The sequence below is a fragment of the Capricornis sumatraensis genome, chromosome 8 (assembly GCF_032405125.1).
Source record: "Capricornis sumatraensis isolate serow.1 chromosome 8, serow.2, whole genome shotgun sequence".
Lineage (NCBI taxonomy): Eukaryota > Metazoa > Chordata > Mammalia > Artiodactyla > Bovidae > Capricornis > Capricornis sumatraensis.
Window position 1 is genome coordinate 91,097,635 of NC_091076.1, and position 57,052 is coordinate 91,154,686.

Consider the following 57,052-nt stretch of genomic DNA (forward strand, 5'->3'; position numbering starts at 1 on the left):
GAATGGACTGGTTGGATCTCCTTGCAGTCCAAGGGACTCTCAAGAGTCTTCTCCAACACATTTCAAAAGTATCAATTCTTCAGTGCTCAGCTTTCTTCACAGTCCAACTCTCACATCCATACATGGCCACTGGAAAAACCATAGCCTTAACTAGACGGACCTTTGTTGGCAAAGTAATGTCTCTGCTTTTGAATATGCTATCTAGATTGGTCATAACTTTTCTTCCAAGGAGTAAACATCTTTTAATTTCATGGCTGCAGTCACCATCTGCAGTGATTTTGGAACCCCAAAAAATAAAGTCTGACACTGTTTCCACTGTTTCCCCATCCGTTTCCCATGAAGTGATGGGGCCGGATGCCATGATCTTAGTTTTCTGAATGTTGAGCTTTAAGCCAACTTGTTAACTCTCCTCTTTCAATTTCATCAAGAGGCTCTTTAGTTCTTCTTCACTTTCTGCCATTAGGGTGGTGTCATCTGCATATCTGAGGTTATTGATATTTCTCCTGGCAATCTGGATTCCAGCTTGTGCTTCTTCCAGCCCAGAGTTTCTCATGATGTCGGGAAGTATAGGTAATAACAATCCTCTTTCATTGGTATTGGCCTCTCTGTGTTGTCACTCAGTCATACCTCTAAGCTAAATACTGGGTATAATTTTAATACAGACCAAGGACGTCCAGTGGTAGTCCTTGTCAGTCCAGTGGTTAAGACTCCATGTTTCTGATACAAGGAGCTTGGGTTCCATCTCTGATCGGGACACTAAGATCCCACATGGCATGCAGCCAACACAAACAAACAAAAAAGATATTTTACATGCATTAAATTGTCAAATGTTATAAAATTTTTTTCAAAAATGCAGTCCACAAGCTCCCCCTCTCTTTATCATCTTTTTTTTTAAAGTTTTTATTTTTTTTTTAATTTTAAAATCTTTAATTCTTTATCATCTTTAAGGCACATGGCGGCACTGATGTTTTCCTGTCTGTCTACCTGCAGGTGCCCTGTCTCCTCCACTAGCATGTAAGCTTCAGGAAAGCAGGAGGAGGATTTGTTTGGGTTCCCATAGATCCCTGGCCCCTTAAGTGCTCACTTAATTGATATATGTTTTTGGTTAAATCAATGAATAACAGATATCTTCGCTCACACTGACCTATCTATATTGCTCTACAAAGATCAGAAGAGAAATGGCACCAGGTTGGAATTATTTCACGCTAAAAACAGGAAAGTATCAGTTATAATTTTCGCTCATGTTTGTGAGTACTCTCCAAATAGCATGGTGATATTTGTTTTAAAAGAACAAATTAGAGACATTTGCAGAAATAATGACTATTACTTGTCAGCTTTGATATTGCTCAGACGGTAAAGAATCTGCCTGCAATACAGGATACCCAAGTTTGATCCCTGGGTCCGGAAGATCCTTTGGAGGAGGGCATGGCAACCCACTCCAGTATTCTTGCCTGGAGAATCCCTTGGACAGGGGAGCCTGGTGGGCTACAGTCCATGGGGGTCACAAAGAATCGGACAGGACTGAGTGACTAACACACACACCCCTTTCTTCCTGTTAGATTATTACCATAACTGAATAGAAATCCATCAGTTTTTTGACGTTTTTTAAAAATATACATATATTTTATGTATTTATTATTTGGCTATACCAGGCCTTATTTGCAGCATGTGGGATCTAGTTCCCTGACCATGGATCAAACCTGGGCCCCTGCATTGGGAGCACAGAGTCGTAGCCACTGAACCACCACGGAAGTGCCCTGACCTGCTTTCCTAATTAATCACTATCTGGGTCCTTCTCTCCTGCTCAGCGATACCTCTGCTCTTCACCCTCTGGAGAGTTCTTTATTCTCATCTACCTTTAGGGCCTCACTGACCACCTCCCTCCTGTGGTCTCTGAAACCCACCTCCTGCTCCCATTTGCTTTCTTCCTCTGGGAAACAATTCGCTTGTCCTGATCTCAAAGCTCACGTTCCAGACTCGTCTCACCCTTTTCCATTTCACTGACACCCCCTGTCACTTCACTACTTCTCCCAACGGTATTGTTATTTTCTAGTTATGTTTCCTTAAAAGCTTGGCATCATTTTGGGCATCTGTTTAAAAAATTTTTAATCATTAAGTATCTTAAATTTTAAAAAATTTATTTATTTTGGCTGTACCGTGTGGCATGTGGGCTCTTAGTTCCCCAACCAGGAATGGAAACTGTGCTCCCTGCAATGGAAAAGCAGAGTCACAACCATGAGACCGAGACCACTAGGGGAGTCCCTATTGTAAAATATCTTACATGGTAAGGATTTAAAAAGTATCTGCATAGTTTAAATAATGATAATGAAACATACCTGTATTTGAGAGTTCCTCGTTTCTTCTCATTCTTGCTCAGATGTCATCACTATCTAAAGTTTTCTTTTTGCCAGCTTTATTGAGGTAAATAAATAATAAATAATAATAATAATAAAATAATAATAATGCTGTGCTTAAGGTATACAATGAATTGATTTGATACATGGATAAACTGCAAAATGATAACCACCGTAGTATAACTATGGCCCTCCATCTGCCAGATAGTTAACGTTTCTTTACTTTTTTTGTGGTGAGAACATTTAAGACTTATTCACTTAGCAACATTCTAGTATATGATACAGTATTATTTGCTATCACCACCATGCTGTATTGTTACATCCCAAACTTGTTAATCTTATAACTGTGAGTTTGTACCTTTCGACCAACACATTATCTAAACTTTTTTCTTTTAAACAGTTTTGTCATTGATGTTCTTCTAAACAATGCATTATTTAGTTTTTCTGTTCTGAACATCATGCAAATGGAGTTATACCTAATGTATCCTTCTGGGACTTGCTTCCTTCACATGCTTTATATTGCTGGCACTGCTCAGGGTTGGTGTGTGCGGCAGTTGTAGGTTGGGTTCCTTGAGAAGCAGACTTGAAGGTGAATTCTGTGTACAGGCGAAAGAAAGTGAAAGTGTCAGTCCCTTAATCGTGTCTCTTTGTGGCCCAGAGACTGTAGCCCTCCAGGCTCCTCTGTCCATGAAATTCTCCAGGCAAGAGTACTGGAGTGGGTTGCCATTCCCTCCTCCAGGGAATCTTCCTGACCCAGGGATCGAATCCTGGTCCCCAGCATTGCAGGCAGATTCTTTACCATCTGAGCCACCAGGGAAGTCCTTGTTCTTATACAGGGTGCTTATTAATGATTCCCCTTGGAATCCTTACCTGTGAAAGGGGAGAAAGAAACAAGATTGGGTACAAGGAGAAGGTGAACGTCCATGTGGCACCTTGGAGCACAGTATTGTCCTGAGATGGGCTGAGATGTCCAGGCCTTTGTGCTCCTGAACCACTCAGCCATTGGATGTGGGTCACTCCAGGAGGGGGCATGATCTTGAGTGATTCCCTGTAGCCAACACTATCTCTGCGGGACCAATGACTGCAGAATGTCTGCTGCCAATACTCATAGCTGAGATAAGAAGTCTTTCCTTGAAGGAGGACCTGGGTGGCACATCACAGTGAAGAGGTTATACTTGGTCATTTTTTACTAATGAGATACCATTCCTTGGTATGAATAAGCCTTGGTTATTACTCCATTTCCACTCCTGATGACTGTCTGGGTTGTTTCTAGTTTTTTGCTATTATCATTAGTGATGCTATGAATATTCTTGGGCATGTCTCCTGGTGCACATGTTTGAGGGTTTCTAGAAGTTCTAAACCTAGGAGTAAAATGGTAGGGTTATAGAATATGCACATATCCAACTTGGATTAGGTAAAACCAAACAGTTTTTCAAAGTGATTGTATTTTTACAACCCCTCGAGAATATAAGAATTTCTATTACAGCCTCATCTACACTTGATACAGTGAGACTTTTTGATATTTGTCAAGCTGGAGCATGTGAAATGAAATCTTGTGGTTTTAATTTGCATTTCCCTGATTACTAATGAGGATGAATATATTTTCATATATTTATGGAATGTATGGGTTTCCTTTACAGTGAGGAGCTTGTTGAAATTTTCATGCTGTTTTTATACTGCTGTCCTACTTTATCCTTGTGTTTCTTGATCTTCTAATATATTTGTTCACATATATGAACATTGTGACTATATACATGCTAAGCTATATACACTACTCTATTTCTGTGCTAAAGTCGGATAATTCCTTTAGAATGCAATTTACTAATATTCTTTTCTACTATGTCTTATCCACTACTGAATCTAAACATTGAGATTTTATATTTCATTTCTTATCTTCTTACTATCTGGACACGTACATTTGTTTCTTTTTCAGATCTGCTTAATTTTTCTTTTCATACTTTAGGATTCTGCCCATATTTCAAGGTTTTTAAACGTTTCCTTTTTAAATACTCTCTGTTTTATCATTGTTTCCATTGGTTTTTTCTCATTGTACCTTGTTTTCCTGGGTTGATTTTTGATCATGAAAAATACATGTTCCTTAAAATTTTATTTGGGAGAAACCTTCAAGGCCTGGGATGATGGTGGCTTTATCCAGAGAAAATTTTTATTTGCTTCCATTAGGTTACCTGGAAGGATACCAGTAGATATAGGGATCCTCTTAAATGGAATTCTCAGCTTAAAGTTATTTTGAAACAGCCAGATAATGTGAATTTTGACTCCAAATCTGTCTGAAGTTTGACTTGTAACTGTATATTCTAAAGGGTAATTTTTTCCTCTTCTCCTTATGCAAAGGGTTGAAACAGGAAACTTTCCTTGTAATCCTGGGAGGGAGTGAATTAATTTCTCAGTCATGCTTACACTGGGTGCATAGCCCTTTGGGGTTCACACTTACAGAGGAGGCCCTCTGTTTATACTTCCCCCTTTAGGCAAGTGCTGTGCTTTATCTCTTGACTTTCACACTCTGTGGGTTCATATAAACTGAAGTCCAAGTTCATAGCTTCAGCAGTGCTTCAAAGTTCAAGCCAGCATCAGGTCTCTATTTACCTCTTAGGTTCCCTCCTTCATGTAGTGGTTGATCTGAATTTCTCTGTTAGTACCAGTTCATTAATGCTTTTAAAAAGATTTAAAAGGGATTTTATACAGAGTTTTCAGTTGTTCTCAGTAGGAGAACCAATCAAAACAGTCTCCCATACTGATTCTTTTTACCTCTTTGACTGTTCCTATTAATTGTTATTCATAGATTTTTGTTCCTCCAACTACTCCTTAAGGGTTGATATTCCCCAGTTTTAAAATACATACTCAGTTGTATCTGATTCTTTGTGACCCAGGCTCCTCTTACCCATGGGATTTTCCAGGCAAGAATACTGGAATGGGTTGCCATTTCCTCCTCCAGAGGATCTTCCTGATCCAGGGATGGAATGCAAATCTCCTTTGTCTCCTGCATTGGCAGGCAGAAGCTTTACCACTGAGCCACCTGGGAAGCCCCAGGTTTTTTTTTTTTTGCTTGTCTTTAAAATTTTCTTTTATTTATTTAATTATTTTTTATTGAAGGATAATTGCTTTTCAGAGTTTTGCTGTTTTCTGTCAAACCTCAACATGAATCAGCCATAGGTATACATATAACCCTTCCCTTTTGAACTTCCCTTCCATCTCCCTCCCTATCCCACCCCTCTAGGTTGATACAGAGCCCCTGTTTGAGTTTCCTGACCCATACATCAAATTCCCATTGGCTATCTATTTTACATATGGTAGTGTAAGTTTCCATGTTACTCTTTCCATACATCTCACCCTCTCCTCCCCTCTCCCCATGTCCATAGGTCTATTCTCTATGTCTGTTTCTGTAAATAAATTATTCAGTACCATTTTTCTAGACTCTGTATATATGTGTTAGAATAAGATATTTATCTTTCTCTTTCTGACTTACTTCATTTGTATAATACGTTCTAGGTTCATCCACCTCATTAGAAATGACTCAAATGTGCTCCTTTTTATGGCTGAGTAATATTCTATTGTGTATATGTACCACAACTTCTTTATCCATTCATCTGTCGATGGACATTTAGGTTGTTTCCATGTTCTAGTTGTTGTAAATAGTGCTGCAGTGAACAATGGGATACGTGTGTCTTTTTCAATTTTGGTTTCCTTAGGGTATATGCCTAGGAGTGGGTTTGCTGGGTCATATGATCTCCATACCGTCTTCCATAGTGGCTGTATCAGTTTACATTCCCACCAACAGTGCAAGAGCGTTCCCTTTTCTCCACACCCTTTCCAGCATTTATTGTTTGTAGGCTTTTTGATAATGGCCATTCTGGCTGGTGTGAGGTGATAGCTCATTGTAGTTTGATTTGTATTTCTCTAATAATGAGCAATGTTGAGCATCTTTTCATGTGTTTGTTAGCCATCTGTATGTCTTCTTTGAAGAAATGTCTGTTTAGATCTTCTTCCCACTTTTTGATTGGGTTGTTTGCTTTTCTGGTATTGAGTTGTATGAGCTGCTTGTATATTTTGGAAATTAATCCTTTGTCAGTAGTTCCATTTGCTATTATTTTCTCCCATTCTGGGGGTTGTCTTTTCACCTTGCTTATAGTTTCCTTTGCTGTGCAAAAGCTTTTAAGTTTAATCAGGTCCCACCTGTTTACTTTGGTTTTTATTTCCATTACTTTAGGAGGTGGGTCATAGAGAATCTTGCTTTGATTTATATCATTGAGTGTTCCGCCTATGTTTCCTCTAAGAGTTTTATAGTTTCTGGTTTTACATTTAGGTCTTTAATCCATTTTAAGTTTATCTTTGTGTATGGTGTTAGGAAGTGTTCTAACTTCATTCTTTTACATGTAGCTGTCCAGTTTTCCCAGCACCATTTATTGAAGAGGCTGTCTTTGCCCCATTGTATATTCTTTCCTCCTTTGTCAAAAATAAGGTACCCATAGGTGCATGGGTTTATCTCTGGGCTTTCTATTTTGTTCCATTTGTCTATATTTCTGTTTTTGTGCTGGTACCATACTGTCTTGATGACCGTAGCTTTGTAGTATAATCTGAAGTCAGGAAGGTTGATTTCTCCAGGTCCATTCTCCTTTCTCAAGACTGCTTTGGCTATTTGGGGTCTTTTGTGTTTCCATGTGAATTGTGAAATTTTTGTTCTAGTTCTGTGAAAAACGCCATTGGTAATTTGATAGGGATCACATTGAATCTGTAGATTGCACTTGGTAGTATAGTCATTTTCACGATATTGATTCTTCCTACCTAGGAACATGGAATATCTCTCCATCTGTTTACGCTGTCTTTTATTTCTTTCATTAGTGTCTTAAAATTTTCTGTGTACAGTTCTTTTGTATCCTTAAGTAAATTTATTCCTAGATATTTAATTCTTTTTGTTGCAATGGTGAATGGAATGATTCCTTAATTTTTCCAATTTTTCATTGTTAGTATATAGAAATGCAAGTGATTTCTGTGCATTGATTTTGTATCCTGCAACTTTACTAAATTCACTGATTAGCTCTAATAATTTTCTGATACTATCTTTAGGTTTTTCTATGTACAGTATCATGTCATCTGCAGACAGTGAGAGCTTTACTTCATCTTTTATGATCTGGATTCCTTTTATTTCTTTTTCTTCTCTGATTGCTGTAGCTAGAGTCCCAGAACTATGTTGAATACTAGTGGCAAAAGTGGACACCCTTGTCTTGTTCCTGATCTTAGGGGGAATGCTTTCAGTTTTTCACCCTGAGAATAATGTTTGCTGTAGACTTGTCATATATGGCCTTTACTATGTTGAGGTAATTTCCTTCTATGTTCATTTTTTGAAGAATTTTAATCATAAATAGGTGCTGAATTTTTTCAAAGGCTCTTTCTGCATCTACTGAGATTATCATAAGGTTTTCATCTTTCTGCCGGGGTCCAGCCCCGGTGGATCCAGGGAATTTGAAGAGGGGATGGAGTCAGCGTCTGGGAAAGGACTATTTAATTAGAAATATAAAGAGATTAGGAAAGAATAGTGTAGTAGGAAAATTTAGTGGAGAAAAGATGCTGAATAACTTGGTTTACGTGGAGAGCTAATAAAACCTCGAGACAAGAGGTTTGCACCATCTACGTAGGCCACCAGCACCCACTTGAATAGCAGAGGGTGCCCTGCCTTGGGCTCCCTTTCGCGTGGGTCTTAGAAGCCAGGGCAAGTAAGTAGACTTGCTGAGCCTCCACGCTTCAGATGGGAATTCAGCCAGAAAAGGAGAGGGAGGGAGAGGGAGAAAGAGAGAGAGAAAGAGAGATTCGACACGGGGGAGCCAGATTTCCAAGAAACCAGTTCGAGAAGCTGGTCTGAGAAACTGGTCCATCCTTTATTGTTTGGGAAAGCTTTTTATACTTTTGGTTGTACATAGAGATCAATGGATAATACAAAGTTATGCAGGGTCAGCAGCCCTGACTCTTATCAAGACCAGGCTTTCTTTCTGCAAATCTTTCCATATACAAAGGGTCTCAGGTGATTTACATTATCTTCTGGCCAGAAGGCCAATTAACATTTTACAGCCCTTTTCTGATAAGGGTAATAGTGTTGTTCTTCCCAAAGTCTGGTGCCACTCTCAGAAAGCACTAAATAAAGTTACATTCTCACATAGCAAGGACACAACAATTTATAACAAAGAAAGAGGAGTACAGTGATTTATAACAAAGAGAAAATTAATTAACTCAAAAGTCTAGTGTTGCTAACATCAAAAACTACTATATTCCTTTTTCTATATCCCAATTACATTGATTAATATCCTTCAGGTGCTTAAAAGATAAAGAATATGGAGGTCTGGCAGCAAACATTAACTCAACAATGAAATCCTTCACCAAACTAATTCTTAGCTGTAAAAGGCTCTATATCTTTAAAATGTTTTAAGCTGCATGCCTCTCATGGTTGGGGGGCTGTAAACAATCACAAGTTGTAAAAGTCTCCAACCGTCAGGCAAGTTAGAGAGCCATCAGAGGGATTTGAGCTGAAACATTCCCCTCATATGCAGGAGACCAGTTGGAGCTCTAAGTTAACTTTTTCCAGAGAAAAGTGGTTGGGTCAGTTCAGTCACTCAGTCGTGTCTGACTCTTTGCGACCCCATGAATCGCAGCACGCCAGGCCTCCCTGTCCAACACCAACTCCCGGAGTTCACTCAGACTCACGTCCATCGAGTCAGTGATGCCATCCAGCCATCTCATCCTTGGTCGTTCCCTTCTCCTCCTGCCCCCAATCCCTCCCAGCATCAGAGTCTTTTCCAATGAGTCAACTCTTCTCATGAGGTGGCCAAAGTACTAGAGTTTCAGCTTTAGCATCATTCCTTCCAAAGAAATCCCAGGGTTGATCTCCTTCAGAATGGACTGGTTGGATCTCCTTGCAGTCCAAGGGACTCTCAAGAGTCTTCTCCAACACCACAGTTCAAAAGCATCAATTCTTCGGCACTCAGCCTTCTTCACAGTCCAACTCTCACATCCATACATGACCACAGGAAAAACCATAGCCTTGACTAGATGGACCTTAGTCGGCAAAGTAATGTCTCTGCTTTTGAATATTCTATCTAGGTGGGTCATAACTTTTCTTCCAAGGAGTAAGCGTCTTTTAATTTCATGGCTGCAGTCACCATCTGCAGTGATATTTGAGCCCAGAAAAATAGAGTCAGCCACTGTTTCCACTGTTTCCCCATCTATTTGCCATAAAGTGATGGGACCAGATGCCATGATCTTAGTTTTCTGAATGTTGAGTTTCAAGCCAACTTTTTCACTCTCCTCTTTCAATTTCATCAAAAGGCTCTTTAGTTCTTCTTTGCTTTCTGCCATAAGGGTGGTGTCATCTGCATATCTGAGGTTATTGATATTTCTCCTGGAAATCTTGATTCCAGCTTGTGCTTCATCCAGCTCAGCATTTCTCATGATGTCCTCTGCATATACGTTAAATAAGCAGGGTGACAATATACAGCCTTGATGTATTCCTTTTCCAATTTGGAACCAGTCTGTTGTTCCATGTCCAGTTCTTACTGTTGCTTCCTGACCTGCATACAGATTTCTCAGGAGGCAGGTCAGGTGGTCTGGTATTCCATCTCTTTAAGAATTTTCCAGAGTTTATTGTGGTCCACACAGTCAAAGGCTTTGGCAAAGTCAATAAAGTCAGAAGTAAATATTTTTCTGGAACTCTCTTGCTTTTTCTATGATCCAATTTATGTTGGCAATTTGATCTCTGGTTACTCTGCATTTTCTAAATCCAGCTTGAACATCTAGAAGTCCATGTTTCATGTACTATTGAAGCCTGACTTGGAGAATTTTGAACATCACTTACTAGTGTGTGAGATGAGTGCAATTGTGTGGTAGTTTGAGCATTCTTTGGCATTGCCTTTCTTTGGGACTGGAATGAAAACTGACCTTTTCCAGTCCTGTGGCCACTGCTGAGTTTTCCAAATTTGCTGGCATACTGAGTGCAGCACTTTCACAGCATCATCTTTCAGGATTTGAAATAACTCAAGTGGAATCCCATCACCTCCACTAGCTTTGTTTGTAATGATGCTTCTTTAGACCCACTTGACTTCACATTCCAGAATGTCTGGCTCTAGGTTGGTGATCACACCATCTTGATTATCTGGGTCGTGAAGATCTTTTCTGTATAGTTCTTCTGTGTATTCTTGCCACCTTATCTTCTGCTTCTGTAAGACCCATCACCTTGAGGGATATACAGGAACAGAGCCTTGGTCCTTCTAGGGACCTATTATACCCCCTTTCCTCCTTAGGTCGGAGAAGGCAATGGCAATCCACTCCAGTACTCTTGCCTGGAAAATTGCCTCTATGGATGGAGGGGCCTGGTAGGCTACAGTCCATGGGGTTGCGAAGAGTCGGACATGACTGAGCGACTTCACTTTCACTTTTCACTTTCATGCATTGGAGAAGGAAATGGAAACCCACTCCAGTATTCTTGCCTAGAGAATCCCAGGGACGGCAGAGCCTGGTGGGCTGCTGTCTATGGGGTTGCACAGGGTTGGACATGACTGATGCAACTTAGCAGCAGCAGCAGGCTTTTAGGTACCCATCCATCTCTTTTTTTTTGTCCTCTGCCATCAGAGAAATATAGCTTAGGGGCCCAGATCCCCTCTTTCAGGTCAAGGCAAACACTTATCGTTGAAACAGTTATTGGGCAGCAATCGTACAAGGCATGGGTTTGGCAGTAGTGGGGAGATGGTAAAAATGTGTAAAGTAAGCTCTCCTTCTCTCAAATGCTTCCAGACTAGTTAATATTGTAATATTTGTATTTCTTATAATCTAATAGGGAACATAATTAGGCATTTTGGCTCTAGTGTTCTCTGCCTAGGATTCATTAGAAGAATAAAATAAAAATAATTCAAGGATAACTCTAGTGCTTATTATCTGCTTAATAATAATTATTATTATCTGCTTAACACTTTCAGAAGGATCTTGAAATCAAATTTTCATGAATGGATTACAACATGGGTATCTATAGAGTATTAAGAGTCAGCTGAATATAATATTTGATCTGAGGAAATTATGTTTTCAGTTTATCGAATTTATTTCCCTTTCTTGGAGATGTTGATCAAGAGAGTTACAAACATTAAGTGTGCTTTGTAATGCAAATGAAGTACTCCATCAAAAGAACTTAAATTCTAAGCCAGAACTTTGGATTAACCTCCTTTACATTTGAAATATTGTTTAAATATTTATTCAAAAGGGATCTGAAAATTAATCCCTATAAAAATTGAGTATTAAAAAATGAGTTAAAACATTTATTGGGTGCTTACCCCTAAGTATACTTTATGATAATTTATTTGTTTAATCTTTACAATAACCACTTGAGAGAAGTACTGTTATTGTTTTTTAGATGAACCTGAAATGTACTACTGTGAAAAGGAACAGACTTGCTATATGTCAAAGGACGGCAGGCTGGGGGTTCAGTGGAAGGATTTTTATTCCTTTTGAGTTTGTCTCATATTGAGTTATTGGGAAAGTCTCATGAAAATCCGGGGAGAAATCTTGATTATTTTTTAAAGTTTTCATGCAGATCAAGAGCTGTTAGATGTTCGCACATCTGTACCACAGACACGAACATTTTAAAGATAAGACAATACCACCAGTGATAACTTGCTAAAGGAAGAAGGTTTATTGACTAAAAAGAACTGACAACATTTCCTGTAGGGTAATCAAATGAGTATTCATATTTATATGTGATGTTCTTCCAGATAAATGGGAAGATACTATTGATAATGCTAATGATTGCCCAGACAGAGATTATATTTCAGCAACAGGAAGATAAGAGGACAGACCTTTTTTTAAGACTTGCTCATTTTCCCAGACAGATATATTATGCCTTCTCTTCTCAGAGAGTTTTGGACATATGCTGTCTCTTGTATATCAGATTAATTGCTTTGAGATTTCTCTTCCAGGGAGTGGAGCCTGGTGGTAAGTATTTTGCTGCGCTGGTCTACCTCCTCAAGGACTTTCTTAACCACAATGGCTTTGATTGGATCTAAAATTCAAATTTTAAAAGGAAAGTTTTAGAGAGTTGAAACAAGATGAATAAAATCACAATAGCTAAAATGTGGAAGCAACCTGTGTCCCTTAATAGATAAGTGGATAACAAAATATGGCATATCCATATGGTGTAATATTATTCAACCTTAAAAAGAGGAAATTTTGACCCATGCTACAGCATGGATGAGTCTTGAGGATATTATGCTAAGAGAAAATAAATCAATCACAAAAAGACAAATATTATATGATTCCACTTATATGAGGTACCTAGAGTAGTCAAATTCATAGCAACAGAAAGTAGAATGGTGGTTGAAGAAACTGGAGGGAGGAGGAGGAAAGGGGAGTTTTTTTTTTTTAAACAGGAATAGAGTTTCAATTTCTCAAGATGAAAAGAGATAGACAGTGATGATGGCTACACAAGAATAGGAATGTACTTAATGCCAGTGAACTATACACTTAATACGGTTAAGATAGTTAATTTTATGTTCTGTGTATTTTACCACAGTAAAAAAGTGGAAAAATAATGTCATATTAATTCAAGGAATAATAGAAAACATTCTATTATATATAGAATATATTCTATATAGAGAATATAGAATAGAATAAATATTCTATTTCTATAGAAAGGACTATGCAGGAAGCACAAAGACTCATTTTTGGGGAATTCTGATTTCTTGGTTAACTAAAAATATGATGACAAAACACTTTGTTTAAAATTAGCACACATCACTACAGTTAGACATCCAGCGCACACACTGGTGTCTACTACAGTCCTTTATTACATCTGTTCTTACTGAGGCCTGGAAATATGAAAACAGTCAAGCTGGGCATTGAAAATGAAGTAGAATAACATAAAGCCAGGATTCCATTCTAATTACCTTTCATTTGGTTTCCCATATTTCCAGCTGCATAGTCTTTAGACTTGTAACCTCCAGACTTGCAAGCCCTGTGGATGCAAATTGTTGAAAATGTCACATAGGAGAGTGACTTAGAAAGAAATCCTTCACCTAGATTCACTCTTTTGTTTTCTTTTTTTTTGTTTTATTATTAATAGTATCCTGACCAGAGATTGAACCTACACCCCCTGAAGTGGAAGCTTAGTGTCTTAACACTGGACTGTCAGGGAAGTCCCCCTCTTTTTTTTTTACTCTTGTTTTCTTTAGCTGTTTGGTGAGAAGAGTTTCAGTGGGTCACGCAGTTGAAGCTACTTTGCTTTAGCAACAAGAGGTGGTTTTTAAAAACTTCTCACCTTAAATAACAGTGCTTGTGGCACCTTGATTTTGTAAGATGTGGCTAATTTGTATCTTGGCAGTAGTGTATCACGCTCAATATTTAGCATTTATGACCATAAATATGGTCATTTCAATTTATGTTCACTTTCCAGGTATCTAAGTTCAGCAGATTTTGGTATATTGCATTTTCCCTGTAAAGAATTCCACTTACCCATCATCTCCACCAATGAGGAGACAGTAGGTCTCGATTTCTTTTTCCAGGTGGACCTTGATGTCCAGGAGCTGTTCATACTCCAGTTTCTGGCCCTCAGTCTCAGTCCTGACTTGGTGCAGCTGCTCCTCCAGGGCCCCGATCTGAGCCTGGATCTGGGCCAGCTGTGCACAGTAGTTGCCCTCTGTCTCTGTCAAGGAGCACTCCAGGGAGTGTTTCTGTTAGGAAACAGTAAAGAATCTGGGATGGATATACAGATATGCAGACATTTGCTTTAATAGATGACTTTTTCCTTTTGTTACCTTTCCCTATAATTGTTTTAGATTTCACATTGACACACAGTTAAGAAGACACTCTATGACACTCTTAAAAATCAGAAAATTTTTCTTTTTTGGTAGAATAAGCCAAAAGATATCGATGATGCTGTTTCAGCTGTTACATAAAATACCATAATTTTCTTATGTTCTAAGTAACTACATAAAAATATATATTTTTTGATATATGGATATATTCTCAACACAGTTAAGGCTTTTAACATCAACCGGCACACATTTAAAATGGGAACATAGGAGCTTAATTTCCAAAATACACAAACAGCTCCTATAGCTCAATATAAAATAAAAAACCCAATCAAAAAGTGGACAGAAGACTCAAGTAAACATTTCTCCAAATAAGAAATACAGATGGCCAATAGGCATATGAAAAGATGCTCAACATCACTAATTATTAGAGAAATGCAAATCAAAACTACAATGAAGTATCAGCTTGTACCATTCAGAATGGCCATCCTCAAAAAGTCTACAAATAATAAACTGGAGAAAACGTGAAGAAAAAGGAACCCTCCCACACTGTTGGTCGGAATGTAAATTGGTATAGCCATTATGGAAAAGAAGTATGGAGGTTCCTTAAAAAACTAAAAATAGAGTTACTATATGATCCAGCAATCCCATTCCTGGGCACATATCCAGAGAAAATATTAACTTGAAAAGATACGTGCACACCAATGTTCATAGCAATACTATTTACAGTAGCCAAGACATGGAAGGAACCTAAATACCCATCAAGAGATGAATGGATAAAGAAAATGTGGTGTGTATATACACAATGGAATACTACTCAGCCATAAAAGAGAATGAAATAATGCCATGTGCAGCAACATGGACACAACTAGAGATTATCATATATGTGAAGTCAGAGAAAGATAAATATATATTACTTATATGTAGAACCTAAAAAGTGATGCAAATGAACTTATTTACAAAACATACAGACTCACAGACATAGAAAACAAATTTATGGTTACCAAAGGGGGAAGGGGGAAAAGAGATAAATTAGGATTTGGGGCTTAACAGCTATACACTACTTTATATAAAATAGATAAACAAGGTCCTACTGTATAGCACAGGGAACAATATTCAATATTTTGTAATAATCTATATAAAAATATATGTAATATTCACATATTAAATGTTAGTTATTATGATCATTATAGCATCATAGATGTTGGAATCAGTTTTGCAGCTAAAGTCTATGTATATATCTGAATCACTTTGCTCTATACCTCAAACTAATACAGCATTGTAAATCAACTATGGATCAGTTTTAAAAAAAGAAGAAAAAAGATAACCTAGGAGATGGTAAGAGATGAGCCTTTTCATACCGTGGCTAGGAGAGACTGAAGTTCAATTTCCAGTGTTTGGAGGTTGCGCTTCATCTCTGTCAGCTCATTCCTGGCTGAGGTGGTGGCTCCCACATCCTCAGTGATCTGCTGTTGCAGCGAAGCGCTCTATCAAGGGGTAAAGCATGGAGCACATCTCAGTTTTGTGAACAGTGCTCAAAAGCAGAGGGGAAGTTTTCAGGTTAAGGCTCACCTTTTCGTTGAACCAAGCCTCAGCATCCCTGCGGTTCTGCTCGGCCAGGGCTTCGTACTCGGCTCGCATGTTGTTCAGCAGAACCGTGAGGTCCACGCCGGGCGCTGCGTTCATCTCCACGTTCACGTTGCCTCCGGCCGCGCACTGCAGAACCTGCATTTCCTGGAGGCGGAAGAGCGTTCAGCCCAGCTGTGTAGGGATGTCCAGAAAGTCTAGAGGCTTAGATTTGGCAGGGCTCTTTAGAGTTTTTCCGGGTCCACCTCCCAGGCTGTGCAGCTGCCTCTACATTTCGTATTTCCTGTCTCATGAAGTAATGTGTTTTATTCTCATAAAGTTTTAATTGCTCCAAAGCTCTTCCTTCTGGTCAATTTAATTTCTGCTCCTATAACTCCAATTTATCGATTTAGTTCTGCTGCACAGAAAAGAGTCTTCCTTTCTCAAATGAAAGTCCCTAAGATATTTAAAATTAGTTATTCTTATCTCTTATTCTATTTATTTATGGCTGAAATGTCTCCACCTTGATGCCTTGGTCTGCATTTTACTTAAGAGACCAGCTTTGAAGTGTTCTCTGATCAGCTCTCTTGATCTCAGACAGTAGGACCATGATCTAACAGCTGAGTCTAAAGAATTCTGAATAATTATAAACAAATATTTGTTATATATTTATATTTACAATTTAAACATATTTGTTTATTTGTAGTTAATAAAGGGAGAACCTACTCTTGTAAAGAATCCTAGCTGTCAGTTAGCTTTTAAGCTTATACAAGGACTAGTGTCATGATGGACTTGGGTGTCAGATCTCTGCATGAACTCCGGTTCTGCCATATAGTGGTTAAGTGAACTTGGGAAAATCCTTAACTTTTTAGTCTTGATTTTCAGATAAAATAAGAAAAAAAAAATATCCTTCTCTGGGTGGTTGAAAGATGTGAAAGAATTATTAGTGATAAGACCTAGTAATACTATCTGGTATATAAATGCTAAACAAATGCTAGTTATTATGATCATTGTCATCATCACAGAAGCTGGAATCAATTTTGCAGCCAAAGTCTACTTATTATCCCATCCAAGGTGTGGGCTGTTGGGATGCACTCAGTTCTAAGGCTGTGGATAGCAGACATCACTGCTAAGACTGTGTACATTGAAACAGTAGGGATCAGCTTTAGGTCTCTACTGCAGAAACCCTCCTGCCTGTCCTGGGCTCTGAATTGGACCTAATGACAATAATGAGGCTTTCTTTTTTCCCGGTGATCTGTATACCTTCTCTTTCTCCAGGTGGGGTTTTCATTTCTGAGGATTTAGTGAAAACTTGCTCAGTTCAAGCAGAAAAAGAAAAAGATAAAAAAAAGATGCATGTGGGTCTGTCTGTGAGTGAATCATTTAAAAAATCAATTGTATTCAATTCATCAAAAATTTGTTATAGTGACTTCCCTGATGGTCCAGTGGTTAAGACTCTGAGCTTCCACTGCAAGGGGCACGGGTTCAATCTCTGGTTGGGGAACTGAGATACCACACGCTGAGTGGTGCAGCCAAAGATTAAAAAAAAAAAGATTACGTAGCTACCATGGGCTATAAACATTCCTGAACCTGTATGTTCATATTAATGTTCTTTAAGTAGATATTGTTTCAAGACAGCCTCATGGCTAATTAAATTGCATTTTTTAGCTTGATCTCCTGCTTTGAGGTTTGGCATGACTCTTAGAACTTTTTTGACTATTTTAAAATAAATTCAATTTTGAAGAATAAAGATCTCTCAGAAAACAGTTGTTCTGAAAGCATTCCCCCAAATGTGTCCAGAGTTATGGCTGTATGGTCTGATTTTTTAAAAATCTAACTTCCAATGGTAACCACTTTGGAAATGTATGTTTATTTGGAAGTGTACATTTTTATATGTTTAATTTCAGCCTCATTATTTTTATATATGTTGTTTATATCTATTATATATATTAAGATTATACATTAAGGACATATGCTTAAGTGTATACAAAGTAAGTGTTTAAGTGTTTTAAATCTGCCACTGTTCTATAGAAATCTAGATCTGGTTTCCTTAAGATATCCTTAAAATATATTTATTTTATCTAATTAGATGTAATCTCCTAAGTATGCCATTTTAACTCAGCCATAATTGCCTAGCTGAAACATTGCTCTTGTAACCCTGATTGGTATGGAAAAGAAGATTCTTTCCCCCTCCCTGCCATGGGAAATTTGGTGCAAGGTCAGAGGTGAATCTGGGCTAATACTTCACCACTGCTACAAACCACTCAGGCCCCATGTCTTTCTGATCACGGATCTTTAGTGCCAATTTCTTACTTAAGAAATCAAATCCATTATCTCCTGTTAGATGGATAGTGTCTGCAGAGGGATGGCAATATGTGGGCAGTCAGCTCTTACCTCTTTATGGTTCTTTTTGAGGTAAGTCAGCTCTTCACTCAGGGTTTCATACTGAATCTCCAGGTCTGTTCTGCAGAGGGTGATTTCATCCAGAACTCTGCGAAGCCCATTGACATCGCTCTCTACGCTCTGATGAAGAGCCAGCTCATTTTCATACCTTAAAGAGGGTTAATGATTTTCCAGTTTATTTCATGGTTGGAGAAGTGGTCACTGATCAATGATAAAATGCTAGAATTCTGTAATTTTTGAGTGACACATTTGGTCTAGATGAGAGGGGAGTTTGGAAGAGAATGGATACATGTATATGTATGGCTGAGTCCCTTTGCTATTCACCTGAAACTATCACAGCATTGCTAATTGGCTATAACCCAATACAAAATAAAAAGTTAAAAAAATATAAAGTGACACGTTTTGTCACAAGAGACATTTTCAAAATTTATTGTATCATAATTATTTTGAGATATTTCCTTGGCAGAAAAAGAACTAGGGTTTTGCACACTGCTTTGATAGCAGTTCATACGTTATATTTCGTAGCCAAAGAGTAAAAAAATAATAACATTCTGTTTAAGTCCAAGTGTTTTACACTGTTGGAACCAGAGTTGGTAATATTTAATGAGGGATCAAAAAATAAATTTAATGAAATGCTTATCATTGACCTTGTGAAATTTTTTTTTTTCTCTCTGTGAGGCTACTTACTTGAGTCTGAAATCATCAGCAGTCAGCCTGGCATTATCGATCTGCAGAACAGCATTGGCATTGCTGGTGGTGGAAGCAATGATCTGGAAGCAGGGAGTTTGACTTTTTAGAGGCAATTTATCATAACTGATAAAAACCAAAAAAAGCGTGTATGTGTTTAAGATTAAGAAATGGAAATAATCCAAGTTAATATAGTTACTAGATAGTGACATTTTCATCATAACTATTGAATCTACTTAGTGCTTATTTCCAACGCTAAATTGAAATTCCCTTTAAGAAGTCACAAGTAGAAATGAGAAATGTTTTTAGTATACAGTGAAGAAAGAAAAAGAACATTTGGAAATAAAAGTACATAAAAAGGATGGCAAAGTGTAGTTTCTTACCTGGTTTTTAAGATCCTCGATTATCGGGAAATATCTACTATAGTCATGATCAAGACCACGGCAAGAACCGGGCCCAAATTTCTCGTACCAGCCCTTGATTTTCTGCTCCAGGTCAGCGTTGGCCTCCTCCAGGGCACGGACATTCTCCAGGTAGGATGCGAGGCGGTCATTGAGATTCTGCATGGTCACCTTCTCATTGCCAGAAAGGAGGCCCCCCTCATTCATAGTAAAGCCAGCACAGGGATTGCCCCCCAAGGCGTTTCCTCCTGATGAGCTGCTCCCAAAGGCACATGAGAAACTGCTTCCAATTCCAGGCATGCTGCAAGCATTTCCAGCTCCGAAGCTGGCTCCTGCACCGGAGAGCCTGAGTGAGCCCGTGGTGGGACGGGGACTGGCCCTCCTGGATCCACTGGGAAGTCGAAGAGACATGGTATCAGGACAAGCGTGTTGCAGAGATGTGCTTATGAAAGTCGGAATAGAGTGACTGCCCATCCCAGCTCATCTGTTGTCCTTTTTATAGACAATGCTCAAGTGTGTTTGGATGAAATTCTGCCTACATAGAGTCAAACACCGCTTGCCAGCCTCAGCAAGTTAGCTTAATTGGATGAATTTTCCTAATTAGTATCTAACTTTGCCTGGCTCATTTCTGTAGGAGGGCAGTTGCCCCCAGGTTGGTGGTTATCTGAGAAATGGGTCTGGGTGGAGCAATTTCAGGTTCCTTATTACATTTTTAAATTGCGAGTGAGTCATTCCTCACTTCCCTCCTTAGAAGATAAAAACTCACCAGTCCATCACCGAATAAAAATCTGGCGTCATGGTTTTGGGCTGTTAGGCCAAGGTAGATTTTGATGTTTCTGAGACTTTTACTGCTTCTGTTTTTACAGTTCTTTCCATAGAAATAGAGGACAGGACAGCAATCATTAGTTCCCCAGCTTGGGTCTTCAACCACCGACTTTTCTCCTCGACTCTTGCTACTGTTTCTGGTGGGAAGTTGATTTCCATTTTGGCTGACGTGCGGGGTGTTTTGTTGACATGTACTTATGTCTGGGTATAGTTGTCTTCTCACATCCATTTTGGTAATTAGGAACACACCCCTAATTGCTGTTATGGGTTGTGGGAGTTTGGAAGGACATTAACTTATTTCCTGACCTTGCAAAATTTGAAGCAGAAACCTGGAAAGAAATATTTCACCTGTTTCTACTTCGTGGTGGTTTCGCTTAGGTGAAAGTCATCAGTAAGCTACTTTCTGGATGTGGATTCCCACATATTTATTGAAAAGTCTAAATATATGGCAATTTGGGGGAAAAAATCTGGAAATTGGCTTATGGACAAAATTTCCATGAATATTTATTATGTGAGGCTGTTGTGAAAATATGGGTTAATTCCTTCATTCATTTAGAACCTACTATGTGCCAGTCATTGTTCTGACACTTGTGATAAGTAGAATCATACATTATTTGTCCTTTTGTGACTGGCTTGTTTCACTTAGCAAAATTTCTTCAGAGTTCATCCACGTGGCAGCATGTATCAGATTTTCCTCTTTCTAAGCCTGAATAATGTTCCATTGCATGTGTTTTGTTTATCCATTCATCAGTCAGTGGCCACTTGGGTTGCATCCACTTTTTAGTTATTTTAATGTATAATGCAACTATGAACATGGATGTATAAATATCTGTTCCAGTCTTTGTGTACCCTTTTCATGGGAACATACCCCACAGTAGAATTACTAGATCATATGGAAATTTTATTTTTAATTTTTTGAAGAAATACTGTACTATTTTCCATAGTGGCTGCACTATTTTATATTCCCATACATAGTGCACAAGGATTTTAATTTCTCCACATCATCACGAACATTTGTTATTTCCTTTTTTTGATAGTAACCATATCAGGTGGTACCTCATTATAATTTTGACTTGCATTTCCCTAATGATTGGTGATGTTGGGCAGCTTTTCATGTCCTTGTTGGACATTTACATATCTTCTCTGGAGAAATGTCTACTTAAGTCCTTGCCCACTTAAAATATCATGTTGGATTTTTTTTGGGTTAAGTTGTAGGAGTTTGTTTTATATTCTGGATATTAACTCATTATCGTCTTATTTTTAAATAGGTTGAATTAAGAGTTGAATGACTGAGTGACTAAGCACACACATGCACACATCACTCTTCATTTTTGGATTGTGATTATTTTATCTAACTTCAGAAGGTGATTAACTCTATGAGGTCATAAAATTGTGTTCCAGTAATATACTCGAAACATTTTGCCTTTCACATTTAAGGCTTTGGTAGTTTGGAATAATTTTTGTATATTCTGTGATATATAATCAAATTTCATTTTTCCAATATGGGTAATGATTTCAGCACTGTGTACAGAACAGTGTCACCCTCTCCCTGCAATGCCATGCCACATTGTCATAAAGAAACTGTCCAATGCCTCAATAAGTCAGGAAATCAAAGTCCTCAATAAATCTTCATTTAGGTGGGGATTCAGCTGTTACTATTTTTTGGTCTGGTGCAGAAACATACCGTTTTGGTTACCATTGCTCCATAATATAACTTGGTATCTGGTAAGGCAAGTATTCCTTTGTTCTTTGTTCTTATTTGCCATCAAGTCAAATATTCCTTCTGTATTGCTCTTTCATATAAAATTTAAAGCCTGATTCTCAAATGCAATAATAGCCCAAGCTTGAAATCCATAAAGCTATTTGAAGGAAATTGACATCTCTGTGATATTGTGTATGTCTATCCAAAAAGTTGAATATTCTTTCCATTTATTTAGGTCTTCCTTAATGTTCTTCAGTGAAAAGGTACAGATTTCTTCATAATATGCTTTTGCATCCTTTTAAAAGAACTATTTCCAGATACTTATCTAATATTGCTAAAGATATCTTTTAGAAATCGTACTTTCTGGACAAATTCTACTAAGAAACGCAATTGATATCTGTGCAGTGGGTTTGATCAGCTTTACTACAGTCTGTTCCCTCCCTGCCCCAGTTTAAAAATTTTATTTCATTTTTTTGGCTGTGCAGTAGGCAGGATCTTAGTTCCCTGATCAGGAATTGAACCTGGACCTTTGATCATGGATGCACGGAGTCATAGCCATTGGATCTCCAGGAAATTCCCATCCCCCAGCTATTATTTATTAGTTTTCCCAGTTTCATTGAGGACCAACTGACAAAATTGTAATGCATACCTTGTAATACAGTATTATAGAATTGTAATACAACTGTGAGAAATTATTCTCACAATCAAGTTAGTAAATGCATTTATCACCTCATATGGTTACCTTGGGCTCCAAAATCACTGCAGATGGTGACTGCAGCCATGAAATTAAAAGACGCTCACTCCTTGGAAGAAAAGTTATGACCAACCTAGATAGGGTATTCAAAAGCAGAGACATTACTTTGCCAACAAAGTTCTGTCTAGTCAAGGCTATGGTTTTTCCAGTGGTCATGTATGGATGTGAGAGTTGGACTGTGAAGAAAGCTGAGCACCGAAGAATTGATGCTTTTGAACTGTGGTGTTGGAGAAGACTCTTGAGGGTCCCTGGGACTGCAGGGAGATCCAACCAGTCCGTTCTGAAGGAGATCAGTCCTGGGTGTTCTTTGGAAGGAATGATGCTAAAGCTGAAACTCCAGTATTTTGGCCACCTCATGTGAAGAGTTGACTCATTGGAAAAGACTCTGATACTCGGAGGGATTGGGGGCAGGAGGAGAAGGGGATGACAGAGGATGAGATGGCTGGATGGCATCACCGACTCGATGGACGTGAGTCTGAGTGAACTCCTGGAGTTGGTGATGGACAGGGAGGCCTGGCGTGCTGTGATTCATGGGGTTGCAAAGAGTCGGACACAACTGAGCGACTGAACTGAACTGAACTGAATGGTTACCTTTTTTTTCTTTTTGGTGAGAACATGTAATATCTGCTTTCTTAGCAAATTTCAAGTATTCAGTGTAGTATAATTAACTAGTCATTATGCTACACATTAGATCCTCAGAATTTATTCATCTTTTAACTAAAATTATGTACCCTTTTTCCTCCATTCCCCAGTCCCTGGCAACACCATTCTACTCTCTGCATGAAAATATGATTTTTTAAAAAAATTGGAGGATAATTGCTTTTCAATGTTGTGTTAGTTTCTGCCATAAAACAACAGGAAAATATTTTTGATAGAAACAAACATCACAATATCTATAGAATAAAATGTTAAAGTCCTTCCTCACCTTCCCCTCTCTTTTGTCTTCCCTGCTTTCTCAGGAAACTGCAGTTTACTCATCCAGATGTTTTCACCCTTCCAAATGGATTTCTATTCATTTGCACACATACACAGCATGTAAAAATACACACGCTATCTGTGAGTCTTCTGTGTTAAATGTGTTGTTCTGTAACTTGTTTTGTTCACCTTGCATAATACACTTTAGTGCATGGATGGGTGCCCAATGTGGATGAAACTGTTGGTTGACTCTCAATTTTAGCTGGGCAATAGCTCACAGCAAGAAAGACTACTATCTCTAGTTTTCTTTGCAGCCAGCTGTGGAAATGTAATTAAGTAGCTGATACAATGTAAGCAGTATATGTAGCAAGTTCTAGAAAACTTTATCTAAGAGAAAGCAGACACATATCTTTTGTCCTGTCTTCTCCATTTCCTCCATCCTGGCTCAGGGTGTGATGGCTGGGTATGAGGGTTGGAGGGTCATCTTGGACTATGAGCTGGCACCATATCCTGGGTATGGCAGAGTAGAAAGCTAAAAGGAATGTGGGTCCCGGAGGATGCCCTGAGGCACAAAGCTACCATCCACAGCCCCGATTAGCCTACTTTTGAATTTTTATGTATGAGAGAAACAAACTTCTATCTGTGTAAAGTCATGTTATTTGGTTATTGTTCAGTTCAGTTCAGTTCAGTCGCTCAGTCGTGTCCAACTCTTTGCGACCCCATGAATCACAGCACGCCAGGCCTCCCTGTCCATCACCAACTCCTGGAGTTCACTCAAACTCACGTCCATCCAGTCGGTGATGCCATCCAGCCATCTCATCCTCTGTCGTCCCCTTCTCCTCCTGCCCCCCATCCCTCCCATCATCAGAGTCTTTTCCAATGAGTCAACTCTTCGCATGAGGTGGCCAAAATACTGGAGTTTCAGCTTCAGCATCATTCCTTCCAAAGAACACCCAGGGCTGATCTCCTTTAGAATGGACTGGTTGGATCTCCTTGCAGTCCAAGGGACTCTCAAGAGTCTTCTCCAACACCACAGTTCAAAAGCATCAATTCTTCGGCGCTCAGCTTTCTTCACAGTCCAACTCTCACATCAATACATGACCACTGGAAAAACCATAGCCTTGACTAGACGGACCTTTGTTGGCAAAGTAATGTCTCTGCTTTTGAATATGCTATCTAGGTTGGTCATAACTTTTCTTCCAAGGAGTAAGCGTCTTTTAATTTCATGGCTACAGTCACTGACTGCAGTGATTTTGGAGCCCCGAAAAACAAAGTCTGACACTGTTTCCACTGTTTCCCCATCTATTTCCCATGAAGTGATGGGACCAGAGGCCATGATCTTTGTTTTCTGAATTTTGAGCTTTAAGCCAACTTTTTCACTGTCCACTTTCACTTTCATCAAGAGGCTTTTTAGTTCCTCTCAGGGCCAAACCTAATATTAAGTAATTTGTCTAGCCACTATCTTATTTAGGAACTTTCAGATTGTTTCCTACTTTTTGCTGTTATTAATAATGTCAGACATGTTTTTATTTCTCTTTAAGGTAGAATTATTAAATCTTTTCTAGCCAGATTTGTTGAGGTTTAATGTTTGTATAATAAAATTCATTCTTTAAGCATAGTCTATGAGTTTTCACAAATTCATAGTCATGTAACATTCACCACAATAAAGATATAGAAAGTTCTGTTACTCATCTCCCAATTCCTTTGTACCCCTTTGTCATCAACCTATCCCCACAGCCCCAGCTCCAGACAAACACTGATCAATTTTCTGTGTCTATAGTTTTGCCTGTTCCAGAATGTCATGTGAATGGAATCATACAGTATGTATCCCTCAGTCTGACTTCTTTCACTTAGCATAAGAGAACTGAAATGCATTCATGTTTGAGTCAGCACATCAGGGCAGTGGGAATTCTGCTAGAAGCCTCCCATGGAAATGGTGAAAACCTCATAAATATACCCCACTATGTGCAACTCAATTTTCTCTCCACTTAAAGTGACTCTATGTTCATATGCCTATAATGGATCAGTTCATGCCTATTAGTGCGCCTGATCAATAGCACCTTTTGCTCCCTCTCAGCTGTTACATTTGGATGATAACTATGGTTCCTTTATCTTAGAAAGGCCCTCAGAATGCTTATGGATATCCAAACACCACCAGATCTGAGGGAAACTGGTGATGGAAGGGACGTTGACATGGAAACAGACAGCAGATTTCACCAATTGTGGTAAATTATTTTAGTTTTGCAAATTTACGAAAAGTGGGCATATGAACCTAATTCTAGGGCCCCCTTCGTGCCCTTGTGCTAATGAGGGCTCTTGAAGTGTATGTGTCCTTGGTGTCATGGTACTTTCACCTCTGCCAGTCACCATGCCCTCAGCTTCCTCCCTCAGCCCAGTCCTCCATTACACCTGGTTCTTCTAAGCCTTGAATCTCTCTTGGATTTTATGAGGTTGACTAGTTCCAGGAACATGTATTTTGTTGTTGTTATTGAGGCTTCTTCTGCCACTTCCTTTCTTCCAAATTAAAAAAAAAAATCCACCTTTGTTTCTTCTCTTATTTTTTTTTCTATCTTTTTGGTTTTATACATTTTTCATTCTTAAATGGGGTGTGGGGAGGAAGAAGAACCTACATGTTCAGTATGGTGTGTGTTTGGAAAGAAGATGGCAGTACTCTGGCTGTACCATGATTGGGTATAGCCTCAAATTGGTCACATCGAGACTATAACTCTTGCATCAGCCCTTGGGGCTCAGGGAACATCTGAAATATCTGAATCAGAGACAAAATAGGGCCTTTCAGATGTCCTCAGAAAGTTCTAATATAGCACAAAACGGTTTGTATCCTGTTTGGGTTTTTGCTGTCCTTGTAGGACTGAGGAGGGGATCCCGCCTGATTCCTCCATGCTGTGTTTTACTCCAGAGGCCATGAGTTCTTATTGGTCCTGATTTTTCAGGGCAGTACCTTCTCAGCCTGTTCTGTAAAATATTTGTTTCCAAGGGCCTGATGGTGAAATGTCTAGGACATGTTCTGTTAGCCAAGGTCTGAATGATGGATGCTGGACAAGGTTTGGTAGTTAACAATTAGGAGTGCCCAGTGAAAGTTTTAGAACTGGACATTGAACAACAGACTGTTTCCAAATTGGGAAAGGAGTACATCAAGGCTGTATATTGTCACCCTGCTTATTTAACTTTTATGCAGAGGACATAAGGAGAAACGCTGGGCTGGATGAAGCACAAGCTGGAATCAAGATTGCTGGGATAAATATGAATAACCTCAGATATGCAGATGACACCACCCTTAAGCAGAAAGTGAAGAACTAAAGAGCCTCTTGATGAAAGTGAAAGAGGAGAGGGAAAAAATTGGCTTAAAATTCAACATTCAGAAAATTAAGATCATGGCATCTGGTCCCATCACTTCATGGCAAGTAGATGGGAAAACAATGGAAACACTGAGAGACTTTATTTTCTCGGGCTCCAAAATCACTGCAGTCAAGCCATGAAATTAAAAGATCCTTGCTCCTTGAAAGAAAGTTATGACAAACCTAGGCAGCTTATGAAAAAGTGAGAGGTTATTTTGCTGACAAAGGCCATCTGCTCAAAGCTATGGTTTTTCCAGTATTCATGTATGGATGTGAAAGTTGGACTATAAAGAAAGCTGAGCACTGAAGAACTGATGCTTTCGAACTGTGGTGTTGGAGAAGACTCTTGAGAGTCCTTTGGACTGCAAAGAGATCCAGCCAGTCCATCCTAAAGGAAGTCAGTCCTGAATATTCACTGGAAGGACTGATGCTGAAGCCGAAACTCCAATACTTTGGCCACCTGATGCGAAGAACTGACTCTTTTGAAAAGACCCTGATGCTGGGAAACATTGAAGTTGGAAGGAGAAGGGGACAACAGAAGATGAGATGGTTGGAAGGCATCACTGACTCAATGGACATGACTTTGAGTAAACTCCGGGAGTTGGTGATGGACAGGGAAGCCTGGCATGCTGCAGTCCGTGGGGTCACAGAATCAGATACGACTGAGCGACTGAACTGAACTGAACTGAATGAAAGTTTTGGAGATTTGTTGACTATTGATATCAGTGTTTTACTTTTTTTTTCACTAAGACTGAATTCTTAGAAATGTGGATGAGTACTTAAGTTTTCCAGCCCTCATACTTATGCTTTCCAGAAGTATTAGCTAAAACCATGCATTTTGGAATCATAACTTAAGTTTGTATTAAACATAAATCTGTCTTGTATAGAGAGACAAGTCTGTTTATCTAAATAGGAAAGAGTGGATATAGAAAAATGGAAGTTAGATTGTGTTTTTGGAAAGAATAAGAACACTCTTTGGAACAAGGAGTGACTAGCGCTGGTGGTCGCAGATGAAGAGGGTCCAACATTGTGGCGTTAAGACGGGGGATTAGCCAGGTGTCTTGAGAGAGCTGTAGTTGTGGCTCTACTCCTCCAGTTCCTAGGAGATGGAGCCTCTGGATGACCCTGCTCGTCAGAATGAGATGGTAACAAGACATAATGAAGTAACTTGCAGCCTAAGAGAGAGGATATCTAGTGACCAGGACTTAACAAATATGGAGACAGAGAAGGTTGCTGCTGGAGAGGAGCTGGACATGGGTGGTGAACAGAGAGGAAAATAATACATCTATGCACACAAGAATCTGTTGATGATGGACATTCCTGGATGGCAATGGAATCTTAGTGTGAAATAGAATGTGCTTGGGGGAACTTGTTGATTTTTTTTCTGGTCGATTGAGACTCTGGTCAGCGAGGAAGAAAGGGAGATCTGAATTTGAATCTATCCCCCACTGCCCATCATCTGTGTGACTCTGGGGAAATTGCTTAATCTATTTGAATGTTTATGCCTTTTATGTAAATAAAAATAATAAAAACACTTACCTTATAAGCCTTTATGAAGATCAAAATGGTGAATTCACAGAAAGCAAGATTAAAGCACAGTCAATAAATGTAAGACACTGGTATTCAGTTCAGTTCAGTTCAGTCACTCAGTCGTGTCCAACTCTTTGTGACCCCATGAATTGCAGCATGCCAGGCCTCCCTGTACATCACCAACTCCCGGAGTTCACCCAAACTCATGTGGTTTGAGTCAGTGATGCCATCCAGCTATCTCATCCTCTGTCGTCCCCTTCTCCTCCTGCCCCCAATCCCTCCCAGCATCAGAGTCTTTTCCAATGAGTCAACTCTTCACATGAGGTGGCCAAAGTATTGGAGTTTTAGCCTCAGCATCATTCCTTCCAATGAACACCCAGGACTGGGCTCCTTTAGGATGAACTGGTTGGATCTCCTTGCAGTCCAAGGGACTCTCAAGAGTATTCTCCAGCACCACAGTTCAAAAGCATCAATTCTTCGGTGCTCAGCTTTCTTCACAGTCCAACTCTCGCATTGATACATGACCACTGGAAAAACCATAGGCTTGACTAGATGGACCTTGGATGGCAAAGTAATGTCTCTGCTTTTTAATATGCTGTCTAGGTTGCTCATGGAGAAGGCAATGGCACCCCACTCCAGTACTCTTGCCTGGAAAATCCCATGGACGGAGGAGCCTGGTCAGCTGCAGTCCATGAGGTCGCTCAGTCAGACACGACTGAGCGACTTCACTTTGACTTTTCACTTTCATGCATTGGAGAAGGAAATGGCAACCCACTCCAGTATTCTTGCCTAGAGAATCCCAGGGATGGTGGAGCCTGGTGGGCTGCCGTCTATGGGGTCGCACAGAGTCGGACACGACTGAAGCGACTTAGCAGCAGCAGCAGCAGGTTGGTCATAACTTCCTTCCAAGGAGTAAGCGGTATTATGGTCCTGCAATTGAAAGTACTTTTATTTATTTATTTTTTTAATATAAATTTATTTATTTTAATTGGAGGCTAATTACTTTACAGTATTGTATTGGTTTTGCCATACATCAACATGAATCCGCCACAGGTGTACACATGTTCCCCATCCTGAACCCCCCTCCCACCTCCCTCCCCGAACCATGAAAGTACTTTTAACCTAACCCAATCCAACTCTACACCATTGAACTTATGACTCCATTACCATAATTCATCAGAAGAAGACCATGAAAAAGGTAACGTCCAGCTGTAGCTACAGTTCAAGAAACTATGCCGGAGCAGAGGTCAACTACTTATGTAGGAGTAGGAAACATAGCAATCAAAATGATCTTTGAGACCTGGAGGTGCAGCCTTAGTGTGGCTTAGCACCTAGATATGCTCCAGTTGAGTATGTGGGCCACTTTGAATTCCACATGGTGTATATATCAGTTGGTTAAAACCCTTTAGTGACTTTCCTGGTGATCCAGGGGCTAAGACTCTAAGCTCCCAGTGCAGGAGGCCTGGGTTTGATCTCTGATTGGGGAACTGGATCCCATATACTGCAGCTAACAGAGTGCAGTCAAGCAAACCAATCCTCACCCCTCCCCGCCCTCAAAAAACCCAAAACAACCCTTTATTGATACTTTGTCATCCACATTGGAAATCTAGGTTATTGCAGAGCTCTCTGCCTCATCACTCATATGAAATAAACTTTTATATCCCAGAACTTTGCTGCTGTCTAGACCCAGCTGCACTTTCTAAAATAACTTGGTTAGGATATCAGGCAGGATTTTGTGTGCAGGAGGATATGAGCAAGATTGAGAACCACCCCAGTCAATAAGCAACTAAGTGCAAAATGGAAAACAGCTATCCAGAGTAACTAACATTAGCCGATCACTCCTGCATTCTAAGGTTGAACCAATTATTAAGCTCAATCAGTATCATTTTCTATTACAACCATAGCGGCCAGCTCAAACTCAAAGAGAACCAGTCATTTACATAGTTAATCAAGGACAGATTTGGGACCAGAGGTTAGGACTGGCATTCTTTCCAATTCATCCTGCATTGAACTGGAGTAAATATGACTACAAGTGAAGCACTTAATTTTATTAGCATATCCTTAGTACTGTGACATTGAGATCAACTGTGGAAATTCAAAACCACAGAATTTATCAAAAATAACTTGGGGCAGAAAATTGTTAATGAAGAGGCAATAAAGATTCCACCAAATGCAAGCAAAAACCAGGGACAGAGCAAGATTTTTTTCCCTATTCCTGGGAAGGATGACATGCAAAGAACCTGAGAAAGGGAAGAGAAGGGAAACATCTTCTAACCCTTTTATTTGAAGAACAGAAATGAATGGTTTCCTTGGGTTTTTTGGTTAATAGGATTTTACAAAAGCAGACTTTTTTTTTTTTTTTTTTTTTTTTTAGAGAGCATTTCCCCTCATTAAGGGACTTTAGAAGGCAGTCGTTGCTCCATTGTAATGTTGCTTATTTTTGAGGATTTTTCTTCAACCGAGTGGACCCTTAGTGAGAGGACACTGCCAAGCTGATCAAGTTCCCCAACCACTGTCTTGACAACAGCTTCTTCTTTTGAGTCTAAAATAAAATAAATGCAAGCTTAGTACTCATTCTTAACAGGTGGAAAGGTATTTAGTCACAATGGGTATGCGCGTATAAAACAGTTTGCAGAACTTCCCTGGTGGTCAAATGGCTGAGAGTGCTACTCTCAATGCAGGGAGCCTGGATTTTGATCCCTGGTCAGGGAGCTAGATCCCACATTCTGCAGTTAAGACCCAGCACGGCCAAGTAAATAAATAAATAAAAATATTAAAAAACCCCAACAAACAGTGTTTGCGAGTTTGCTAAAAATTGAGATGTAATACTCAATATCTGTGCTTAGCAAGGCCTGAGACTATCTTTCTTATCTTTTAGAACAATGGGTGTTTGAAAACATAAGTGAAACATGCATAATTCATGTTGATATATGGCAAAACCAATACAATATTGTAAAGCAATTAACCTCCAATTAAAATAAATAAATTTATACTAAAAAAAGAGAAGTATCAGGCAGGTATAGGCCTGGAGCAAGTAATATTTTCTTTTAAACACCAACTTGCCCTGTTTTTGTGGTTTAAAATAAAGTTGCTTTTCTAGAAAAACATTGAAACTGGGAAAATAATAGGTTCTTAGTAAGAAAAATGTTGGGGGAATTGATTTCCCATTTCAGTAATTTCATAATTTGACCACATCTGTTCTACAGGAATATGAAATATGAATGTTAAGAGCTGATACCTTATCCCTTCATTCACTAGAACTAAACTTATATACAATTTTACTTAGTTTCCAAATAAGTGACTTATTTCATGCGACTGCTGGAGTTTAAGAGTTATTCCAAGTTAAAAAAAACAACCCTCCTGTACCTTTGACTTGATTTTCAGAATTTTTGGGCCCACGCCCTTCTGATTTGTAACATGTGGACCTGCTTTTTCTGTGAAGAGAAAAGAAAATTACTGCAGTTTTCTTTCATTAGGGAGCTTATGCTGCTGCTGCTGCTGCTACTGCTGCTAAGTCGCTTCAGTCGTGTCTGACTCTGTGCGACCCCAGAGACTGCAGCCCACCAGGCTCCCCCATCCCTGGGATTCTCCAGGCAAGAACGCTGGAGTGGGTTGCCATTTCCTTCTCCAATGCATGAAAGTGAAAAGTCAAAGTGAAGTTGCTCAGTCGTGTCCGACTCCTAGCGATCCCATGGACTGTAGCCCACCAGGCCCCTCTGTCCATGCATAAATAACTATGAATGGGGAATAAAAGTTTTGGAGTGCTAGTTTCAATTGAAGTTCTAGTTTCAAATATGGCTTCAACATTAGCTGAAGGAAATGAGATCTCCAAGATTTCCAGGATCCCCTGGAGAAGGAAATGGCAACCCACTCCAGTATCCTTACCTGGGAAATCCCAGGGACAGAGGAGCCTGGCTGGCTATAGTTCATGGAGTCTCAGAGTCAGACATGACTTAGCAACTAAACAACAACACGACAGGGTGGTGGCCAGTGAAGCCACCATGGAGTGTGTTATTATAAGAAACATGCTTCCGTGCTCAATCTTAGAAAGCAGTTTTCCTTCTGGATTGGAGTCCAGGCATTGCTCAGTATTCCATATTTAAATCGTCTCTACAGTAATAGGTATAGATACTTTACATACTAAGAGATTGGATTTTGCTGCCTGTTTTCATGTCATTTAGATGCAGTAACAAGTTGCTAAGTGATGTTCTTCAGAGCAGGAAATTCTAGGATACAGTATTGGTTTACACATACACTGAGAAAACCTAGTCTATGTGTGATTCATGTTTTTCACAAGTTGATATTTACCTTCCTTCCCCATCTATTAATTTGCAATACATTTCAATTTCTTTTTCTAAAAATATTTTGACACCGAGAAGCCTTTCGTGCTCAAGCTTCTGGCCTTCCGTTTCCATCCGAATCTGCTGGAGTTGGTCCTCCGTTGCTCCAATCTGCTCTTGGATTTGCTGGAGCTGATGGCAGTAATTGCTTTCAGTCTCAGCCAAGGAGCATTCGTAGGAATGTTTCTGAAAGAACAAAGCACAGCTTGCACGTGTAACAGATAAACCACATGTTTATGCTTTAAAAACATTCTCAAGGTGGAAAGAAATATTTTGTACAAGGGCTAAATCTTTCCCCTTGAAAATCAACATTAGCCAGATTAAAAAAAAAAATTTTGCTCTTCATTGAAAAAGCTTCCTGTTTTTCCTTCTTCAAGTTTTGGGATTAGTGAATCAGAAGTAATATTTATAGAAAAAATGCTTGATATATAATATGTCCATGTCTATTTAATACATTTTAGTGAAATATAATTAGTTATATGTATTCAGCTATATAATTAGTTATATATATTCAGTTATATGTATATATATATATATATATATGGGTTCCTAGGTGGCTCAGTGGTAAAGCATCCGCCTGTCAATGCAGGAGATGCTGGTTTGATCCCTGGGTTGGGAAGATCCCTTGGAGAAGGAAATGGCAACCCACTCCAGTATCCTCGCCTGTAGAATCCCATGGACAGAGGAGTCTGGTGGGCTACAGTCCCTGGGGTTGCAAGAGTCAGACATGACTTAGCAACTAAACAACAACACATACACACCCGCATATATATATATGTTTGTATTTACTCAACACACACACACATTCAAGTCAAGGTGATGCCTACGAACCATGGCCAGGAGGGACTGAAGTTCTATTTCCAAGGTTTGCAGGTTGCGCTTCAGTTCCATCAGCTCATTTCTGGCTGCCATAGCCGCTCCCGCATCGTCAGAAATCTGCTGATGCAGCGATGTGCTCTGAAGCATAATTGTCAGATGGGTTAGTGACCCGCTTGGTGGTCTCCTGAACAAACCCCTTGGCCTGTGATTTGCTACATATACCTTCTCATTAAACCAGGCCTCGGCATCTTCACGGTTCTGTTCCGCCAAGTCCTCGTACTCAGCCCTCATGTTGTTCAACAGAACAGTGAGGTCCACTCCTGGGGCTGCATTTATCTCCACATTCACATTCCCCCCGGCTGCACCCTGCATGACTTTCATTTCCTGGAAAAGCTATATGTATTAATCATCAAGGTAGACTTAAAGAAAATTATTAAAGTATAGTTGATTTTGGGCTTCCCAGGTGGCACTAGTGGTAAAGAACCTGTCTGCCAGTGCAGAAGATGTAGGAAACATGGGTTCGATCCCTGGCACAGGAAGATCCCTGGAGAGGGAAATGGCAATCGCCTCCAGTATTCTTGCCTGGAAAATTCCATGGACAGAGGAGCTTGGCAGGCTATAGTCCATGGGGTCGCAAAAAGTCAGGCATGACTGAGCTCACACACACACACACACACACACACACAAGTTGATTTACAATGTTATGTTAATTTCTTCTATACAGCAAAGTAACTCAGTTATACATACATACCTATAGATTCTTTTTCATATTCTTTTCCATCATGGTTTATCACAAGATATTGAATATAGTTCCCTGTGCCATACAGTAGGACTTTGCTGTTTATCTCTCCTATATATAATAGTTTGCCTCTGCTAATCTCAAACTCCCAATCCATCCCTTCCTTCTCCCCCTTCCCTCCTGGCAATCACAAATCTATTCAGGGCAGATTTTTGATTGAGATCCACAGTGGACTTGAGGAAGGGCATCAGATACCATAAGAAGCCAGGGTTCCTTACCTCCTGGTGATTTTTTTTGAGGTATGTCAGTTCCTCACTGAGTGCTTCACACTGCATCTCCAGGTCACTTATACAAAGAGTCAGCTCATCCATAACTCTGTGAAGACCGTTGATGTCAGCCTCAACACTCTGGTGGAGAGCAAGCTCATTTTCATACCTGGAAGGTTGTTAAAATGCTTGAGAACTATAATCGTAGGTAGGTGCAAAGCATGACTTTTCTAGATGTTTCATATACTAAAAGATACCAATGTTTAGTACATACCCCTGAAGCAGATGATGATAGCAAAATGATGAAACATTTTGAAACACCTATTGGTTTATGAATATTATTTTGGAGCTGTTTCTTCAGAGTTGATTTTTGGCATCCTGTATGCTTAACAGTAGAAGAAAACTACTCTTTAAAATTTATGATAGCTTTAGCCTTCTGTGGCCATCGCTGAAACGCTAGCGGCCAAAATGAAGTTCAATCCTTTTGTGACTTCTGACCGAAGCAAGAATAGAAAAAGGCATTTCAATGTGCCTTCCCACATTCGCAGGAAAATTATGTCTTCTCCTCTTTCTAAAGAGCTAAGACAGAAGTACAACGTTCGATCCATGCCCATCCGAAAGCATGATGAAGTTCAGGTTGTACGAGGGCACTACAAAGGGCAGCAAATTGGCAAAGTAGTCCAGGTTTACAGGAAGAAATATGTCATCTACATTGAATGAGTGCAGCGGGAGAAGGCTAACGGCACAACTGTCCATGTGGGCATTCACCCCAGCAAGGTGGTTATCACCAGACTAAAACTGGACAAAGACCGCAAAAAGATCCTCGAACGTAAAGCCAAATCTCGCCAAGTAGGAAAGGAAAAGGGCAAATATAAGGAAGAAACAATTGAGAAGATGCAAGAATAAAGTCATCTTGTCTACAGCTTTCATTAAAAACTGTTAAAATGAAAAAAAAAAAATTTATGATAGCTTTAACCTAAATGTCCATAGCAGAGAAATAGATAAAGAAGATATGGTACATATATACAATGGAATATTATACAGCCATTAAAAAGAATGAAATAATGCCATTTGCAGCAACATGGATGGACCTAGAGATTATCATACTGAGTAAAGTGAGTCAGGCAGAGAAGGAGAAATATTGTATGCCATCCTTCATATGTGAAATCTGAAAAGGAATGTTACAAGTGAACTTGTTTACAAAACTGAAACAGATTCACCTACTTAGAGAACAAACTTTTGGTTGTCAGGGGGTAATGATGGGAGGAAGGGATAGTTAGGAGTTAGTACCACTATATTTAAAATGGATAACCAATAAGAACCTGCTGTATAGCACAGGGAACTCTGTTTAGTGTTATGTGGCAGCCTGGATGGGAAGTTTGAAGGAGAAGGATACATGTATCTGTATGGCTGAGTCCCTTTGCTGTCCTCCTGAAACTATCACAGCATTGTTAACTAGTTATACTCCAATATTTTAAAAAAAAAGGTTTTAAAAAGTTAAAAAAATTAAATTTATGCTAGCTTTGTATCAGAGCACATTTAATCTCTTCAGTCATCTAGTCTGACTTTACAAAACCATGTTGGTTTTTAAAGCAAAAGTTATGTTCTCTATTCCAATGTAGTATTTTTACCTTTATTATAATTAATTACTTTATGTTTACCTACTTCAGCCTGAAGTCATCAGCGGTCAGTCTGGCATTTTCATTTTGTAGAACAATGCTGGCATTACAGGTAGTCACAGAAATAATCTAAATAGGGTAGATGGTGCAAAATGTTAGGTCCCAAAAGTCAAGGGAGATTCCAGATCTCATTGTGATTCTTATCTTCTTAATCCATAAACCATCTATTTTAGCATCATTTTTTTCCTATTTTAAAGAAATCTGGATTTTCTGCAGAGTTTACGAGCCAAATGTAAACTTTTCCAATCACAGACAGTTTTATTACTCTTCATCAAAAAGTATGAGGTAATAAAAGATCAATGAAGCAATTCTATTTGGAAGCAATTTCTCTTTCATCAATTAATTCTGCAAATTCTTATTGCCAGGCAGTGTGCCAAGCACTGGGAATGTAGTGTTAGCAAATTCACACAAATTTGCTAAGCGTGTTTTCTATTACATCTTTTTTTTTTTTTTTAAGGTTATGCACACCCAAAGCCTGTAGTAAAAGTATCCATCTTTCTTACCTGCCTTTGGAGATCTTCAGTGACTGAGAAATATTTACTATAGTCATGAGCAAGTTGCCGGCCAGAACCAGGCCCATATTTCTCATACCAGCCCTTGATTTTCTGCTCGAGGTCAGTGTTGGCCTCCTCCAGAGTACACACGTGGTCCAGATAGGATGCCAGGCGGTCATTGAGGTTCTGCAGTGTTACCTTTTCATTCCCAGGGAGGAGGCCATGCTCATTTTCAAGAAAACCAGTACAGACACCGCTTCCCAACCCTCCACCACCATGAGAGAAACTTCCTTTAGAAGAAACGCTTCCAAGAGGGCCAGAGAAGCTGCTTCCTGCTCCCAACCCACTGCATACATTTCCAGCCCTGAAGCCTGTCCTTCCACCAGTTAGCCGACCAGCGCCAGCTTGAGAGCAGAGCCGCCTGGATCCACCAGAGAGTCGAAAAGACATGGCAACAGCACCAAACAACCCTTTCTCCGAGAGGAGCGAAGTCAAAAGTCACCATCCATGGAAGTTCGCTCTGTTGGCCTTTTATAGGATTTAGGAGGTCATTTCAGCCTTAACTATGCCCATCTGTAATAAAATATTACTTGCATGCTAATTGTTGTTTTTCATAATTGGGTGATTTTTTAACAGGGTCCAGTCTGCAGGTGGAAAGCTGGCCCAAGGATATTTTTGTGTATGAAAAAGGTGCCAGAGAGAGTAACACCAAATCATAGTTTTAAAAGTCAATATTGTATATGAGTCAATGTACATCTTTTTGACCTCTGAAATATATTTTAGTTGTTTTTTCCCTCCAATATAACAAAAGACTCATAATTCAAATGGACAGTGTCTAACGCTTTTGTTCTGTAAATACTTATGAAGTATTTTTATTATTCATGTGTTATCGAATGATTTCTTTATTATTCAAATCAGGCGCTCTCAATATATAGTGATCCTTTGGTAGTGGGAGCTCTCTAATTGATTAAAAAAAACAGAAATAAAAGTCCTGCAGAACTTTGCTTATCAATTTAACTAAAAATTAGTGAGTATGTGGCATTGACCGAAAAATTACTTGTATTGAGATTTCTTGGTTTAGTCCAGGAACAGAATGTCTATTGAAGTAACTTCTGAGCCTCCCAATTGCTCATTTTTCTAATGCAAAAATATTGTTTAACATTTTATAGTTTAAATGTATGTATTTAAGACATTATGAATTTTTTTGAGAAACGAGCTTCATGTTGGTGAGGGAGTAAAATATATGAAAAAGAGGGGGATTTTCATCACTACTTAGAAAACCAATAATCATGGTACTTTAGATAAAAGATTAGTTGTCACTGGTGAGCAGAGTCTTCCTCCTTCTGCCTTGATGCCCATGGGAAGTCATCCTGTCCAGTGGGTGCTTCTTTTCCCTGTTGGGCAAATGAAAATAATAATGTTGAAAAGTCTCAAATGAATGTTGAGCAGTTCCAATAATTAATGATTACAACACAGTTGGATGGGCACAAACATTTTGTAAGTGTTAATTATTTAAATTATTATAATAAAGCAGACATGTCAGACAGAGTCAGCTGTCCATCACTTAAAATGGTGCAACTTGATTGGTTAACTGATTATGTGTCCAAATAGTTTTGAAACAGTAGTTTTTCTGAATAAGAGTTGTCAATGTTGTGGATAGTGGATACCTTTGAAAAACATCCAACATTATTGTTTTTAAATGATATTTGCTAAACCAGAATCCATAAAAATCCGTATTTTTTGACCCAAAGTATTTAAAGATAATTAAGGTAAAACTAACTGAGACCATTGGGACACATTTAGAACAATGTGTGATAAGAGATTCAGCTCATATTTAGAAACTTGGTACTGATTTTGTAGTGACCTGGTCAAAATTTCAATCTTTTTGTCCGTGTTTCCCATGAGTAATACAAGTAAAACAGAGTATGCTGTCAGTGTAATAGTTGATAAGTCTTGAGTTTCATGGATAAGAGGTATTATGAGACTGCAAAGTGTTATTAACATAATCTGCTTATCTCTAGATCTTTTATAAACACTAATTAAGTGATAATCTTTTGTGTAATAAGGTAAGCATATATTATTAAAATCATTTTGAAGACAAGTTGACTGTGAAGCTAAGAGGCAACACAGATTATAAAGCATTTCTATATCAAAGCAGGACTGGAATGTATGATGCTAAACTCAGTGAAACATGAGTTTACTCATAAGGGCAAACTGCCGGGGTCCAGCCCCGGTGGATCCAGGGAATTCGAAGGGTGGACGGTGTCGGGAAGGAAAAAAATTATTTATTGATTGATATAAGATTAGATTAAGAAACAATAGTGTAGTAGGAAAATTAAGTGGAGAAAGAGGGCTGAATAACTTGGATTACACGGAAGACCAATAAAATTCCAGACAAGGAATTTGCACCATCTACGTTGGGCCACCAGCACTCGCTTAAATATCTAAGGGTGCCTCGCCTCAGGCTCCCTTTCACACGGGTCTTAACAGCCAGGGCAAGTAAGTAGACTTGGCGAGCCTCCGCGCCCCAGATGGGAATTCAGCCTGAACTTAAAGTAAAGAGGAGAGGGAGGGAAGGTGAGAGAGAGAGACACGGGGGAAACCAGTCCAGCAACTGGCTCCGTCTTCTATTGTTTAGAAGGCCTTTTATACTTTTGATAAAACATGGAGATCAATGGGTAACACAAAGTTATGCAGCGTTAGCAGTCCAGACTCTTATCAAAACCAGGCTTTTCTCTCTGTATACCTAATTGTATACACAAGTCTTAGGTGATTTACATCATCTTCTGGCCAAAAGGGCCAATTAACATTATACAGCCTTTTTTCTGATAAGGGTTTGTCAACCAGAAGACTTATTTGTGTTGATCTTCCCAAAGTCTGGTGCCATTCTCAGAAAGCACTAAATAAAGTTACATTCTTACATAGCAAGGACACAAGAGGAGTGCAGTGATATATAACAAAGAGAAGAGTAATTAATTCAAAAGTCTAGTGTTGCTAACATCAAAACTATTGTATATCTTTTTCCATATCCCGTTTACATTGATTAATATCCTCCCAGGTGCCTAAAAGATAAAGAATATGGAGGCCTGGTGGCAATCATTGAGTCAACAGTGAAAACCCATCACCAATATAATTTTTAACTCTTTAGAAAAGGCTCTGTATCTTTAAGATGCTTTTAAGCTTTGTGCCTCTCGCAGTTGAGGGGGCTGTAAGCAATTCACAAGCTGTAAGAGGTCTGGGGAACCTGTTAGGCAAGCTAGAGAGCTATCAGAGGGGGTTTAACTGAAACATCCCTTTCAAATGCAGAAGACTAAAGCCCTGAGTTGACTTTTTTTCCAGAGAATATCAGAAGAGTGGAAAAGCAGACAGATTCTTATTTTTTTGGGGGTGGATGCTCAGGAAATGCCAGGGGGGAACTCCTGAAGTCTGATCACGACCTTGACCTTGCGTATGTCAGCTTCCTTCCTCATGACCTTGTCACGGGCGGAATTCCTCATGCTGGCTCCTGGCAGCAAACCTCTTGAATTTTTAAATCATAGATTTCCTCCAAACTAACAATTACTACAAAAGTTTAGACATGCTTTAGTCCTTTCTAGAAGTGGGGGACAGAGTTAAATATTCTAGGCTAGTTCTATCTATATATTTCTCCCTGACAGTGGTTATTTTATTAATGATAAGAAATGTATATTCAACTGTATATAATTATCATTTCTTGAGAATCTATTGGGTATTAGAACATTCATTATATAATACACATAGTGTAGGTAGAATCCAATGAACAGTATGAGATGGTTGGATAGCATCACCGATTCAATGGATATGAACTTGGTCAAACTTTGGGAGCGAGTGAAGGATTGGAAGGCTTGGCGTGCTATAGTCCATTGGGTCATGAAGAGTTGAGCATGACTTAGCAACTGAACAACAACAATGTAGGTACTCAAAAATAATTGAACATACAAACTTTAAGTTAGGCAATTTTAATGTCTACTTATTTCAGGATAAAGTTATTCCTTACATTATCTTATTTTAATGATTGGATGCTAATTTTTTCCCTGATAAATTTAGCATTTAATTTCAAATATGCTTTGGTATCTTTTGCTGTTGTTTAAAATTAATATTCTACATTTCTTCTAGCCAAGTTTATAAAAGTGTGTTTCTTGAACACAGATGAAGTTTGTTTTGTCACCAGATTCTTAGTTTTTTTCTGAGAATCAGACTCCGGTGAGCCAATTCCTCTCACAAAGTGGCTTCCCTGATTTGTTTGGGAAGGAGACTCTGATGACTGCTTAATCTCAGACTGATTGGAGTTAGGATGATTTAGTAGTTTTGTTTTTTTTTTAATTCCTTCCCTTGCTGGAAGGTGGAAGCATGAATTTCTTACTAGCATGGTGTTATGTTGTAATTAAGCAAACAGACTCTGAGCCTGACTGCCTGGATTAGCATTCCAGCAACTCCAGTTATTAGCTGTGTGACCTTGGGCAAATTATCTAACCACTCTCTGCTTCAGTGTTCTTATCCGTAAAAAAGAGGGTGTTAATAGAATATACCTCATAGTGTTGTTGTGAGAATTAAATGATGCTTAGAACAGACCGTGGACTTCCCGGGTGGTGCCAGTGGTGAAGAACCCACCTGCCAATGTAGGAGACATAGGAGACTTGAGTTTGATCCCTGGGTTGGGAAGACCCCCTGGAGGAGGCCACAGCAACCCACTCCAGTATTTCTTGCTTGGAGAATCCCATGGACAGAGGAGCCTGGTGGGCTACAGTCCATAGTGTCGCAAAAAGTCAGACATGACTGAAGTGACTGAGCTTCATGCATGCGCAGAATAGACCTTAGCACATAGCAAGTGTTCATTATCATTATTTTGATTTTTTTCCCTGGAAATTATGTTAAAAAGTCCTGGATATATGTTTGGTTTCATTGCCTGTTGCTTTTGGTATCAAATCTGAGAAATCATTGCCAAGACCATGTCAAGAAGCTTTTCCTTACGTTTTCTTTGAAGAGTTTTATAGCTTCAGGTCTTGATATTTATGTCTTTAATCCGTGTTGAGTTGATTTTGTGAATAGTGTATGATCAGTTCAGTTCATTTGCTCAGTCATGTCTGACTCTGTGACGCTATGGACTGCAGCATGCCAGGCTTCCCTGTCCATCACCAACTCCTGGAGCTTGCTCAAACTCATGTCCATCGAGTCGGTGATGCCATCCAACCATCTCATCCTCTATGAACAGTATGAAAAGTGTACTATAGGGGTCCAATTTTGTTCTTTTTACATGTGGATATTCAGTTTTCCTAATACCATTTGTTGAGAAAACTGTCCTTTCTTGATTATGTATCCTTGGCTCCCTTGTCAAAAATCAGTTGACTGTATGCATGTGAGTTTAGTTCTGAGCTCTCTATTCTGTTTCAATGGTTTAAGTCTGTCTTCTCCCCTCCCACCATACTGTTTTTTCCCCCCAGTTGCAGTAAAATACACAAAACATAAAATTACCACTTAACCATTTTATGTGTATAGTTCAGTGATATTAAATACATTCATTCACCAATGTTTGCAACCAACATCCATCTCCAAAACTGTTTTCATATTATAAAACTGAAACTCATACCTCTTAAACAATAACTCCCATTCCCTCCTCCTCCCAGTACCTGGCAACCACGTCCCTATTAACACTTGTTATTTTCTATTTTTTTGACAGTAGTCATTCACCTGTGTATGAGGTGGTATCTCCTTTCAGTTTTGATTTGCATTCCCTAATGATTAGTAAAGTTGAGCCTCCTTTCATGTGTTTATTGGCTACTTATATATCTACCCTAGTGTTTTAATTACAGTAACTTAGTCATATATTTTGAAATTAGGAAGTGTGATACCTTCAGCTTTGTTCTTTTCCAAAATTGCTTTGGTTATCATGAGTCTTTTGTGTTTTTCTATGAATTTTAGCATTTTTTTCCATTTCTGTAAAAAAATACAGTTGGGATTTTGATAAGGATTGTTTGAATTTGTAGAGCATGTTGGTAGTAGAAACATTTAAACTATATTAATTTTTCAAGTCTGTGAACTTGAATGTCTCTCCATTTATTTGCCTCTACTATAATTACTTTCAGCAATGTTTTATAGTTTTCAGTGTACAAATATTTTAGCTCTTTGATTAAATTTATTGCTAGATATTTTATTCTTTTTATGCTATTGTAAATAAGATTGTTTAATTTTTTGGATAATTTGTTTGTATATAAAACTATAGCTGATTTTTAAAAAATGTTGAGTTGTATCCTGCAACTTTGCTGAATTTATTAGTTCTAATAGTTTTTTGAGGAAGTTTTTAGGGTTTTCTATATTTAAGATCATGTCATCTGCAAGCTGAGACAATTTTACTTCTTCCTTTTGGATTTGGATGCCTTTTATTTCTTTTTCATACCTAATTGCTCTGGCTAGGACTTCCAGTACTGTATTGAATAAAAGTGGAAAGAGTGGACATGATCTTAGAAGAAAAGATTTTTGTTCCTGATCTTAGAGGAAAAGCTTTAAGCTCTTCACCATTGAGTTTGATGTTAGCTGTGGGAATGTCATAAATGGCCTTTGTTGTGTTGGAATACATCCTTCTATACCAAATTTTTTGAGTATTTTTATCCTGAAAGTGTTTGAATTTTGTCATATGCTTTTCTGGCCTCTATTGAGATGATCATATGATTTTTATCCTTCCTTCTGTTAATGTGATGTATCATATTTATTGATTTGTATGTATTGAACCATCTTGCATCCCAGGGATAAATCCCACTTGATCATGGTTTATGACCCTCTTAATGCACCCTTGAATTTGTTTGCTAATATTTTGTCAAAGACTTTGGCCTCTATATTCATCAGAGATATTAATCTATAATTTTATTATCTTGTAGTGTTTTTGTCTTTGGTATCAGGGTAATGCTGGCTTTGTAAAATGAGTTTATAAAATTTCCATCTTGTTTAATTTTTTGGAAGAGTTTAAGAAAGATAGGCATTGATTCTTCTTTAAGTGGTAGAATTCACCAGGAAACCACCTGGCCCTGGGCTTTTCTTTGCTGAGAGGTTATGATTACCAATTCAATCTCTTTATTCATTATGGGTCTGTTCAAATTTTCTATTTCTTCATGATTCAGTCTAGGTAAATTGTATGTTTCTAAGAATTTGTTTCTTCTAATTATCTATTTTGTTGGTATATAAATATTCTAGCATTTTCTTTTTTATATTTATTTTATTTTTCTGTACTGGGTCTTAGTTGCAGCATGGAAACTCATAGTTGAAGCACATGGGATCCTTGAGCAGAGATAGAACCTGGGTGTTCTGCGTTGGAAGCATGAAGTATTAGCCACTGGACCACCAGGGAAGTCCCTCTAGCGTTCTCTTATGAGGCTTTGTATTTCAGGCATCTGTTGTAATGTCTCCTTTTTCACTGATACTTTTATTTATTTGAGTCCTCTCTCTTTTTCTCTTGGTTAGTCTAGTTAAAGATTTGTCAATTTTATCTTTTCAAAAAAACCAGCTCAGTTTTGTTGACCCTTTCTAATGTCATTCTAGTCTTTATGTCATTTATTTCTGATTGTTCAATTCCCTTTATTTCTACTTCTATGAGTGTGTTGCACTCAGTGATCGGATTTTATTAACAGTTTTACTGTTGGTATATGCTCAACAAGTATTTACTGAAGGAAGGAAGGTTAAAATTTGACAAAGATGTGAAAAAGACACCAACTAGTTTTTTGCCTGTTAAACTTAACACCTAACTTGTGAAGACCATTGCCTTAAAGAGAAGAAATTAAAAACAAATTCAGTTTCTGTTGGGGGGGGGGGAATTTAAAATGCAAAGACTGACCAGAACCAGTGAGGATGACTTGCAACAGGAAGAACTTTTATTTGAAACACCACCACAGAGAAAGTCAAAGAAACGTTACTATTCTAAAAATAATTTTAAGTTCATTGGAAGAAAAGCAGAGAAATGAGAGCTCTTATTTAGGAACCTAGCTTTGATTTGATATTTTGATTTAGGGGCATCCTTTTGGGCTCAGGAAGGCACCCTCTGTTCACTCTTCATGTTGTTGACTTTGGTGGACTTCTCTTCCACAGTGTGAACTCTAGATGACAGAACTTTGCCACGAGGATCTATTTCTTCAACAATTGTTTTAATCACGGTGGCTTTAGATGGATCTAAAATGACATATATACTGCAGTAATATGGATACAACCAGAGCTTATCATACTAAGTGAAGTAAGTCAAAATAACAAAGACAATGCATATGATATCACTTATGTGTGGAATCTAAAGGATGACACAAATGAGCCTCTATGAAATAGAAACAAAATCAGGGATACAGAGAACAGATTGGTGGTCACCTCGGGGGAGGGGTTTGGAGGGTGGATTGAGAGGCTGGGCTTGGCAGATGTAAACTTTTATATGCAGAATGGATGAGCAAGTTCTTACTGTATAGCATGGAGAATTATATTCGATAATCTCTGATAAACCAGAGTGGAAAAGAATATTTAAAAAGAATATGTATATGCATATAATTGAATCGCTTTGCTGTACAGCAGAACTGAATACAACATTGGAAATCAACTATACTTCACTTTAAAAAAAACAGTAAAATGAGACCTGAATTGTTAGAATTTATCAAATTCGTAAAGGGGAAATAACTCATTCCTTGAAACATATACGAATGTTGAATGTTCAACCCAGCTTTTGTTTACCTTTTATCTGATTTCCTGGCCCACCATAGCCTTTTGATTTAGCGCAAGAGCTGTAAAAATATAAAGTATGTATTAAATATTTGATGCTGTTTTGCAAGAAACTGATTTAAGATGAACGATTTAAAATGAGAGATAACTGAACTTTTAACACTAGGAGTTTATGTACACACAACCTAGATCATGGATACTTTGGATTTAAAAAAAAGTCTTTAATAACCTTAAAATAGTTTTTTCAGTGTAAATAGTACTTACCCATCCTCTCCATCTATCAGGCGGCAGTAGGTCTCGATTTCTTTTTCCAGGTGGACCTTGATGTCCAGGAGCTGTTCGTATTCCAGTTTCTGGCCCTCGGTCTCGGTCCTGACCTGATGCAGCTGCTCCTCCAGGGCCCCGATCTGAGCCTGGATCTGGGCCAGCTGTGCACAGTAGTTGCCCTCTGTTTCTGTCAAGGAGCACTCCAGCGAGTGTTTCTGAGGATCAGTGAGACATAATTTAGCAGTTGATGTCACTGTTTTAGGATATGGCAAAGCACTTAAAAGATATTGAGAGAGTTATCCTTTTATAATAACTGTATTCCTCTTGTTTAATATTAATTGTTGCCCTTATTAGATGTCATACTATTTTTAATCTATTGGAGAATAGCACAGTTGGTGGTAAATGCTATTCATATCCCCAAGAGTGTTAGAAAAATTGTTTTCTCCTAGGACACAGTCTAAAGATCTGTCCCCTTTCACCCTGTGCTTTGGTACAGTTTGCCACTGTTTCCAGGAATTAAAGTCCCCCGACACTTTGTGATCTCATTTCTAATCATGTGGCAGCTTTGTGTCATGAGGATTATAGCTCTTACGTTAAAGAAGTAATCCTGGGATTTCCCTGGTGGTGCCGTGGTTAAGAATCTGCCTGACAATGCAGGGGATGTGCCATAACCACTGAGCCTGCACTCTAGAGCCCATGCTCTGCAACAAGAGAAACCACGGTAATGAGACGCCTGCACACTGCAACCAGAAAGTGGTCCCTGCTTGCCTCAAATAGAGAAAGCCCATGTGCAGCAATGAAGACTGAATGCAGCTAAAAATATATTTTAAAAAAACTTTAAAAAAGTAACCTCTGCATAAATTTTCTGGAAGTAGAATGATCCCAAGAAAAGAGTGGTCTTCTTAGGCTTTAAATAGTTTGATTCATTGGCTTTATGGGTGCTTGCTGTAATTTTACATGGGATGACAATGAGTATGTCTTATTATTCTACCTGTAAGAATTTTACATATATTTATAGCCTCTTCCAGAGAAGGCGATGGCACCCCACTCCAGTACTCTTGCCTGGAAAATCCTATGGACGGAGGAGCCTGGTAGGCTGCAGTCCATGGGGTCGCTAAGAGTCGGACACAACTGAGCGACTTCACTTTCACTTTTCACTTTCATGCATTGGAGAAGGAAATGGCAACCCACTCCAGTGTTCTTGCCTGGAGAATCCCAGGGACGGAGGAGCCTGGTGGGCTGCCGTCCATGGGGTCGCACAGAGTCGGACACGACTGAAGCGACTTAGCAGCAGTAGCAGCATAGCCTCTTTTGGAAGTTTGCTAGCCATAGTAGAAAAAGTATAGACTTGGGAGTTAGAAAATTTGGAGAGAAGTTCTGGTACCTTTGTACCTGACTGTGGGACTCTTGGAAAATTGCTTAACTTCTTTGAATCTCAGATTCTTCTCTTGGAAATAATAACATGAAATATAAATTCTGGTCTGCCCAAGCCCCAGGGTTATTGTGGACTCACGTGGGTGAAATTGCTGGGTAACCCTTAATGAAAACGGTTATTATTAAAATTATTGTCATGCATGTTTAGCTTTATGGGCAGCCTTCATGCCTCTACTTTGCTTGTTTATGTCACTTAAAAGGGAACCTGTGTTCCAATTAAAATTAAGTGGCCCAAAGGAATGCTAGATAAAGAAGCTAGGATGGGTGCAAGTGTGTTTTTGCATTCCATGAACAGTGATTTTTGATCTTTTGATGTGGGAGAGAAGACTCAGGGTAAAAACTGTTTTCTTCTTTTTTTACTATTTTTATTTATTTATTTATTTATTTGGCTGTGCCAAGTCTTAGTTGTAACATGTGGGATCTTTAGTTGCAGCATGTGGGATCTAGTCCCTGACCAGGGATCGAACCTGGGCCCCCTGCACTGGGAGTGCATAGTCTTAGCCCCTGTTTCTTTTTGAGTACCTAAAAATCATTGTATTTTTAAATTCTAATTAGCATCTTGGTATAATTTTCAGGCCAAAGATATTCCACTGTGAAAAATGCAAATGTGTCTTATTTCAGGCAGAGCAATGACTGGATAAAAATGAAAATTAATAATAACAGGTGGCAGAAAAACTCTGATTTTTTCCCCCTGAACTTCTAAAGCAACTCTTTGGTGTCGTTTTTACTTACTGTTGCTAAAAGAGACTGAAGTTCAATCTCCAGGGTTTGAAGAGTACGTTTCATCTCAGTCAGTTCATTCCGAGCTGAGGTGGTGGCGCCAGCATCATCAGAAATCTGCTGCTGCAGCGAAGCGCTCTGAAAACGTTAGGAGCCTTGTTATGAGCGATGCTTGCATCAGCACCGGGCGCCAAGTCAGCGCATCCTAGCTTGCTTTTTACCTTTTCGTTGAACCAGGCCTCCGCGTCCCTGCGGTTCTGGTCGGCCAGGGCTTCGTACTCGGCCCGCATGTTGTTCAGCAGAACCGTGAGGTCCACGCCTGGCGCCGCATTCATCTCCACGTTCACATTGCCTCCGGCTGCGCACTGCAGAGCCTTCATCTCCTAAAAGAAACCATGTTGGGATCGGAATATTTCTGAAGGAGCCAGACAGACAGGATCCATATGGTTAGAAACTTCTGTGAGTGTTTCTTTGGAGGGAGATGAACAGAAACATTTCAGATCATCTAAGCCATATGGAGAAATCAACAAATTCTTTCTCGAATTCAAGATATTATATTTGTCATCTGAAATGTATTTTTAAACATTGGGAGGAAGGCAGGCTATGAAATCAGGGGGGAGAGACCACCTACCTCCTCATGGTTCTTCTTGAGGTAAGCCAGCTCCTCGCTGAGTGTCTCCAGCTGAATCTCTAAGTCCGTTCTGCACAGAGTCAGTTCGTCCAGGACCCGGCGCAAACTGCTGACATCCGCGTCCACGCTCTGATGAAGGGCCTGTTCATTTTCAAACCTTAGAAAAATATTTGAAAGCGTCATCACATCAGTCATCACCTTTTGTGTTAAGTAGCTCAGTTGTGTCCCAGTGTTTGCTACCCCATGGACTAACCCTCCAGGCTCCTCTGTCCATGGAATTCTCCAGGAAAGAATGCTAGCGTGGGTAGCCATTCCCTTCTTCAGGGATATTCCCAATCCAGGGATTGAACCTGGGGTCTCTTGCACTGCAGGCAGATTCTTTACCCTCTGAGGCACCAGGGAAGCCCCATCATCACTTTTAGGTCATCATAAAACTCAAGCTAAGGGACTTCACTGCTGGTCTCCTGGTTAAGACTCTCTACTCACGCTGCAGAGGGTTCCATCTCTGGTGGAGGAACTAATTATCTTACATGCCACAAGGCATGGCAAGTAAAATAAAATATAATAAACCCAAAGTAGGAAGGATATTAAAAAAGGTTAGGGCAGAAACTGTATAAACAAAACAAAAAGCCCTTCAAACTAAGCTTTTAAGTCCAACTGTTAAAATATATTCCAAACTTCAGGTAGATCATTCATAATCAAAAAATATATAATTTTCTTTGACCCAAGAGAATGAGAAGACTCAAAATTCTCTTTTGACATTCATTTGTGTCAGTCCCCCAATTTCCCAATAAAATATATAATTCAGTGAGTCATTCAAACATGCATTTGGTTTAACACAAATAAACTCAAAGAATGAAGGTGACCTCAAATAGCTTAAATAAAAGAGGGAAAGGCTTAGGCAACTGTTTTGGTTTCTTTTCAGCTCCACTTACTTTAGTCTGAAGTCATCAGCTGTGAGCCTTGCATTGTCATTTTGCAGGACAATATTGGCATTGCTTGTTGTTGCAGAAATTATCTGATAAATGGAGAATTAGTTAAGAATGAGGAAATATTAAAAAAAATTCAGATTTCCTTGAAATAAAGTCAACTATTAAATTATAGCAATATTTTTGGCATCCTGTCTCTAATAAGAAGATGATTCTTGCAAATGGAAAATTTAAGTATAGCCTCTTTTACTCTCTATCTTACCCATTAAAAAAGAAAAAACTTTCTATTGAAAACTTTCTATGTAAATATATAACTGGAGACATTGGGCAGTTTTTGATATTTTAGTATTTCTGAAAGCATAAACATGCATACCACATACCAGATGATGAGTAAGCCATGTTTGAAGACCAGAATTTTAATATAAATTAGTTTTAGTATTAATAAGCTACCGAAAATTAGCAGCTGAGAGCATAAGCCTTGCTGTGATAACTTAGGCATCTGTGCCTGTGCGGCTAATTACCCTTACAGGTACTAAACCTCCTGGCACTGTGTTTCTTACCTGGTTCCTAAGGTCGTCAATTACCGTGAAGTATCTGCTATAATCGTGATCAAGACCACGGCAGGAACCAGGCCCAAATTTCTCATACCAGCCCTTGATCTTCTGCTCCAAGTCAGCGTTGGCCTCCTCCAGGGCACGCACGTTGTCCAGGTAGGAGGCCAGGCGGTCGTTGAGGTTCTGCATGGTCACCTTCTCATTGCCAGAGAGGAGGCCATGTTCATTTCCAGTGAAGGCAGTGCAGGAAGCACTTCCTCCGCCCAGTCCCCCGCTGTAGCTTCCTGCAGAGGAGCTGCCTCCAAAGGCGCAGGTGAAGCCGCTTCCAAAGCCTGGCACACTGCCTGTGCTGCCGACCCCAAAGCCGGCTCCCCCGCTGGAGAGCCGCACAGAGCCAGCTCCTCCACAGGAGCCAAGGCGTCTGGATGCAGAAGAAAAGCGCACGCTCATGGTGTCTCGACTGCCCTGCTTGCTCCTGGAGGTAAGCTCTGATGGCAAATGTCCTACTGAAACAGTGTCGCGTACCTTTATATACACATTATCAGGGTGTTTCTTGGTGAACTCTGCTACCTATAGCAAAATGGTGTTTGCCAGCTCATCTGAAGTATTCATAATTAGGTACTTTTTTCTTAAATGAATGCCTTTACCCTAATGTGTCCATTTCTGTAGGTGGATAGTTACCTTGGGGTTATTTGTTATCTCCAAAATGAGAAAGGGAGGAGTATTATCAAGATTATTATAATGATGCATTTCAAATTTAGCATGAGTAATTCTTCCTGTCTTCCAGGCCTTAGGACTATAAAGTTCCTATAAGAATAAAATAGTGTGATACACAAATTTCTTTTTCCCTTGCTCAAACCAATAACTTTGTTTTTGTCCAGTAAGTGAGCCATCATAGTCATGGTTTTCTATAGATAATAATGATCCTTTTGGATAGATCAAAAATAATATCAAGAACCAGTGGGTTCATGGTACCAGAGGACGAAGGCCAGGTACAAAATGAAAATTAAGGAATTAAATGGGCTTTTCTTTGAAGACAGTCTTCTCTTGATTTTTATCCCTTCTGAGTTACCATTCCATCTTTATTGGTTTTCTCTCTAAGCTCTTTTCTAACCAGGTTAAATAACAGTATTGGCATTTTTAGGGTAGTGAAACTGTTCTATGTGGTATTATGTTGGTGGATACATGTCATTACATGTGCGTCAAAACCCATAGAATGTACAACACAAAGAACAAACCTTAATGAAATGGACTTAGTTAATAATAATATGTCAGTATTGGTCCATCAGTTGTTACCAGTGTTCCTCACTTAATGCAAGATGTTAGTAATAGGGGAAGCTGTCGGGGAATGGGCGGGGGAGAGATTGGGAGGAGTAGGTATCTGGAGACTATCTGTATTTTTCTGTTCAATTTCCACGTAAACCTAAAATTGCTCTAAAAAAGAAAGTCAATTTTTAAAGCTTGAGAAAAAAACCAAAACAGTATTGGTTAGCCTCTATGGGCCTCAGTTTCTTCATCTGTAAAATGAAGGGACTAGACTATGACCTGATATTCCTGTTCTATTTCTGGATTTCTTGTATTTTTACGTTTCTTCCTTTCATTATTTGTAGAAAATTTTCTGCATTCATTTCCTCCACTTTTCACTTCCTACTGACTCCTAAATTTTAATCTCATCATTTTACTGAAACTTATCCCACAAAAATTACTAATTATCCTACATCTCAAATCCAGTCATCGTTTTTCATATTTCTTCTCCTACACCCTCCTGGACACGTTCGATACTGACCACCTGAGTCTTAACTGAGTCCTAAATGGTTGCTTTCAAGAATATAGCTACATCTTTGCTCCTTTTCTTTCTTCCACTCATAGATTCTGAAAGAATGGTCTAAAATGTGGCGTTCTTTACAGTTTTATACTCACGCTTTTTTTTTCCCTACCCTCTCTCCCTCAGTGACCTCATCCCTTCTTGTGGCTTTGGCTGTATGTGCACGGTTTCATATTCTCTAATAATGGCTTCGTCCCCATTCTGGACACATTCCTTACTATGCCCATCAGATATTCCTACTTGGATGTTCTGTCATAACTTTCAGCTCAGTCACCTTGTCATCACACTTTGTTCTTTGGCATCCTTCTCTGTTATTTGTTGGTAGAATTACCCTGAGTCATCTCATGATTATTAAGAAAAATTTTAATTGCTCTCATTTTATACCAGCTGTCTCCAGTAATTCACTAGGTACTATTGAATCTACTTCTGCAGTTTCTCTTGAAGAATTTTTCTCTTTTTCCTTGTCTTTGTCACTATCATTTTCTTTCAACTCAGGTATTAGAACCTTAATTGGAATTTTGGTTTCAAGTCTTTTTTCTTTCCATCATGGTCAGGAGGCCAAGGTACCAGTCCTGAAGTACCGCACCATTCATGTAATTGAAAGAACTTGGGCTGTTGAGTCAGATATGTCAGCATTCACATATCAGTCCTGCCATTTTTTTTCTAACTGTGGTACTAATGCAAAGTTCATTCTTCCTGAGCCTTGGTTTTTCATTACTAAGATGGAGCCATTACTTGTATTATTCAGAGACAATTGAATGGTAGCTACATATGTTATGCAATTATGCTTGTCAATGATAGGTAGTCAATGAGTATTTCTTTCCTTCCTCTACTCTCTTTCAGTTTAAATCCATCAACCGTAGGCTAGCTGAAGCTTCTTCTCTTGACACTTCAGACTCTTCTTCTACCTACCTGACTTGTCCATTCTTTTATTTCACTCCTCCTTTCCCTCTCCTCCATTTTTTTCTTTGCTCCATGCTGTTTTCTCCATTTGAGATTATTTAAGATCTTGAGAGATCTTACATTTGCCAAGAATTACACTCCTTTCAATTATATAGATTGAAAATGCAGTTGATAAAAATATAAATTTTCATGAGATAATAAGTGAATTTTCAGAAAAGCAAGCCAGAAAAACATGCTGATCAATCAAGAAATCACTTTAATAAAGCATTAATTTATTGTATTACATAAAATTAGAACATCAAAAATGTTTTTTTGACTTACAGGTTTTTGTTATTAGACATGTATCATTATTACCTCTACTATATAAGAAACAAAATGTTTTTAAAGAAAAATATTGATGCTTTAGTACCTCTAGCTGAACTTTTTCCTGAATTTGAGCAAGTAATCCAACATTTTCATTTTGCATTAGTCCCTGCAAATTATGTAGCCAACTCTGGTTATTGGGGCCCTCTCTAGGGAAGCTGAAAAACTGTAGAGAAAAGAACTCAAGATACAGGTATTTGAGTGTTTCCCACAAAAGAAACTCACCTGACAACCACCCTGGAATGAAATACACACATGTACACACAGAACTTTCAAATACCTAAGGCCTTCCTCTTGAAAATGAACAGAATTTCAAAGATCACTTTACACTGAAAAACACCGCAACATGAAAGACAAAGATTCAAAGAGAGAAGCAAAAAATAGCACTCTTGAAACAATCAAAGAAGCTGAAGAAAACTTTTAAAAAGAAAATAATTATAATTAATATCCTTAGAAGTAACAAAAATACTGCATATTTGAAATATGAATAGAATATCATCAAAGTTGAACTAGAGAGCAAAAGAAAGAGATCTTGGGATTAAAAGCTCAGAGAGATGTTATGGGGAGGGAGGTGGGAGGGGGGTTCATGTTTGGGAACGCATGTACACCCGTGGTGGATTCATGTCAATGTATGGCAAAACCAATACAGTATTGTAAAGTAAAATAAAGTAAAAATAAAAAATTAAAAAAAAAATACGCAACTTGAAAAAAAAAAAGCTAACTCCCACAAACAAATGTCAACAGATTGGTTGGAAAACAAACTTTTAAAAATCTCCCCAATGGCAGAACAAAAAGAAAAGTGAAAAGATTAGAAAATTAAATGCTTGGCCGAAGAAGAACAGTCTTAAGGAGGCCTTCCTGAATTAGAGAAGGGAGAAAGAATGAAGAAACTATTTTATAAAGAACCAAGTTTCTAAATGGAAAGAGACCACGAAGAACTCTGAATAATAAATGAAAAAGAATAACAGCCAGGCACATGCACAGACTATTTCAGAGAACTGTGGAAGAAAAGACAACATGTTTCCAAGGACGAGGAAATCAGAATGGTTCGGGACTTCTAAACAGTCCTGGAAGCCATGATTCCAGTGAAGAAAGCCTTCAAAATTCTAACTGAAAATGATATTCAACCTAAAATTCTCTACTTTGACAATTAATCATGAGTGAGGATGGAATAAAAATATTTTCGGACATAAAAAGTCTCAAAAAATTTACCTCTCTTGAACTTTGTCAGGAAGTCACTAGAGGGAAAAATGAACAAGAAACAGGAAAGCTTAGGATCCAGAGAATGGGGTTCCAATACAAGAATGCACTGAACAAATTTCCCTGATGGTGTGTACAAGGTAAGTATGACATGTCTATAAGCAAGTAAGCAGGGTCTCTAACAACTCCAAGAGGCCAGGCTTCCCACTTAAATGGAACTTGCCTTAAATGTAGACAGAGGCAGTGGTGTTCTAAGATACATGAATGATCAAGGAACCCTATCATATACTTCTATTACACTCCTGTATTAGCCAACTACTTCCTGAAAACAGTGAAATAGAAAGATAAGGTGACCCTGTGTCCTTTCTGTCTTTTCTTACTTATCAGAAAGCCAGTGGTGAAGAGTGTTGGTAGAATGTGAGCCTATAAAGTGAAATTTAAAAAATAGTTGCATTTGTTTGATGCAGTGTTCCCACTGTTTTGGTAAGAATAAAATGCATATGCATGTATGAGCTACAATATATGAGTTGTGGACTTCCCTGGTGGTCTTGAGGCTGAGACTTGTGCTTCCACTGCGGTGGCCATGGGTTCCATCCCTGGTTAGGGGACTGAGATCCCCCATGTCCTGTGGGGGGGGGGGGGATCAGCAAAAAAAAAAAAAAAAAGAAAGTATTGTGTAATTTCATTGACTGAATGTTCTTGTATTTGGATTTAAAACTGGCATTGCACAATATGAAACTGTAAAATTCATGCCAATAGCTTAAATTTTTAATTTTTATGTACCTTTGATGACATTGCTTCTCAGGTGGTGCTAGTGGTAAAGAACCTGCCTGCTAATGCAGGACACTTAAGAGATGCAGGTTCAACCCCTGGGTTGGGAAGATCCCCTGGAGGAGGGCATGCGATCCACTCCAGTATTCTTGCCGGGAAAACCCCATGGACAAGGGAGCCTGGCAGGCTACAGTCCATAGGGTCACAAAGAGTCAGACATGATTGAGTGACTTAGCACACCTAATGACATTAAATGACCAAAAAATCCTACTCCAAAACTGTGGAGGACCTGGAAGGCTTTAAGTAAATACTGAGAATGTATTTGCTCCACTCATGACGAAGGTTGGAAGCTGGAACAAGCATTACAAAGGGTTATGAGCATTCCCCGAGTGCCTGAGGCTAGGAACGGATAACGAAAGATCTTACGCCCGGCCTTGAAGTGTTCGAAGGCTTCCTTCTGACCACCTGTTTCTGGGACCAAGGACTGTTGTTTCATGATAAGACTCCTTTTAGAGTTTTGCCAAAGCTATGTTATGGCTTGGGCGGTGGGAACTGTATTTTATGCTTGGATGCTTTGATGTTTTATCGAGAAAGGCTACGTGCAAGTCTGCTTTATGCTCTGCTCCCTGAGACCATATATCTGCGAAAGCTGGATAATAAAATTTGTCAGTCCACCAGAGGCTGTCCCTGAGTGTCCCCTTCAGAGTGCGGCCCTCCGAGCCTTACACAAAACTATGACGTCAAGAGTATGAGTGCAGAAGGAAAAACAAACAAAACTTATTTTAGTGCCTTTAGTGACACTTTTTCTGCTGATTTTTGAACATAGGACTCTACATTTTCATTTTGCACTGAGCCCTGCAAGTTATGCAGCTGGCCCTATGCATTGTGCTTGCATGCGCTCAGTTGCTTAGTCATGTCTGACTCTTTGTGACCCCATGAACTGTTGCCCACCAGTCTCCATGGAATTTTCCAGACAAGAATACTGGAGCGAGTTTCCATTTCCTCCTCCAGAGGAGCTCCCCATCCAGGGATTGAACCTGCGTCTTCTGCATCTCCTGCATTGGGAGGCAGATACTTTACCCCTGAGCCACCTGGGAAGCCCATACATTGTGCCGTTGGAAAATTATCTCCCCATCAATTTCTACTATTTGCTTCATTTAGTGACCTTTGGCTCAAGATTTTATAAATATCTTTTTTGCCCCCTCTTTGAACTCCCATATAACTGTTGAGTTGTTTGGTAGAATTCCTGCTCTCATTAGAGCTTCTCATTAGAATCAATCACAAATTTGAGAAATATGAGAGCTGTTCTTCCTTTGCAGAGTTTAAAATTTGTTGGGAATCTCTATCATACACTTTGATCGAGAAAGATAGAAAAATGTATTCATCAACCTCATGAAATTTTAGGTTCTAGAAGAGCTGCACATGGGTTAAATCTGGCCCACCATGTGTTTCTGTACAGCCCATGAGCTAAGAATGGTTTTTTATGTTTAAATGGTTGGAAAAAAATCAAAAGAAGGACAAATATTTTTTGACATGTCAAAATTATTGGCCATTCAGATTTCAGTGTTTTATTGGAAGTTTTATTGGAAGGTAGTCATGCTTATTTTCTTATTTATTGTTTATGACTGCTTTCTACTTCAGTGAATGAGTTGAGTAGTCATTGAAATAGAGAATTTATGGCCTGCAAAGCTTAAAATATTTACTATTTGGGCCAAATATTTTAGAGAAGCTCGCCAACTTCTACTCTAGAAAAGAGTCATTGGCATGAGATTCTTTGCTGTAGATCTTTCGAGATTATCCTGATTATGGGGAATGGCATCCTGATAAGTATCCAGATCTCCAAATGAATTTGAGATAGGCTCATAGGTGAAACACCAGGAATGCGCCATCTAGAGGTGGAAGTTTTCAATCACAAGAGAATTTCTAAAATTTTCCGGATTGCTTCAGTTCAGTTTCAGTTCAGTCGCTGGCTTAGTTGTGTTCACCTCTTTGCGACCCCATGGACTGCAGCACACCAGGCCTCCCTGTCCATCACCAACTCCTGGAATTTACTCAAACTCATGTCCATTGAGTAGGTGATGCCGTCCAACCATCTCATCCTCTGATGTCCCCTTCTCCCGCCTTCAATCT

General features: G+C 39.0%; 3 protein-coding genes and 1 pseudogene across 3 annotated transcripts; 1 reads left to right on the top strand and 3 right to left on the bottom strand.

Moving 5' to 3' along the window:
- Nucleotides 1–12,292: 12,292 nt before the first annotated feature.
- KRT25 (keratin 25) lies at nt 12,293–19,617 on the bottom strand. The gene is made up of 8 exons (XM_068977852.1): nt 19,189–19,617; nt 18,806–18,888; nt 18,110–18,266; nt 15,722–15,883; nt 15,511–15,636; nt 13,851–14,068; nt 13,286–13,353; nt 12,293–12,402 (listed from the first exon to the last, which is right to left on the bottom strand). The coding sequence occupies exons 1-8, from the start codon at nt 19,615–19,617 to the stop codon at nt 12,293–12,295; spliced, it is 1,353 nt and encodes a 450-aa protein (XP_068833953.1).
- An 11,061-nt stretch (nt 19,618–30,678) lies between these two features.
- Nucleotides 30,679–37,075, bottom strand: KRT26 (keratin 26). Its single transcript, XM_068978714.1, has 8 exons — nt 36,635–37,075; nt 36,118–36,200; nt 34,465–34,621; nt 33,670–33,831; nt 33,460–33,585; nt 32,597–32,814; nt 31,655–31,722; nt 30,679–30,830 (listed from the first exon to the last, which is right to left on the bottom strand). Exons 1-8 carry the CDS (start codon nt 37,073–37,075, stop codon nt 30,679–30,681), a joined length of 1,407 nt encoding a protein of 468 aa, XP_068834815.1.
- LOC138084037 (large ribosomal subunit protein uL24-like) lies at nt 34,911–35,383 on the top strand (annotated as a pseudogene).
- Nucleotides 37,076–44,654: 7,579 nt separating the features above from the next.
- KRT27 (keratin 27) lies at nt 44,655–50,310 on the bottom strand. Its single transcript, XM_068977868.1, has 8 exons — nt 49,867–50,310; nt 49,313–49,395; nt 48,378–48,534; nt 47,968–48,129; nt 47,759–47,884; nt 45,590–45,807; nt 45,338–45,387; nt 44,655–44,797 (listed from the first exon to the last, which is right to left on the bottom strand). The coding sequence occupies exons 1-8, from the start codon at nt 50,308–50,310 to the stop codon at nt 44,655–44,657; spliced, it is 1,383 nt and encodes a 460-aa protein (XP_068833969.1).
- Nucleotides 50,311–57,052: the final 6,742 nt, after the last annotated feature.

Bases quoted from the DNA above. Each gene is read 5' to 3' on its own strand.
- KRT25 (XM_068977852.1), bottom strand. From the start codon at position 19,617: ATGTCTCTTCGACTTCCCAGTGGATCCAGGAGGGCCAGTCCCCGTCCC. The intron at 18,889-19,188 runs GTAAGAAACTAC...CCCTGCTTCCAG, and splicing joins TCGAGGATCTTAAAAACCAG to ATCATTGCTTCCACCACCAG. The intron at 12,403-13,285 runs GTAATTAGAATG...TTTGAATTTTAG, and splicing joins TATGGGAAACCAAATGAAAG to ATCCAATCAAAGCCATTGTG.
- KRT26 (XM_068978714.1), bottom strand. From the start codon at position 37,075: ATGTCTTTTCGACTCTCTGGTGGATCCAGGCGGCTCTGCTCTCAAGCT. The intron at 32,815-33,459 runs GTTCGTAGGCAT...TTGTTCTTTCAG, and splicing joins TTCAGTCCCTCCTGGCCATG to AAACATTCCTACGAATGCTC. The intron at 31,723-32,596 runs GTAAATATCAAC...TTCTCTTCACAG, and splicing joins TTAATAGATGGGGAAGGAAG to AAAAAGCAGGTCCACATGTT.
- KRT27 (XM_068977868.1), bottom strand. From the start codon at position 50,310: ATGAGCGTGCGCTTTTCTTCTGCATCCAGACGCCTTGGCTCCTGTGGA. The intron at 48,535-49,312 runs GTAAGTGGAGCT...TATTTTTCTAAG, and splicing joins GCTGATGACTTCAGACTAAA to GTTTGAAAATGAACAGGCCC. The intron at 45,808-47,758 runs GTAAGTAAAAAC...ACTGATCCTCAG, and splicing joins TTCAGTCTCTTTTAGCAACA to AAACACTCGCTGGAGTGCTC.